We start from the raw sequence: 72,089 nt of genomic DNA, 5'->3' as shown, positions 1-72,089 counted from the left end.
ACTCTACCCATCCATTTACCCATCCACTCTACACATCCACTCTACCCATCCATTTAACCATCCACTCTACCCATCCATTTCCCCATCCACTCTACACATCCACTCTACCCATCCATTTAGCCATCCACTCTACCCATTAATTTAGCAATCCACTCTACCCATCCACTCTACCCAACCACTCTAGCCATCCACTCTAGCCAACCACTCTACCCATCCACTCTACACATCCACGCTACCCATCCATTTAGCCATCCACTCTACCCATCCACTCTACCCATCCATTCTAGCCATCCACTCTAGCCATCCACTCTACCCATCCATTTAGCCATCCACTCTACCATCCACTCTACCCATCCACTCTACCCATCCATTTAGCCATCCACTCTACCCATCCATTTAGCAATCCACTCTACCCATCCACTCTACCCAACCACTCTAGCCATCCACTCTAGCCAACCACTCTAGCCATCCACTCTACCCATCCACTCTACCCATCAATTTAGCCATCAATTCAGCCATCCACTCTACCCATCCACTCCACCTATCCATTTAGCCATCCACTCTACCCATCCATTTAGCCATCCACTCTACCCATCAATTCTACCCATCCACTCTACTTATCCACTCTACCCATCCATTAAGCCATCCAATCTACCCATCGACTCTACCCATCCATTTAGCAATCCACTCTTCCGATCCATTCTACCCATCCACTCTACTCATCCACTCTACCCATCCATTCTACCCATCCACTCTACTCATCCACTCTACCCATCCATTCTACCCATCCACTCTACTCATCCACTCTACCCATCCAATCTACCCATCCACTCTACCCATCCACTCTACCCATCCACTCTACCCATCCATTTAGCCATCCACTCTACCCATCCATACTACCCATCCACTCTACCCATCCACTCATCCACTCTACCCATCCATTTAGCCATCCACTCTACCCATCCACTCCACCTATCCATTTAGCCATCCACTCTACCCATCCATTTAGCAATCCACTCAACCATCAACTCTACCATCCACTCTACCCATCCACTCTACCCATCCATTCTACCCATCCAATCTACTCATCCACTCTACCCATCCAATCTACCCATCCACTCTACCCATCCACTCTACCCATCCACTCTACCCATCCATTTAGCCATCCACTCTACCCATCCATACTACCCATCCACTCTACCCATCCACTCATCCACTCTACCCATCCATTTAGCCATCCACTCTACCCATCCATTTAGCCATCCACTCTACCCATCCACTCCACCTATCCATTTAGCCATCCACTCTACCCATCCATTTAGCAATCCACTCTACCATCAACTCAACCATCCACTCTACCCATCCACTCTACCCATCCATTTAGACATCCAGTCTACCCATCCACTCTACACATCCACTATACCCATCCATTTAGCCATCCATTTAGCCATCCACTCTACCCATCCACTCCACCTATCCATTAAGCCATCCACTCTACCCATCCACTCTACCAATCCACTCTAGCCATCCACTCTAGCCATCCACTCTACACATCCACTCTAGCCATCCACTCTACCCATCCATTTAGCCATCCACTCTACTCATCCACTCTACCCATCCATTTAGACATCCAGTCTACCCATCCACTCTACCCATCCACTCTACCCATCCATTTAGCCATCCACTCTACCCATCAACTCTACCCATCCACTCTACACATCCACTATAAAATCCACTCTACCTATCCACTCTACCCATCCAATTAGCCATCCACTCTACCCATTCATTTAGCCATTCACTCTACCCATCCACTCTACCCATCCATTCAGCCATCCACTCTACCATCCACTCTACTCATCCACTCTACTAATCCACTCTACCCATCCATTTAGCCATCCATTCTACCCATCCACTCTAACCCATCCAGTCTACCCATCCACTCTAGCCATCCATTTAGCCATCCACTAAACCCATCCACTCTACCCATCCACTCTACTCATCCATTTAGACATCCACTCTACCCATCCACTCTACCCATCCATTTAGCCATCCACTCTACCCATCCAATCCACCTATCCATTTAGCCATCCACTCTACCCATCCACTCTACCATCCACTCTACCCACCCACTCTACCCATCCATTTACCCATCCACTCTACCCATCCATTTAGCCATCCACTCTACCCATTCACTCTACCCATCCATTTAGCCATCCACTGTACCCATCCAATCTACCCATCCATTTACCCATCCACTCTACCCATCCACTCTACCTATCCACTCTACCATCCACTCTACCCATCCATTTAGCCATCCACTCTACCATCCACTCTACCCATCCACTCTACCCATCCATTTACCCATCCACTCTACCCATCCATTTAGCCATCCACTCTACCATCCACTCTACCCATCCACTCTACCCATCCATTTACCCATCCACTCTACCCATCCATTTAGCCATCCACTCTACCATCCACTCTACCCGTCCACTCTACCCATCCATTTAGCCATCCACTCTACCATCCACTCTACCATCAACTCTACCCATCCACTCTACGCATCCACTCTACCCCTCCATTTAGCCATCCACTCTACCCATCCACTCTACCCATCCATTTAGCCATCCACTCTACCCATACACTCTACCCATCCACTCTACCCATCCACTCTACCCATCCATTTAGCCATCCACTCTACCCATCCATTTAGCCATCCCCTCTACCCATCCACTCCACCTATCCATTTAGCCATCCACTCTACCCATCCACTCTACCCATCCATTTAGCCGTACACTGTACCCATCCAATCTACCCATCCATTTACCCATCCACTCTACCCATCCACCCATCCACTCTACCCATCCATTTAGCCATCCACTCTACCCATCCACTCCACCCATCCATTTAGCCATACACTGTACCCATCCATTTACCCATCCACTTTACCTATCCATTCTACACACCCATTCTACCCATCCATTTGCCCATTCACTCTACCTATCCATTTAGCCATCCACTCTACCCATCCATTTAGCCATCCACTCTACCCATCCATTTACCCATCCACTCTACCCATCCATTTAGCCATCCATTTATTATTAATCTGCTGTGCCCTCAACTTTGGAAGTATGGTAGGGATAATATATTTCTTATAGGCTATATGATAAATGGTATAGGGAAGCAAATACAGGAGAGAGAGAGAGAGATCAACACTCATCCATACACACAGTAAAGACATCAGTCGTTGTTCCCTTTCATGTTTGTGTCAAAGGAGATTAACACTGGTAGCCTACTATAGCAATCTAAGCCCTGACATTCATTCACACAGCTGCACCGAACGTGTTACATAACATCATCACAAAGTACACCATGTAACTATGTTATTCTATGCTAACATTTAGAGCTCTGTTTCACCATGTCAATATAGCAGAACATCATCTCCTTATTGCATCCTGCCTGGCTGTCTCCTTCAGAGAACCGCAGCTGATCCAGTGTAGTGATGTGTAACCTAGCAGAGTGGAGAGAGCTAGGCACTGCCTGGAGTCACGTGAACACATTCCATTTGAATCAAAGACAGCTCTAAGTAGTGCAGAGCACTGAGCAGCAGCATAGCCTGTTGCCGTGGAGATTCGCTGTGCGGGCCCCTTCACTAGCGGATCAACGCAGAAGGGTAACATGGTTAAAGAAATAAAGAAATAAACGCAGCAAAAAGAAACACAATTTTCTGTTAAATCTTTGCAGATGAAATGACTAATGCCTCCCTCTCTGTCCTTCTCCCTCTATGTCTCTCTCTCTATTTATCCCTCTCTTCCTCCTTCTCCCTCTCCCTCTCTCTACCCTCTCTCTAAGAGAAGTACTTGTTTGTACCGCTGGGATCATTTAAAAGTATAATTTATTGATAATGAAGTGGGGAAAGCTTTGATATCGCAGAGCAAGGCGGATTAAGCAGACAGAGGAGAGCATGCTGTGCCACATTTTCAGCGGCTCCAAGTGTTTACTATACTAAATCTCTCTCTCTCTCTCCCTCTCTCCCATCTCTCCCCCTCTCTCTCTCCCTTCTTCACACTCTCACTTCGTCCCTTTGGGATATTCATTCAGCTTTATGTCAAAATGTAATAATAGAGAGAAACACAAGATATTTAATGAATAAAGTAAACAAGATAGTAATACAATGTCTGCAAGGAGACCATACGTAGATTCCAGTACACAAGGCAATGCAGGTTAGCATGCAGTGATTGCTTAATGTCAGACGTGCTCACTCACCAACCCCAGTCATGTTCTCTGTCCCCAGGGGAAAGTAGAATGCTACTCTCAGCCAGGTTGTTATGTGTTATCCAGTCTCACTGTTATCCACACTAACACATTTGTTTATTAATTAATAAATAAAATGCAAATTAGGAGGCCTATTATCAAGCCAAACAAACACAAATACAAACACGGGGCTGAATAAAACACGATATTCACAAAGTCAATTCTAATCCCGTAGAATGGTACTTTGCCAGTAGTGTATAATTCCTCCAGGCCTTTGAAGGTGTTAGACAAAATGGAGTATGGCACCTGGAGAATGGGAGTGATTATACAGTAACAGAATGAAATGTCACTCATGAAAACCTGTAATCCACAGAATGGCTTTTTACTCTTTTCATCTATTATAACTGTTATGGACACAGTCATAGGCCTACAGTACTATACACACTAGGCTACTCTGTTTCTACACACTAGGCTACTCTGTTTCTACACACTAGGCTACTCTGTTTCTACACACTAGGCTACTCTGTTTCTACACACTAGGCTACTCTGTTTCTACACACTAGGCTACTCTGTTTCTACACACTAGGCTACTCTGTTTCTACACACTAGGCTACTCTGTTTCTACACACTAGGCTACTTTCTTTCTACACACTAATCTACTCTGTTTCTACACACTAGGGTACTCTGTTTCTACACACTAGGCTACTCTGTTTCTACACACTAGGCTACTGTAACGGCGTTCGTCTGTAGGAGGAGGAGAAGCGGACCAAAGCGCAGCGTGGTGGTTGTTCATTGTATTTTATTCTCGACACTATACATGAACAAACTAACGAAAAAACAAGAAACGTGAGAACTCAAAACCTAATACAGCCTATCTGGTGAATACTACACAAAGACAGGAACAATCACCCACAAACACAGTGAAACCCAGGCTACCTAAGTATGATTCTCAATCAGAGACAACTAATGACACCTGCCTCTGATTGAGAACCATACTAGGCCGAAAACATAGAACTGCCCCACAACATAGAAAAACAAACATAGACTGCCCACCCAACTCACGCCCTGACCATACTAAATAAATACAACACAAAGGAAATAGAGGTCAGAACGTGACAGTACCCCCCCCCAAAGGTGCGGACTCCGGCCGCAAAACCTTGACCTATAGGGGAGGGTCTGGGTGGGCGTCTGTCCGCGGTGGCGGCTCTGGCGCGGGACGCGGACCCCACTTCGCCATTGTCTTAGTCCGCCTTATTGTCCGCCTCCGTGGCTTACTCACCATGCCCACCCCTCTCAATGACCCCACTGGACAGAGGGGCTGCTTGGGACAGAGGGGCAGCTTCTCGGGACAGAGGGACAGCTGCTCGGGACAGAGGGACAGCTGCTCGGGACAGAGGGACAGCTGCTCGGGACAGAGGGACAGCTGCTCGGGACAGAGGGACAGCTGCTCCGGGCGGAGGGACAGCTGCTCCGGGCGGAGGGGCTCTAGCGGCCCCTGGCTGACTGGCGGCACTGGCGGCCCCTGGCTGACTGGCGGCACTGGCGGCCCCTGGCTGACTGGCGGCACTGGCGCTGGGCTGACTGGCGGCACTGGCGGCCCCTGGTTGACTGGCGGCACTGGCGGCCCCTGGCTGACTGGCGGCACTGGCGGCCCCTGGCTGACGGCCGGCATTGGCGGCTCCTGGCAGACGGGCGGCACTGGCGGCGCTGGGCAGACGGGCGGCACTGGCGGCGCTGGGCAGACGGGCGGCACTGGCGGCGCTGGGCAGACGGGCGGCACTGGCGGCGCTGGGCAGACGGGCGGCACTGGCGGCGCTGGGCAGACGGGCGGCACTGGGCAGACGGGCGGCACTGGCGGCGCTGGGCAGACGGGCGGCACTGGCGGCGCTGGGCAGACGGGCGGCGCTGGCGCTGGGCAGACGGGCGGCGCTGGCGGCGCTGGGCAGACGGGCGGCGCTGGGCAGACGGGCGGCGCTGGCGGCGTTGGGCAGACGGGAAGCTCCGATGGCGCCGGGCAGACGGGAAGCTCCGATGGCGCCGGACAGGCGGGAGGCTCCGGCAGAGGCGCCGGACAGGCGGGAGGCTCCGGCAGAGGCGCCGGACAGGCGGGAGGCTCCGGCAGCAGCGCCGGACAGGCGGGAGGCTCCGGCAGAGGCGCCGGACAGGCGGGAGGCTCCGGCAGAGGCGCCGGACAGGCGGGAGGCTCCGGCAGAGGCGCCGGACAGGCGGGAGGCTCCGGCAGAGGCGCCGGACAGGCGGGAGGCTCCGGCAGCAGCGCCGGACAGGCGGGAGGCTCCGGCAGCAGCGCCGGACAGGCGGGAGGCTCCGGCAGAGGCGCCGGACAGGCGGGAGGCTCCGGCAGAGGCGCCGGACAGGCGGGAGGCTCCGGCAGAGGCGCCGGACAGGCGGGAGGCTCCGGCAGAGGCGCCGGACAGACGGGAGGCTCCGGCAGAGGCGCCGGACAGACGGGAGACTCCGGCAGCGCTGGAGAGGAGGAAGGCTCTGGACGGATGGGCCGGAGAGACAGCCTGGTACGGGGAGCTGCCACCGGAGGGCTGGGGTGTGGAGGTGGTGACGGATAGACCGGGCCGTGCAGGCGCACTGGAGCTCTTGAGCACCGAGCCTGCCCAACCTTACCCGGTTGAATGGTCCCGGTCGCCCTGCCAGTGCGGCGAGGTGGAATAGCCCGCACTGGGCTATGCAGGCGAACCGGGGACACCGTGCGCAAGGCTGGTGCCATGTAAGCCGGCCCAAGGAGACGCACTGGAGACCAGATGCGTAGAGCCGGCTTCATGGCACTTGGCTCGATGCCCACTCTAGCCCGGCCGATACGCGGAGCTGGAATGTACCGCACCGGGCTGTGCACCCGCACTGGGGACACCGTGCGCTCCACCGCATAACACGGTGCCTGCCCGGTCTCTCTAGCCCCCCGGTAACCACAGGAAGTTGGCTCAGGTCTCCTACCTGGCGTAGCCATACTCCCTGTTAGCCCCCCCCCAATAATTTTTTGGGGGTGACTCCCGGGCTTCCATCCACGACGCCGCGCTGCCTCCTCATACCAGCGCCTCTCCGCTTTCGCCGCCTCCAGTTCCTCTTTGGGACGGCGATATTCTCCTGGCTGAGCCCAGGGTCCTCTTCCGTCTAATTCGTCCTCCCATGTCCATACCTCCTCGCGCTGCTCCTGCTGCTGCTTTTTCCTTTGCCCATTACCACACCGCTTGGTCCTGTTGTGGTGGGTGATTCTGTAACGGCGTTCGTCTGTAGGAGGAGGAGAAGCGGACCAAAGCGCAGCGTGGTGGTTGTTCATTGTATTTTATTCTCGACACTATACATGAACAAACTAACGAAAAAACAAGAAACGTGATAACTCAAAACCTAATACAGCCTATCTGGTGAATACTACACAAAGACAGGAACAATCACCCACAAACACAGTGAAACCCAGGCTACCTAAGTATGATTCTCAATCAGAGACAACTAATGACACCTGCCTCTGATTGAGAACCATACTAGGCCGAAAACATAGAACTGCCCCACAACATAGAAAAACAAACATAGACTGCCCACCCAACTCACGCCCTGACCATACTAAATAAATACAACACAAAGGAAATAGAGGTCAGAACGTGACAGCTACTCTGTTTCTACGCACTAGGCAACTCTGTTTCTACACACTAGGCTACTCTGTTTCTACACACTAGGCTACTTTGTTTCTACACACTAATCTACTCTGTTTCTACACACTAGGGTACTCTGTTTCTACACACTAGGCTACTCTGTTTCTACACACTAGGCTACTCTGTTTCTACACACTAGGCTACTCTGTTTCTACGCACTAGGCAACTCTGTTTCTACACACTAGGCTACTCTGTTTCTACACACTAGGCTACTCTGTTTCTACACACTAGGCTACTCTGTATCTACTCTTCTCACTCTCTCTGCGTTAACCCCTTGAGTCCTTTCAAATAGAGAATGCTTATCAGTAGAAGTGAAAGGGGAAGTCCTGTAAAGTTTGCAGCTGCATCCTGTGCCTTGATTTTCAACTCTTCTTAATAGACCCGGGTTCAAATGCTGTTAGAAATCATTTCAAATATTTTAGATGTGCTTGATTGAGCTTGCCTGGCGCAATGGAACCAATAGAGTAGTCGCAAAAGTGCAAACCCTGCCCACCCAGCAATCCAGGCAGGCTTAAGCAAACTCTCATAATATTTGAAAGATTTTAATAGTATTTGAACTAGAGGTCGACCGATTAATCGGAATGGCCGATTAATTACGGACGATTTCAAGTTTTCATAACAACCGGAAATCGGTATATTTGGACACAGATTTTTTTTTTACACCTTTATTTAATCTTTATTTAGCTAGGCAAGTCAGTTAAGAACACATTCTTATTTTCAATGACGGCCTAGGAAAGGTGGGTTAACTGCCTCATTCAGGGGCAGAACGACAGATTTTCACCTTGTCAGCTCGGGGGATCCAATCTTGCAAAATTACAGTTAACTAGTCCAATGCTATAACCACCTGCCTCTCATTGCACTCCACAAGGAGACTGCCTGTTACGCGAATGCAGTAAGCCAAGGTAAGTTGCTAGCTAGCATTAAACTTATCTTATAAAAAACAAACAAACAATCAATCAATCATAATCACTAGTTAACTACACATGGTTGATGATATTACTAGTTTATCTAGCGTGTCCTGCGTTGCATATAATCTGACTGAGTATACAAGCATACAAGCATACAAGTATCTGACTGAACGGTGGTAGGCAGCAGCAGGCTCGTAAGCATTCATTCAAACAGCACTTTCGTACGTTTTGCCAGCAGCTCTTCATTGTGCGTCAAGCATTGAGCTGTTTATGACTTCAAGCCTATCAACTCCCGAGATGAGGCTGGTGTAACAGATGTGAAATGGCTAGCTAGTTAGCGGGGTGCGCGCTAATAGCATTTCAAAAGTCAGCCGCTCTGAGACTTGGAGTGGTTGTTCCCCTTGTTCTGCATGGGTAACGCTGCTTCGAGGGTGGCTGTTGTCGAGCCCATGGAGGAGCGAGGAAAGGGACGGAAGCTATACTGTTACACTGGCAATACTAAAGTGCCTATAAGAACATCCAATAGTCAAAGGTTAATGAAAAACAAATGGTATAGAGGGAAATAGTCCTAGAATTGCTATAATAACTACAACCTAAAACTTCTTACCTGGGAATATTAAAGACTCATGTTTAAAGGAACCACCAGCTTTCATATGTTCTCATGTTCTGAGCAAGGAACTTAAACATTAGCTTTCTTACGTGGCACATATTGCACTTTTACTTTCTTCTCCAACACTTTGTTTTTGCATTATTTAAACCAAATTGAACATGTTTCATTATTTGTTGGAGGCTAAATTGATTTTATTGATGTATTATATTAAGTTAAAATAAGTGTTAATTCAGCATTGTTGTAATTGTCATTATTACAAATAAATAAAAAATTAAAATCGGCCGATTAATCGGTATCTGCCTTTTTTGGTCCTCCAATAATCGGTATCGGCATTGAAAAATCATACTCGGTTGACCTCTAATTTGAACCCAGGTCTGCTTCTCATACAGTTAACATATTCATGCACTGTAAACATGAGCCCTGCCTCAAACACTCATGACAGAACCCGGTCTTACTCTACTACAGTAAGGGTCAGGTGCAACATTGCAACCAACACAGGCTTGTACCACAGCCTTTGAGCAGAGACCTGCAAGTTAAACCTACAGACTCATCCTATAGTGACATTGCAGGGTAAGGAGATTCTAGTGAACTTACTAGAGCAATAAGGAGATTCTAGTGAACTTACTAGAGCAATAAGGAGATTCTAGTGAATTTACTAGAGCAATAAGGAGATTCTAGTGAACTTACTAGAGCAATAAGGAGTTTCTAGTGAACTTACTAGAGAAATAAGGAGATTCTAGTGAACTTACTAGAGCAATAAGGAGATTCTAGTGAACTTACTAGAGCAATAAGGCGATTCTAGCGAACTTACTAGAGCAATAGGGAGATTCTAGTGAACTTACTAGAGCAATAAGGAGATTCTAGGGAACTTACTAGAGCAATAAGGAGATTCTAGTGAACTTGCTAGAGCAATAAGGAGATTCTAGTGAACTTACTAGAGCAATAAGGAGTTTCTAGTGAACTTACTAGAGAAATAAGGAGATTCTAGTGAACTTACTAGAGAAATAAGGAGATTCTAGTGAACTTACTAGAGCAATAAGGAGATTCTAGTGAACTTACTAGAGCAATAAGGAGATTCTAGTGAATTTACTAGAGCAATAAGGAGATTCTAGTGAACTTACTAGAGCAATAAGGAGTTTCTAGTGAACTTACTAGAGAAATAAGGAGATTCTAGTGAACTTACTAGAGCAATAAGGAGATTCTAGTGAACTTACTAGAGCAATAAGGCGATTCTAGCGAACTTACTAGAGCAATAGGGAGATTCTAGTGAACTTACTAGAGCAATAAGGAGATTCTAGGGAACTTACTAGAGCAATAAGGAGATTCTAATGAACTTGCTAGAGCAATAAGGAGATTCTAGTGAACTTACTAGAGCAATAAGGAGATTCTAATGAACTTACTAGAGCAATAAGGAGATTCTAGTGAACTTATTAGAGCAATAAGGAGATTCTAGTGAACTTACTAGAGCAATTGATACATTTTAGCGCTGGATAAAAAACAGATGGAGATTTTTGGGGAAATATATTTTGTAGATAATCAAATGTTATCCATTTTATGTATGATAAGCTGATGTTGTTACAATGTTTAGAAAGAATGTATAATATTCTACATGTAATCACTTGTCATAGATAACCCTTAACTGGTGTTCAGCATGGCCAATCACATCAGTGTCCTGAGATGCATCCTGCTGTTGCTTTTGGCCATCGCTCTAGCCTCGGCTTTGAGAACATTGGATACGACCAAAGAGATGGAGGGACCCCACCCCCTCACCACGGCCTAGAAGTCCTCCTCTGTTATGTCCAGACCTGCATCGACAACAACATTGTGTCTCTCTGTGACCCCAGTGAGGGAACATACGGGTTCCATATGTTCAAGAACTACAAACTGTTACTCCCCAAACTGAAAGACCAGAACCTGTACACCTACTACACCATTGGTAACCTCCATTCCCACGGTGCAGAGAACCTGCCCTATGAAGTGAGGCGGTACTACGACAAGGACAACCTCCTCAGCAACCAGGACAGGGTGTTGGTGAAGTACAACCAGAACAACAATCACATCGACAAGATCTACATCTGAGAGCACTACAAGGAATGCAAGACGTACATGATTGGGCCCAATCTTCTCTCCTCTCTCAGACAGCCCAGCTGGCTTGCATTGATATGATAGTATGAATATCAAATCTGAACATTATGCTATTGACTGTTGTTTTTATTGACACAAACCTGATGGCATTACTAAACCTGTAATACAGTGCCTTGCGAAAGTATTCGGCCCCCTTGAACTTTGCGACCTTTTGCCACATTTCAGGCTTCAAACATAAATATATAAAACTGTATTTTTTTGTGAAGAATCAACAACAAGTGGGACACAATCATGAAGTGGAACGACATTTATTGGATATTTCAAACTTTTTTGTAAGTTTTTTGTAAGGGGGCGGAATAATTTTGCACGCCCAATTTTTCAGTTTTTGATTTGTTAAAAAAGTTTGAAATATCCAATAAATGTCGTTCCACTTCATGATTGTGTCCCACTTGTTGTTGATTCTTCACAAAAAAATACAGTTTTATATCTTTATGTTTGAAGCCTGAAATGTGGCAAAAGGTCGCAAAGTTCAAGGGGGCCGAATACTTTCGCAAGGCACTGTATGTCAACCAGATTTTATTGGTGATGTGTTTACTGTAACTTTCTGTTTCCTTTACAGACACGCTAGAGAAATACATTTTTACAGATAGAACATTGTGATTCTGAGTGCACTGAAATCAAGTTAAATTAGGTATGCTATAATGCAGGTCAGTTCAGCACATTGACCAATGTCCTTGTTCAATCATTCCTATTGATGTTGATACAAATGATGACTTACATGACTATAGAATGTAAACGTAATGTAACAGGGGGTATATTTTTATTGCTGTTGCTTTCTAGATTGTTTCGTACTAGTTCTTTACTTATACAATTTTAGAAGTGTTGATCACAGAGTGACAGTGGCGGTCGATGCCTTTTAAGATGAGGGAGGACAATACTTATTTCTATTAAAGCATATTGAATGACTGTCATTCATATTCCATTCACCCAGCTCAATGTAAAATCGATAGGTTTAGGCTACGTACTACATGATACTCAAATTTTCCTCATACCCATCATGAGGTTGCTACAACCTAGCCTGTGAATGAAAGTTTACAACGTAGGTGCACAGGTCGAGAGAAATTTGAATATTCAAGGTGACAGACATTGACACATTCAATACCGCCTTGCACAATCTTGCCTGCATCTAGCTGATCTAGGGTGTAACCATTAGTCCAACAGTTGCAAATGAGAGTTTCTATTGGACAAATTCAGGTATGTTTATCCCTGTTCAGTTTTGTTTGTTTACGTTTAAGAAATGTTTTTCAACAGAATCGGCAGAATGAATAAACCCCCGATCACACGCAAAAGCAGTTCACTTTCATAGCAGCCAGATCGTTGTATAAAGATCGTTGTATAATTCCCTTTCTCCTCCGCTCACCTTTTCCCTTCTCTTGTGTACTTCAGTGCACAACACATCAGCTGTCTGTGACCAGGTAAAAAATCCTTTCCAAGCCAAACCTTCATGTTATAAAAGCTAACCACGACACACAGCCTACATCGTTGTCGCCATATTAGCTAATGTCAAGTCAACACCATAGCTACTAGAACTAATGCATTTGTAAACCCACTACAATCATGAAGTACAGTGTAGCAAGACGTTTAGCAGTTACACCGGCGGGCCCTGGTGGCAATAAATTAATACAACCAAAAGCTAACCTTGACTTAGCCATAGCCAGCTAGTTAACATAGCATCCTCCGAGTGTTTGAGTAGGCTAATCTAGCTAGCTAGATGATTTTCTAGCAAACTAAGTGAAAGTGAAAGTGAACAAAAATACTAAATATAGCTCTCTCTCTCTCACTTGCTTCTCCTTCATTTTTGAAGGAATTAATTCATTCAAAACTGTTCAACTATTGTCTTTCTCTCTCTTATGGGGTCAACTACTCACCACATTTTATGCAGTGCAGTGCTAGCTAGCTGTAGCTTCTGCTTTTAGTGCTAGATTCATTCTCTGATCCTTTGATTTGGTGGACAACATGTCAGTTCATGCTGAAAAAGCTCAGATAGTTTGGAGGATATCCTCTGGAAGTTGTCAAAATTACTGTGTAAGTCTATGGAAGGGGGTGAGAACCACAAACCTCCTAGGTTTTGTATTGAAGTCAATGTACCCAGAGGAGGACGGAAATTATCTGTCCTCTGGCTACACCATGGTGCTACCCTATAGAGTGCTGTTGAGGCTGCTGTAGTGTTTTAATCAATTATTTGGTGCCGCGAATATATGTAGTATATTTGTATCTAAAAAGGATGACTTTTTAAATATTTCACTGTTTTTATTTTTATGAAATTCACTGAGGACGGCGGTCCCCCCCATCCTCCTCTGAGGAGCCTCCACTGCTCTGTGCTCACCCAAGCCTGACACCACCCTGAAGGGGAAGTTTTAGTGGTGTTGTCTTTTGCAGTATAATACCAGCTCCTTTTACATATACCACTTAAGTTTAAAATAAACACTTCTCTATTCACCACTTTCTCCACTCACCCTAAGAATAATGGTCTTTCCCCAACATAGCTTAGAAAATCATCTTCGTGTGGCATTAGTTTCTGTTGTACAGAGAGAGAGAGAAGGATATAACAATTACTTGTTTATAGAGGATGAGAAATAGCAAGTTTACTGAAATGAATAAGGATAGCAGGAGATACAACCATGAGTAATGGTTTTAGTGTGAGACCACATGTCCATATGACTGTTTTAATGTCCCAGTACACAATATGTAGTGTAATAGTCTACTCAGGTCTGTGGATTGCTATCATAATCTCAGTACAGACCTTTGACCATTATCCAAACAGATATTGGCACAACTCTACATTTAACGTATTTCTGTATTTTACTAATAGACAACATTTGAGTTGAAAATGCTATCCTAGTTTTATAGACTGCTATTACACAATACAAGAAAGACTGTAATTTGATAAATTGTAGAACGAGGGAGAAACAGCCTTCTCTCTCTTGTAACCCTCTCTCTCTCTCTCTCCTACCAAGCTCCCTACACTCCTACAGTATCTCCAGACCTGAGAAAGCCAAGCTAAGCCAAGCCTCTACTTCTACTCATTCATCTTGAGCTCTGCTCTGTTGCCACAGGGAGGACAGCAATTTTGCAGGTGTACTTTTCCTTCAGGCCAAATTCAGATTTGATTTGATACTCCCACTGAGAATGTTATGGCGCTCCTGAAAAGAGCCATGGGAAAATAAGTCCAGTGTGGCCAGATAAGATAGATTTATAGGGGCTTCAGTGTATACAAAATGTTGAGGTGTTGTTGGGGCAGTGTGTGTGTGTGTGTGTGTGTGTGTGTGTGTGTGTGTGTGTGTGTGTGTGTGTGTGTGTGTGTGTGTGTGTGTGTGTGTGTGTGTGTGTGTGTGTGTGTGTGTGTGTGTGTGTGTGTGTGTGTGTGTGTGTGTGCTTGCCTGTGTGCTCCTATAAATGCATTGTGAATTATATTTATTGGTGAGATGTAAGAGTCCACACCATAAACAAACCCGACAGAATTAAATACACACACACACACACACACACGAGACAGATCAGTGATGTACTACATATTATATTCTTCTCTCATCGTCCCTGTGCCTCTGTCTCCCTTTTTGTTCTCTCTAAATGAGAATTAAATCAAGTCAGATTAAAGGCAGCGCTTGGAGGAGCTCTGATGTGTCTGTCCGTGCTTAACAGGAGACAGGTTTTTCTCTTTCTGCACTAGCTGCCTGGGCGGATGGGGGGAGTCCGTCTGACTCCGAGCAGCTCTTTGACAGAATTCTAAAGCGGCGGAATGAACAGATGTCTCCCAATGATTAATGTGCCTTTCTTCTTCTCCTCTGAAGAGCAGCGTGCCCGTGCATCTCTTACCCTCCTCTCTCTTCTCTATCTCTCTCTCCTCCTTCTTATAGTCACTCTGTAAAGCTAGTTTGCTCACTTACTTCTCTCTCTCTTTCTCTGCCCCCCTCTTGCTCTGTCTTTCCCCAAGTTCATCCTTCATAGAACTCTTATGCCTCTCTTTCTCTTAATCTTGTCTCACAGATATGAGGCCTATCAGAGGTGGGGTTATAGGGCCATGGAGTGATATAAATGTTTTTTTAATAGGTTAAATCATGGGTTAGAGTCTTGGAGAGTTAGGAGATGTGTGGTAGGATGATATGAGGTGAGAGAATAACATGGCCTGAGATGGCTGTGGATAGTCATGTAGGTTGAGACTGCTTTGTTGAATAGAAATACACTGGGATGATGGTATGTCAGATCTGCATACATTTCCATAGGAAGGGGCAAATTACATAATGGTGAGAGAGCTATCCCAAAGCTTCCAGAGAGAACAGCACTGGACTGCTTCACTTCATAGATTTAGTTATATGCACATAGCGTGTTGGGGATATGGGGGTAGGCAGGACGTGAAGGACAGAGGATGGGTGAGGGCTCTTGGAATAAGACTGGTTAGTGTGTACTGACGATTAGACACGAAATCCAAGAAACAGAAACAAAAGAGGTAAGTCAGGCACTTCTCTCCTCAGAAAATAAAGTGCAGATTACCGGTGCAGGTAGGTTTGATGAGAGACTCACAGTGTAACCCTGTCCCCTACTGATTGTAGAGCAGACCTCCTAGTAATTGGATCGCCATCTCTAAGACAGTTCCCTTTTTCATCTCTGTTTCTTCACAAACCACATGACAACTTTTTCCATTTTCCAACCTTTTCCATTTTACAAGATGGCGCTGCAGTAGGACGTGTGTATCTGTCTTTGTCTTATCCCGTGTCTTATCCCATGTAAATAGCCAGTCTTTTTCGTATGTATCTTAATCTCACTTTCTATCTACAAACTAAATATACTTTCCTGCAACCCGCCTTACCCAATATGGTACGGATCTGCTATATTTATTCCTTATAACTGGATCTTCCATCAGGAGCTAGCCAGCTAACTAGCTACTAGTTTTGTTTGCAACGGCTAGCGGTCCTCTCCTTTTTCCCCGTCATCAGCCAGCCTTAGCTCGGACAACACCTGCCAGTCTGCACAGCGCGATATCAAGCCAGAACATATCGGACTGCTTCTGTCTACCATATCACCAGATTCCTGCCGCTCTGGATCGTTACACCGGATCATTACTCCAGATCATCGCAGCTAGCTAGCTGCAAACAAGTGGCTACTGTTAGCTAACGCCTCTGTCCTGAAGCAAGCACCAGCTAGCTTGAGCTAGCCTCGAGCTAGGCCCATATACCTGCTAATTCTAGAGCTACAATACCTCCTTTGCCAATTGGCCTGGACCCTTTATTGTCGACATGGAGCTCCGCCATCACGACTGGACTGCTGACGTGATCGCCCGATGTGGTCTCAACAGGCTATTCTGTTACGATGTCGCCAAAGAACCATCTACTAGCCCCGGCCCACTAGCTTTTCTGAACGTTATGTCCCCTGCTCGCCTTGCATAGTAGTGACTACCGAACGGCCTCCTGACTCACCTATTGCTGCTATTTTTTATTTACTTGGCTACACAGCTGATGCCCCCTGGACTGTTTCAATAACACGGTACCTCATTTTGTTTACCTGTCGGCCCCAGCCTCGAACTCAGGTCCTAACTGACCCGCTCTGCCCATTCATCTCCATTTACCTGTTGTTGTCTTAGCTCTCCTGATCAAATCCATGATTGCTTTTTGCCTCTCTCTAATCTCAATATGCCTTGTCTACTGCTGTCTTGGCTAGTTTTTACTGTTTTATTTCACTGTAGAGCCTTCAGTCTCGCTCAAAATGCCTCAGATAGCTCTTTCGTCCCACCCTACACACATGCAGAGACCTCACCTGTCTTAACTTCCTCTCTAACTTCCTCTCTCCTCGTCACTCAACGCCTAGGTTTACCTCCACTGTACTCACATCCTACCATACCCTTGTCTGTACATTATACCTTGAATCTATTCTACCACACCCAGAAATCTGCTCCTTTTATTCTCTGTCCCCAACGCACTAGACGACCAGTTCTTATAGCTTTTAGTCATACCTTTATCCTACTCCTCCTCTGTTCCTCTGCTGATGTAGATGTTAACCCAGGCTCTGAAGCCCCCAGTTCCACTCCTATTCCTCAGGCGCTATCATTTGTTGAATTCTGTAACCGTAAAAGCCTTGGTTTCATGGATGTTATCATCAGAAGCCTCCTCCCTAAGTTTGTTTTATTCACTGCTTTAGCACACTCCGCCAACCCTGATGTCCTAGCCGTGTCTAAATCCTGGCTTAGCAAGGCCACCAAAAATTCAGAAATTTCCATCCCCAACTACACCTTTTTCCCGCAAAGATAGAAATGCCAAAGGGGGTGAAGTTGCAATCTACAGCAGAGATAGACTGCAGAGTTCTGTCATGCTATCCAGGTCTGTGCCCAAACTGTTCAAGCTTCTACTTTTAAAAATCCACCTTTCCAGAAATAAGTATCTCACTGTTGCCTCTTGTTATAGACCCCCCTCAGACCCCAGCTGAGCCCTGGACACCATATGTGAATTAATTGCCCCCCCATCTATCTTCAGAGTTTGTACTGTTAGGTGACCTAAACTGGGATATGCTTAACACCCCAGTCGTCCTAAAATCGAAGCTAGATGCCCTCAATCTCACACAAATAATCATGGAACCTATCAGGTACAACCCTAAATCCGTAAACACGGGCACCCTCATAGATATCATCCTGACCAACCTGCCCTCTAAATACACCTCTGCTGTCTTCAACCAGGATCTCAGCGATCACTGCCTCATTGCCTGCGTACGTAATGGGTCTGCAGTCAAACGACCACCCCTCATCACTGTCAAATGCTCCCTAAAACACTTCAGCGAGTAGGCCTTTCTAATTGACCTGGCCCGGGTATCCTGGAAGGATATTGACCTCATTCTGTCAGTAGAGGATGCCTGGTTATTCTTTAAAAGTGCTTTCCTCGCCATCTTAAATAAGCATGCCCCATTCAAAAAATGTAGAACTAAGAACAGATACAGCCCTTCACTCCTTCACTCCAGATCTGACTGCCCATGACCACTACAAAAACATCCAGTGGTGTACTGCATTAGCCTCGAATAGCCCCCGCGATATGAAACTTTTCAGGGAAGTTAAGAACCAATACACACAGGCAGTTAGGAAAGCAAAGGCTAGCTTTTTCAAACAGAAATGTGCATCCTGTAGCACAAACTCCAAAAGGTTCTGGGGCAATGTAATGTCCATGGAGAATAAGAGCACCTACTCCCAGCTGCCCACTACACCGAGGCTAGGAAACACTGTCACCACTGATAAATCCATGATAATTCATCATTTCAATAAGCATTTTTCTATAGCTGGCCATGCTTTCCACCAGACTACCCCTACCCCAGTCAACAGCTCTGCACCCTCCACAGCAGCTTGCCCAAGCCTCCCCCATTTCTCCTTCACAAAAATCCAGATAGCTGATGTTCTGAAAGAGCTGCAAAATCTGGACCCCTACAAAACAACTGGGCTAGACAATCTGGACACTCTCTTTCTAAAATTATCCATCGGAATTGTTGCAACCCCTATTACTAGCCTGTTCAACCTCTCTTTCGTATTGTCTGAGATCCCTAAAGACTGGAAAGCTGCCGCGGTCATCCCCCTCTTCAAAGGGGGTGACACTCTAGACCCAAACTCATGCTGCCAAACATACCCTCGTAAAACTGACTATCCTACTGATCCTTGACTTTGGCGATGTCATTTACAAAATGCCTCCAACACTCTACTCAGCAAATTGGATGTAGTCTATCACAGTGCCATCCGTTTTGTCACCAAAGCCCCATATACTACCCACCACTGCGACCTGTATGCTCTCGTTGGCTGGCCCTCGCTTCATATTCATCGCCAAACCAACTGGCTCCAGGTCATCTATAAGTCTTTGCTAGGTAAAGCCCTGCCTTATCTCAGCTCACTGGTCACCATAGCAGCACCCACCCGTAGCACACGCTCCAGAAGGTATATTTCACTGGTCATCCCCAAAGCCAAATCCTCCTTTGGCCACCTTTCCTTCCAGTTCTCTGCTGCTAATGACTGGAACGAATTGCAAAAAGCACTGAAGCTGGAGACTTATATCTCCCTCACTAACTTTAAGCATCAGCTGTCAGAACAGCTTACTGATCATTGCACCTGTACACAGCCCATCTGTAAATAGCCCACCCTACTACCTCATCCCCATATTGTTATTTACTTTTTTGCTCCTTTGCACCCCAGTATCTCTACTTGCACATTCATCTTCTGCACATCTATCACTCCAGTGTTTAATTGCTCAATTGCAATTATTTCGCCACTAGGGCCTATTTATTGCCTTACCTCCCTAATCTTACTACATTTGCACACACAGTATGTAGACTTTTCTATTGTGATATTGACTGTGCGTTTGTTTATCCCATGTGTAACTCTGTGTTGTTGTTTGTGTCACATTGCTTTGCTCTTGGCCAGGTCGCAGTTGTAAATGAGAACTTCTTCTCAACTTGCCTACATGGTTAAATAAAGGTCAAATAAAAAAGGTCAAATAAAAAAATAATAATAATAACAATGGAGCATTACTCAAACATGTTCTTTTTTTAAAGGGGTTCAGACCTATTCAAATATTGTTATAATTTATAAGACCAAAACACACATAGAGAGACACACACAGAAAGATGCACACATTGTAGCCTATTCTACACTTTACATCTCTCTCTCTCTTTCTCCCGTTTCACTTTCTATCCATCTCTTTTGAGGCAGGCCTCTCGCAGCAGACATTTGTTTCCCCCTGCAGGTCAGTCTGAGTACGAGAATGTCAACTACACCGTCTCCTGGGGTAAAGACCATTAAAACGCATACTGCTTGGTAATTAATACCAGCCTATGGTAAAGGGCTCACATTAAATATTTACACTGTGGTTAATATTTTATATGGCAATTTTGTATTTAAATTGGATTGAATATTTAATATAAATACAGTGCTAAGTGAGGATGACTATTTTCTAAACATCCGTCCAGACATCCTACATATGGTTGCAGGAGTAAATAGAGGTATGACGGGCATACTGCACAGGGGTGGAACACACACAGACATTCACACACGCACTCACATGGACATACACACACTGTGCAGGTGAGTGAATGTTTAGTTTCACAGTCCACTCGCTTTGAATGAAATGTGCCTATAGACACTGACAGATACATAGCGCCATAAAACAAAGCTCAGCGGTTCCTCAAATATTAAATACTAAGACCGGGTTTTCCGCTCAGAGCTTTCTTCTGGCCCTGTAACAAACAGCGGGAGACAATTGCTAAATCCTTTGATGAGATTCCAAAGACAGTTTTCTTGGAAAATGTACAAATGAGGGTGATTCTAGATATACAGTCGTGGCCGAAAGTTTTGAGAATGACACAAATATTAGTTTTCACCAAGTCTGCTGCCTCAGTTTGTATGATGGCAATTTGCATATACTCCAGACTTTTATGAAGTGATCAGATGAATTGCAATTAATTGCAAAGTCCCTCTTTGCCATTCTAAATTAACTGAATACCAACAAAAAAAATTCCACTGCATTTCAGCCCTGCCACATAAGGAACAGCTGACATTATGTCAGTGATTCTCTCTTTAACACAAGTGTGAGTGTTGACTAGGTCAAGGCTGTGGATCACTCCGTCATGCTGATTAAGTTCGAATAACAGACTGGAAGCTTCAAAAGGCGGGTGGTGCTTGGAATCATTCTTCCTCTGTCAACCATGGTTACCTGCAAGGAAACACGTGCAGTCATCATTGCTTTGCACAAAAAGGGCTTCACAGGCAAGGATATTGCTGCCAGTAAGATTGCACCTAAATCAACCATTTATCGGATCATCAAGAACTTCAAGGAGAGCAGTTCAATTGTTGTGAACAAGGCTTCAGGGCGCCCAAGAATGTCCAGCAAGCGCCAGGACCGTCTCCTAAAGTTGATTCAGCTGCGTGATCGGGGCACCACCAGTACAGAGCTTGCTCAGGAATGGCAGCAGGCAGGTGTGAGTGCATCTGCACGCACAGTGAGACAAAGACTTTTGGAGGATGGCCTGGCATCAAGAAGGGCAGCAAAGAAGCCACTTCTCTCCAGGAAAAATATCAGGGACAGACTAATATTCTGCAAAAGGTACAGGGATTGAACTGCTGAGGACTGGGGTAAAGTAATTTTCTCTGATGAATCCCCTTTCAGATTGTTTGGGGCATCCGGAAACAAACTTGACCAGAGAAGACAAGGTGAGCGCTACCATCAGTTCTGTGTCATGCCAACAGTAAAGCATCCTGAGACCATTCATGTGTGGGGTTGCTTCCCAGCCAAGGGAGTGGGCTCACTCACAATTTTGCCTAAGAACACAGCCATGAATAAAGAACGGTACCAACACATCCTCCGAGAGCAACTATTGCCAACCATCCAGGAACAGTTTGGTGACGAACAATGCCTTTTCCAGCATGATGGAGCACCTTGCCATAAGGCAAAAGTGATAACTAAGTGGCTCGGGGAACAAAACATTGATATTTTGGGTCCATGGCCAGGAAACTCCCCAGACCTAAATCCCATTGAGAACTTGTGGTCAATCCTCAAGAGGCGGGTGGACAAACAAAACACCACAAATTCTGACAAACTCCAAGCATTGATTATGCAAGAATGGGCTGCCATCAGTCAGGATGTGGACCAGAAGTTAATTGACAGCATGCAAGGGCGGATTGCAGAGGGCTTGAAAAAGAAGGGTCAACAATGCAAATATTGACTCTTTGCATCAACTTCATGTAATTGTCAATAATAGCATTTGACACTTATGAAATGCTTGTAATTATAGTTCAGTTTTCCATAGTTACATCTGACAAAAATATCTAAAGACACTGAGGCAGCAGACTTTTTGAAAAAGTATATTTGTGTCATTCTCAAAACTTTTGGCCACGACTGTACAGTATAGACTGTAGAGATTAGTACAGATTTATCTGAAGAAAAATGTCAGGAATCCAGAGATTGTCCTGGATTTGTGTGTGTGGCGATGGGGAGATGTGAAGGAGTGAGTAATGTGAGGATCTCTCATCATTACTATGTGGGTTGTAGAGTACAGTAGCAGTGGCTCAAACCTCTCCCCAGGGACCTGAGGACCCCGGAACTAACTCACCTGATTCACCTAGTCAAGGGCTTGATGATTAGTTGACAATTTGTTTCAGGTGTGCTAGCTATGGAATAAGTCAAATATATGGAAAAGCTGGTGGTAGATGTTTGAGAACTCTTGCAGTACAGTGCAGGGGCAGGGGACGCCTGCCCTGTAGATATACAGTAGGTAGGTGTGCGGGGCCCGGCTGTCTCTCCTACGTTTTGACCCTCTGTCATTACAAAGCTGGAGGGAGATCTCCATCTATTTATCACACCGGATCATCAGCCAGTCCTTTGTGTTTTCCTATACCCATCTTCTTCACAGTGATAGCAGTAGGCAGACATTATGCGGTGTGCCCAGAGGGAAAATGATGAAGAGAATCCGCCAGGCTTGAGTGTTCTCTGCCAAAGTGGATGGGCAGAGAGAGCTAATCAATCATGGCTTGTTCAGTTAGAACGAGGATAAAGGAGGTGACGTCTGGAGGGACCGTTAGCCTTCTCACTCTGACGAGGCTCATTACTCCACAGCACATGTGGCGGGTGTCACATGTTCCTCTTTACTCTTTATTTCAAAGCTCTATGTACATTACAATGTGAATATTAACATGCTGGCTTAATGTCTGCCTTCATTTACATTTAACTAGATTCCATGACATTCTGTATAAACCCATCCTGGAGAGTTTGGTTCTGGAATTTTGCTGATATGTTCTCTCTGATACTATGACAGGAGAGCAGATACAGACCTCACATATAGACGTTGTAATCATGAGTCATTTTAAATGTATCATTCCAACGATGATATGATGGCTGCTATCAATATATGAGGGTTTTGATTTGTTAGAAAACACTTAAACCTCTCTGGGATATGTGGGACGGTAGCGTCCCACTTGGCCAAAAGCAAGAGAAAATGCAGAGCGCCAAATTCAAATAAATTCCTATTAAAATCAAACTTTCATTAAATTACACATGTAAGATGCCAAATTAAAGCTACACGTCTTGTGAATCCAGCCAACATGTCAGATTTCAAAAAGGCTTTTCGGCAAAAGCAAACGATGCTATTATCTGAGGATAGCACCTCCATAAACAAAAGAGATATAACAGATAAACATATTTCAACCCTGCAGGCGCGACACAAAACTCCAATATGTCCCATAAACATCACAAATGGTCCTTTTGTTCGATTAATTCCGTCCATATATATCCAAAATGTCAATTTATTTGGCGCGTTTGATCCAGAAAAACACTGGTTCCAACTTGCACAACGTGACAACAAAATATCTCAAAAGTTACCTGTAAACTTTGCCAAAACATTTCAAACTAGTTTTGTAATACAACTTTAGGTATTTTTTAAAGTAAATAATCAATAAAATTTAAGACGGGATGATCTGTGTTCAATACAGGAAGAAAACAAACTAGCTTTCTGGTCATGCGCCTCTATCAAACAGTACACATGAAGTGACCCTCGTTCAAGATGGCAAAGAAATAACCTCAACCAATTTCTAAAGACTGGTGACATCCAGTGGAAGCGGTAGGAACTGCAAGAAGGTCCCTTAGAAATCTGGATTCCCAATGAAACCCATTGAAAAGAGAGTGACCTTAAAAAAAATTATCTGAATGGTTTGTCCTCTGGGTTTCGCCTGCTACATAAATTCTGTTATACGCACAGACATGATTCAAACAGTTATAGAAACTTCAGAGTGTTGTCTATCCAAATCTACTAATAATACGCATATCTTATCTTTTGAGGATGAGCAGCTGGCAGTTGAATTTGGGCATGCTTTTCATCCAAAATTCCAAATACTGCCCCCTATCCTAGAGAAGTTTAACAAACAATACAACAAGGTGTGCTTGTATACCTTTGTAGGAGCGGAAGAAAGGAAATCCAATCTGTTTCCCTCTTTCTGGGATGACCACTGCAAAGTCTCTCCCTCTCCCTCTCACTCTTTGCTCATAGGTGATTCTCACACTATCATTGTCTGGCAAACCTGGGGAAGTAACCAAAAGCCATCTCATTAATCAAATGTGCTCTGACCAGGGACAATCATGCAGGATTGAGGCATTGTAATCTCTCAAACTACAAAGTTCTGGGGAAGCTAATAGATTCTCTGTGAATTGTAATTCCATAAGACAAAAACAGGAAGTGGGGGTAGAGAAAAATGACACTCTTAAAATGTAAGTGAAGGTCATTCCAATTATCTGTGATGGAACTAGTCCCTTACAACGCCTCACACCCTTCACATCCCCTTATCTAAAGAATCAACAGACTATGTATGAATCAGAATTAATATGGGTGGGGGGCATAGGGTGGCATGGGAGGGCAGTAGAAACGGTTGTGCAGTTAGTAGTGTGACTCAGAGATGGAGAGAGAGATCCCAATGTCACCCAGTGACAGGAGAGGACAGCGCCTTCATTAGGGCGGTGAGTTGGCCTCGCATTTACATCAGAACCAGGGCAGACAAGAAGAGAGGAGAGCAGCCTCAGTAGTGCGCTAACCAGCATTCCCCTCCTAATCACTCACTCAGTTATCATAGTGAGACAGGTCCGGTGATTGTACTGAAGGCACTTGGGATGTCTATGTCTGTGCATTAAGCATTCATTTAACTGACCAGGGGGAAAATGATGAGCGTCACATACTCGCTTGGATGTTTACTTTCCCCTAATTTCTGGTCTGTTCTCTTCTTACCCCTCCCTCTCAGTATTTATCAGGGCTGTCACGCAGCAGAGATGGCATGGCTGACGAGCGGGCTGAGAGGGAGGGACATGCCATGCGTCTCTGATTGCCTCCGGGGTTGCTAAGGTCATGTGTTATTGCATTGTTACCATAATATCATCTCTAATGTGACTCCCGGCCCCAGCCTCTATAGTGAAACTCATCATTCAGGGCCACTTGATATTTCCACTCATGTCTATAGCCAAAGAGCAATATTATGACCTGATTCAAGTGCTGAAGCTTGAGTACCATCCTGTAAATCAACCATGTCACTTAAGCATTAATATGTCCCTTTAATAGGGACAAAAAATAACATAGATCACACGGTATATACCTCTATTATACTAAATAAACCACTCCTAAGACTCTTTAGTTCTCTCCTCCTCAGAGTCCTCATTTGAGCACTGAGTTATCTCATCTACATGCAGAGACAGTATCCCCATCCCCAAAACCTTGCCATTCAAAGGCCCCAACTGCACTTAGCAATTTTGATTAAAAGTTATTTAATCCTTTCGGGACGTAATCACCTCAAATTAAGCTCTGCTTTTCTTTGTCTGAAATTGTCTTTGTCTCTGTTGGGTTGAGCAGTGAGAATACTTTGCCTCAGTAGAAGTATGTGTCAGTGAACCGTGGTGGGAGGGGAGGTGGTCCTGCCTTGCTCTCAGAAGACCTGTGTGTTAAGCATGGAAATGTCACTGAAACTAGAACAGGAAACGTGAAGGTTAGCATTTGCTATGGAATGACACATGTCATCCTGAAACACAACACCTGGTATCCTTGACAAAAGCTGATGAGAGAGAGAGAGAGAGAGAGAGAGAGAGAGAGAGAGAGAGAGAGCGAGAGAGAGAGAGAGAGAGAGAGGGAGAGAGAGAGAGAGAGAGAGAGAGAGAGAGAGAGAGAGAGAGAGAGAGAGAGATTAAATGGATCTGTCCTGACCTCTGAGAGAGAAAGGACAGTGAGGCGAGGAGGAAGGTGAGAACAGAGTTTAAATGGATCTGTCCTGACCTCTAAGGGAGTCTATTAGATTACCACTGATCTCTCATGGCGACAGCCCAGCCCATTCACAACTTCAGAGGACACGCAGAGAAGTATTCATAGCTCAACACTGCCCTCCAATGGAGTGAACCAAGATCAAATACCTGGAAACATAGTAGGCCTTTTTTCCCCACTGACATTTAGGCTGGACTGCAATTTAGTAATCACTTTTCATTTATGATGCCAAGGGAGGCCTATGTATTTACTTACAATAGGCCTACCAGAGATTTGATTAAAAAAAAGTTCAACTCTATCCATTAATGCCTTGTTTCCGGGACAAATTTAATTCAGAATAGTCATCAAATATAACGTTTGTTGCTCCAACATACCTGTATCGGTGAGTTAATTTTCATTGCTTTGGTTAATTGTTTGGCCAGTGTCTGTTTCGCCTTTGGTTCAGACATGTTCTTAGATACCACTGTTGAAATGAATGCTGTTTGCCGTTCATATTGTAGCGACCTTAACCCAACACCTAGCAACCTCATCAAGAAATTCAGACCTCTTGCCGTAATGGTTAAGGTGTTGGCTTGACAGTTGTTAGACTAGGGTTCAAGTCCCATTTGGGGCTACCTCTGAATTTGCTATATTGGTGTTAGAAGTGGGATGGTGCAATTGAGGCCATCGGAGAAGTGTGTAGAATTGGTATAGAGAAGTGTGCGGACACGCTCTCCCAAAGGAAAGGGGGTAATGTAGAGACCTTAACCCAACAACTAGCAAAGAGAAATGACGTCCATCCTTATTTTAACACATGTAGATCAGTCAATCCGGAACATTTTAAGAAAAAATATGCAGTCGCAAAAACCATCAAACGCTATGATGAAATTGGCTGTCATGAGGAACGCCACAGGAAAGGAAGACCCAGAGTTACCTCTGCTGCAGAAGAACATTTCATTAGAGTGACCAGCCTCAGAAACTGCAACCCAAATGCTTCACAGAGTTCAAGTAACAGGCACATCTCAACATCAACTGTTCAGAGGAGACTGCGTGAATCAGGCCTTCTTGGTCGAATTGCTGCAAAGAAGCCACTACTAAAGAACACCGATAATAAGAAGAGACTTGCTTGGGCCAAGAAAAACGAGCAACGGACATTAGACCGGGGGGAAATCTGTCCTTTGGTCTGATGATTTTGGTCTGAGATTTTTGGTTCCAACTGCTGTGTCTTTGTGAGACGCAGAGTAGGTGGACGGATGATCTCCACGCGTGTGGTTCCCATCGCGGAGCATGGAGGAGGAAGTGGGATGGTGTGGGGGTGCCTTGCTAGTGACTGTCAGTGATTTATTTAGAATTGAAGGCTTACTTAACTAGCATGGCTACCACAGCATTCTGCAGAGATACGCCATCCCATCTGGTTTGAGCTTAGTGGGACAATCATTTGTTTTTCTGCTGTATCAGAGGACCTGGCCTCCACAATCACCTGATCTCAACCCAATTGAGATGGTTTGGGATGAATTGGACCGCAGAGTGAAGGAAAAGCAGCCAACAAGTGCATATATATAGAGAGAGTGTGAATATACAGTATATACATACATTTTCCTTAATAATGTTACTGTCCCCACTACACCAACAAATACTTAAATACATGTAATTTTGGACTTGAAACATTTAATTCAAATACTGTAGTATTCTATTAATTCCCGTGGAGGGTTTCCTGCTATGGAGGGAGTGCCAATATGGCCGACCGGTGGCTTCAAATCTGTTTTTAATACGATATAGACCTTTTGCACAATGTTAGCAACGCCCACTTCCACTCTACTTCCTACCGGATACATAACTTTCTGTCAGCCTGATTGAAGCCATACTAACCTCGAAGTCGATCGTTTTATCATTATCTCAGTATATTAATATAATCATATTTCTATAGCATTTTTTATCATTCTTGTTGAAAATTCTGTTTATGCGTTCAGTTAGGGATTTTTGTAATTTGATTATTGTCTTCTGTGTCTTTTCCTTGCCTCTTAGCTAGCTAGCTATTAACGTGCTAGCCTGTAAGGTGGCTAGCAATTAGCCAACGCCCCCCTCCCTTACCAACCATGACACTGTTTTACTCAATGCGCCTACAAGAGCTGCCAAAGATAACAGTGACGGATGTACATCGTCTGGCCAAGACAAGTAGCAAAGCACCGACCTCCAAGTTGGAAAAGGAATTCAAACTTTGTCTCCAGTTACCTTTTCGACTATGAAGGCAGGCAACTTGGCTATACCTATCAGACCAGACAAGGACGTTTACTCAAAGCTGTAACGTAGTTTAAGACATGCTTTTTACAGTAGTTAGCTGACATTATGATTGCTCATTCTTTTTATTCCAAGCAGTTTCGAACAGGGACAAAGTGACAGGAGAGGTAAGCATAAGGGCTTGCTGCTACAGGTCCATGAGGAAAAATGAGAAACCACACAGTTTGAGTGTAGGGTGAAAAGTCAGCTGTTTGTGACACTACATGCTGGTTACACAGTCAGAGATTAAGCATAGTCTACATTGACAAGAAGTTCCTGTCAATGTAGATCTGCATTAAGAGGCATTGCTTAGTCTAGGACAAGGCTTAACCCATGTCTATGAAACCGTTCTTTGTGTAGTATTTGTAGAGATACTGGGGTGCAAAATAGCAAAAACATAAATAACAATATGGGGATGAAGTAGTTGGGTGTGCTATTTACAGATGGGCTGTGTATATGGACAGTGATCGGTAAGCTGCTCTGACAGCTGGTGCTTAAAGTTAGTGAGGGAGATATGAGTCTCCAGCTTCAGTGATTTTTTTTGGGCAATTTGTTCCAGTCATTGGCAGCAGAGAACTGGAAGGAAAGGCGGGCAAATGAGGTGTTGGCTTTGGGGATGACCAGTGAAATATACCTTTCTGGAGCGCGAGCTACGGGTGGGTGCTGCTATGGTGACCAGTGAGCTGAGATAAGGTGGGGCTTTACCTAGCAAAGACTTATAGAGGACCTGGAGCCAGTGGGTTTGGCAACAAATTTGTAGCAAGGTCCAGCCACGAGAGCATACAGGTCGCAGTGGTGGGTAGTATATGGGGCTTTGGTGACAAAATGGATGGCACTGTGATAGACTACATCCAATTTGCTGAGTAGAGTGTTGGAGGCATTTTGTAAATGACATCGCCAAAGTCAAGGATTGGTAGGATAGTCAGTTTTACCCACTCCAATTTGCATACCGCCCAAACAGAGACACAGATGATGCAATCTCTATTGCACTCCACACTGCCCTTTCCCACCTGGACAAAAGGAACACCTATGTGAGAATGCTGTTCATTGACTACAGCTCAGCGTTCAACACCATAGTACCCTCAAAGCTCATCACCAAGCTAAGGAACCTGGGACTAAACACCTCCCTCTGCAACTGGATCCCGGACTTCCTGACAGGCCGCCCCCAGGTGGTGAGGGTAGGTTGCAATACATCTGCCATGCTGATCCTCAACACTGGAGTTCCCCATGGGTGTGTGCTCAGTCCCCTCCTGTACTCCCTGTTCACCCACGACTGCATGGCCAGGCACGACTCAAACACCATCATTAAGTTTGCTGACTACACAACAGTGGTAGGCCTGATCACCGACAATGACGAGACAGCCTACAGGGAGGAGGTCAGAGACCTGGCCGGGTGGTGCCAGAATAACAACCTATCTCTCAATGTAACCAAGACTAAGAAGATGATTGTGGACTACAGGAAAAGGAGCATTGAGCACGTCCCCATTCTCATCGACGGGCTGTAGTGGAGCAGGTTGAGAGCTTCAAATTCCTTGGTATCCACATCAACAACAAACTAGATTGGTCCAAACACACCAAGATAGTCGTGAAGAGGGCACGACAAAGCCTATTCCCCCTCAGGAAACTAAAAAGATTTGGCATGGGTCCTGAGATCCTCATAAGGTTCTACAGCTGCAACATTGAGAGCATCCTGACCGGTTGCATCACTGCCTGGTATGGCAGTTTCTCGGCCTCCTACCGCAAGGCACTTCAGAGGGTAGTGCGTAAGGCCCAGTACATCACTGGGGCAAAGCTACCTGCTATCCAGAACCTCAGGCGGTGTCAGAGGAAGGCGCTAAAAATTGTTGTCAAAGATCCCAGCCACCCCAGTCATAGACTGTTCTCTCCACTACATAAGACTCCTGAACTATTTGCACTGTGTGCCCCCCCAACCCCTCTTTAACACTGCTGCTACTCTCTGTTTATCTTATATGCATAGTCACTTTAACTATACATTCATGTACATACTTCCTAAATTGGCCCGACCAACCAGTGCTCCTGCACATTGGCTAACCAGGCTATCTGCATTTTGTCCCACCACCCGCGAAACCCTCTTTTTACGCTTCTGCTACTCTCTGTTCATCATATATGCATAGTCACTTTAACGATACCTACATGTACATACTACCTCAATAAGCCTGACTAACAGGTGTCTGTATATAGCCTTGCTACTCTTTTTGCAAATGTATTTTTACTGTTGTTTTATTTCTTTACTTACCTACACACACACACACACACCTTTTTTTACGCATCATTGGTTAGAGCCTGTAAGTAAGCATTTCACTGTAAGGTCTACCTGTTGTATTCGGCACACGTGACAAATACACTTTGATTTGATTTGTATGTTTGGCAGCATGAGTGAAGGATGCTTTGTTGCGAAATAGGAAGCCGATTCTAGATTTAATTTTGGATTGGAGATACTTAATGTGAGTCTGGAAGGAGAGTTTATAGTCTAATCAGACACCTAGATATTGTAGTTGTCCACATATTCTAAGTCAGAACCATCCAGAATAGTGATGCTAGTCTGGCGAGCAGATGCAGGCAGCAATTGGTTGAAGAGCATGCATTTAGTTTTACTTGCATTTAAGAGCAGTTGGAGGCCACGGAAGTAGTGTTGTATGTCATTGAAATTCGTTTGGAGGTTTGTTAACACAGTGTCCAAAGAAGGGCCAGATGTATACAGAATGGTACTGTCTGAGTAGAGTCTGTCTGAGTAGAGGTGGATCAGAGAATCACCAACTGCAAGAGCGACAAAAGAGTCGGCCCGAGAGGTCCGGGCAACAGGCCCCCCGATTTGACACACTGAACTCTATCTGAGAAGTAGTTGGTGAACCAGGCGAGGCAGTCATTTGAGAAACCAAGGCTGTTGAGTCTGCCAATAAGAATGCAGTGATTGACAGAGTCGAAAGCCTTGGCCAGGTCGATGAAGACGGCTGCACAGTACTGTCTTTTATCGATGGTGGTTATGATATCGTTTAGGACCTTGAGCGTGGCTGAGGTGCACCCATGACCAGCTCTGAAACCAGATTGCATAGTGGAGAAGGTACTGTGGGATTCGAAATGGTCGGTGACCTGTTTGTTAATTTGGCTTTCGAAGACTTTAGAAATGCAGGGCAGGATGGATATCAAATCAAATTTTATTTGTCACATACACATGGTTAGCAGATGTTAATGCGAGTGTAGCGAAATGCTTGTGCTTCTAGTTCTGACCATGCAGTAATATCTAACAAGTAATCTAACCTAACAATTTCACAACAACTACCTTATACACACAAGTGTAAAGGAATTAATAAGAATATGTACATAAAAATATATGAATGAGTGATGGCCGAACGGCATAGGCAAGATGCAGTAGATAGTACAGAGTACAGTATATACATATGAGATGAGTAATGTAGGGTATGTAAACATTATATAAAGTGGCATTGTTTAAAGTGGCTAGTGATACATTTATTACATACATGTTTTCATTATTAAAGTGGCTAGAGATGAGCCAGCATGTTGGCAGCAGCCACTCATTGTTAGTGATGGCTGTTTAATAGTCTGATGGCCTTGAGATAGAAGCTGTTTTTCAGTCTCTTGGTCCCCGCTTTGATGCACCTGTACTGACCTCACCTTCTGGATGATAGCGGGGTGAACAGGCAGTGGCTCGGGTGGTTGTTGTCCTTGATGATGTTCAAATCAAATCCTGTGACATCGGGTGGTGTAGGTATCCTGGAGGGCAGGTAGTTTGCCCCGGGTGATGCGTTGTGCAGACCTCACTACCCTCTGGAGAGCCTTACGGATGTGGGCGGAGCAGTTGCCTTACCAGGCGGTGATGCAGCCTGACAGGATGCTCTCAATTGTGCATCTATAAAAGTTTGTGAGTGTTTTCGGTGACAAGCCGAATTTCTTCAGCCTCCTGAGGTTGAAGAGGTGCTGCTGCGCCTTCTTCACCACGCTGTCTGTGTGGGTGGACCATTTCAGTTTGTCTGTGATGTGTACGCAGAGGAACTTAAAACTTTCCACCTTCTCTACTACTGTCCCGTCGATGTTGATAGGTGACTGCTCCCTCTGCTGTTTCCTGAAGTTCACGATCATCTTCTTTGTTTTGTTGACATTGAGTGTGAGGTTATTTTCCTGACACCACACTCTGAGGGCCCTCACCTCCTCCCTGTAGGCTGTCTCGTCGTTGTTGGTAATCAAGCCTACCACTGTAGTGTCGTCTGCAAACTTGATGATTGAGTTGGAGGCGTGCATGGCCACACGGTCATGGGTGAACAGGGAGTACAGGAGAGGGCTGAGAACGCACCCTTGTGGGGCCCCCGTGTTGAGGATCAGGGGGGTGGAGATGTTACCTACCCTCACCACCTGGGGGCGGCCCATAAGGAAGTCCAGGACCCAGTTGCACAGGGCAGGGTTGAGACCCAGGGTCTCAAGCCTAATGACGAGTTTGGAGGGTACTATGGTGTTAAATGAGCTGTAGTCAATGAACAGCATTCTCACATAGGTATTCCTCTTGTCCAGATGGGTTAGGGCAGTGTGCAGTGTGGTTGAGATTGCATCGTCTGTGGACCTATTTGGGCGGTAAGCAAATTGGAGTGGGTCTAGGGTGTCAGGTAGTGTGGCGGTGATATGGTCCTTGACTAGTCTCTCAAACGGAAGTGAGTGCTACGGGGCGGTAGTCGTTTAGCTCAGTTACCTTAGCTTTCTTGGGAACAGGGACAATGGTGGCCCTCTTGAAGCATGTGGGAACAGCAGACTGGGATAAGGATTGATTGAATATGTCCGTAAACACACCAGCCAGCTGGTCTGCGCATGCTCCGAGGACGCGGCTGGGGATGCCGTCTGGGCTGGCAACCTTGCGAGGTTTAACACGTTTACTCACGTTGGCTGCAGTGAAGGAGAGCCTGCAGGTTTTGGTTGCAGGCCGTGTCATTGGCACTGTGTTGTCCTCAAAGCGAGCAAAGAAGTTTAGTTTGTCTGGGAGCAAGACATCGTGGTCCGCAACGGGGCTGGTTTTCCTTTTGTAGTCCGTGATTGACTGTAGACCCTGCCACATACCTCTCGTGTCTGAGCCGTTGAATTGCGACTCTCCTTTGTCTCTATACTGACGCTTAGCTTAATTGATTGCCTTACGGAGGGAATAGTTACACTGTTGTATTCGGTCATGTTTCTGGTCACCTTGCCTTGATTAAAGGCAGTGGTTCGCGCTTTCAGTTTTGCGCAAAAGCTGCCATCAATCCACGGTTTCTGGTTGGGGAATGTTTTAATAGACGCTGTGGGTACAACATCATCGATGCACTTGCTAATAAACTCGCTCACCGAATCAGCGTATTCATCAATGTTATTGTGTGACGCTATGCGGAACATATCCCAGTCCACGTGATCGAAGCAATCTTGAAGCGTGGAATCTGATTGTTCGCACCAGCATTGAACAGACCTGAGCACGGACACTTCCTGTTTTAGTTTCTGTCTATAGGCTGGGAGCAACAAAATGGAGTCGTGGTCAGTTTTCCGAAAGGAGGGTGGGGGAGGGCTTTATATGCATTGCGGAAGTTAGAATAACAATGATCCAGGGTTTTGCCAGCCCAGGTCACGCATTCAATATGCTGATAAAATTTTGGGAGCCTTGTTTTCAGATTAGGTCTATAATAGTTTTGGTCTAGAGTGTCTCTCCCTTTGAAGAGGGGGATGATTGCGGCAGCTGCGTGGGTGGGCAATTTGCTGCGTGGGTGCAGAGCTGTTGGCCGGAGTAGGGGTAGCCAGGTGGAAAGCATAGCCAGCCGTAGAAAAATGCTTAATTTAAATTCTCAATTATCGTAGATTTATTGGTGGTGACTGTTTCCTAGCCTCAGTGCAGTGGGCAGCTGGGAGGAGGTATTCTTATTCTCCATGTACTTTACAGTGTCCCAAAACATTTTGGAATTTGATTATGTAAGCACTGTTATGTTGGACGCATTAGATCACATTTAAACAAGGGCATATACCCTTAATAGAAAAGTTTAAACCCATACTGCTGTAATGAAATTAGTTGCTGTTGCGCCAGTCACTTCTGTTTGCTGGTCATGATACATGTTGAGTGATTTTATAGTCTAATCATTTTATTTTTATATCCCCATGTAGGTTGTAATGAAGCCCTCTGAGCCAGTAACAATTACACAACATCACTGTTCATGTGTTGATGGCAGTGCATTATGCAACCACAGTTGCATTACTATTCCAGTCTGCACACTATTCCAAGATGGGAACACCAATCGTCCCACCTGTGCACAGCTGGACAGATACCAAGCAGCAGTGGCATGCAGCCATGGACTAGGTTATGTTTATATAACTATACCACATATCAACATCATATGGTTATAATCACATCATAATGCTAATAAATGATTTAATGAAAACTTAAATTGTCTCATGATTAGATTTAGATTAGTGCCCTTGTACTGTCTTTTTACAGGGTCTGCAACCTGGGCCCATAGGCAAAATGACCATGACCAAGCCCAACAAAAAGTGTATGGCAGAAATAGGGATTAGTTGTGTATTCCCTAATAGCCAGTATAGTAGGTGGTCTTGTCCTATTACACTTTGACTATATACAATTATTTAATTTCAGGTGGTGTCAAGTATTGTTTAGATTTGCTAACCACAGCGGCTGCTTTGCAGAAGTACACTCTACAGTGCCCTTCTTGGAACGTTCCATAACCTCTCAGTTCTCCAGATAGAAGAGGCATACAAGTACTTTGACCCTCTATCCAAGCCATTGATCTGCTTTTAGTCAACTCCCACTTTGGAAAGGTACAGGTGGGGAGCCTCCTGTCTTACCAGCAGCCTCCAATCACTACGTGACCATAGTTCACCATAAGGAGACACCACCATTCCCTTCACTGCCCCTGGATGGCTACAGACTGGAGAGCAACTTTCAAGGCTTCACATAGTCTCTTCGGGTGAGAGAATACATAGAGATCCAGTGGTGTTCTCACTAATTAGAGAAGGGTGACTGGTACTACTTTTGTGTACATGCAAAATAAAGTTCTTAGGCAGGAAAGACTAAATAACAAGGGACAGGCTCCTTTATCTTTAAATTAATTTAAGAGAAACAAACCAATATCAGTGTCTTTGCAATTAATTAATCATTTAAAATATTCAGTTACATTTTTCTGTTCTCTTGTCACTGTAAATAAAAACTCTTAACATTTTGTTTGGAGGATAAGCAGAGGTGTTTTATCAATAAATGGACTACAGGGTGTTAGACAATGTGGATGGTCACAGCAAAAAAAAGGACAGATACATTGCAGTAGTAGCTCATTGCTCCTTGGCCCATGCCTTCACAAGAGGCCCACACTGGTAGTTTTGTAAGAAGGCAAGCCACAGCCCAGGTGCAGTTGATGTTTCCCATCAGTGACATGAGGATATCCTTGACATGGTAATATTCCACTGGAATAGCAAAGGTACTGCTCCCTTCTTCAGACGTCGAAGCCCACTAGAAGGTTCAATGAAATCTTATTTTCCTAACTTTCAATAAAGATGCCGCACCAATCTAATAACGTTAACGTCGTTAGCACTAACTTTTGCTAGCTAGCTAAAGAGACAGAACACAATCGAATTACAAAAATCACTAACTGAACAGATAAACTGAATTTTCAACAAGAATGATAAACGCTATATAAATATGATTTTATTAATATACTGAGGTAATGATAAAAACTAGGCTAGTACTGTACGGCTACAATCAAGCTTACAGGAAGCTATGTATCGGGTAGGAAGTTGAGCGGAAGTGGGCGTTGCTACGCTGTGCAAAAGGTCTATTAGTTGAAACTTAAACGTCTGCACATGAATGTTTTGCTCATCGATCCTTCAGAAGGAACAAACTTTCAGATTGACACAGACGGGAAATATGACAAAGCATTCCCGCGCTAAATAATAACTTTTCTGATGCGTGAATTAATTATGAATGGACGGATTTTAAAGGGGAAATCGAAATACGAGCGATCAGAAGGATAATGGTGATTGGTCATTCTGTTATTGCGTCTGAATAGCCAACCAATGGGCTTAGAGGTCTCACCCGGTTGTTGTCGCGGGAACTTTATGGAGCTATGAACACAAAACACTTGTTAGCTGCTACTGTAGTGTAACAGTTTGTAAACCACCAGCCATGCATGTGTAGCTGGTTATACATGCATCACACTGACTAAATATTTCGGTGGAGTGCAGATAAGATAGCTAGCTAGAAGACACTGTTGCCAGCTATAGCTAGGTGGCTTACGCTTACTTAACTAAGCCAGCTAGCTAGGTGGCTAACGCTAACTAAAGCCAGTTAGCTAATCAGCTTAGATAGCTAGTTACCATGCTAGCTAGCTACAACCAAATCCTTTTTATAACTGCTACAACTGTCAAGGCTAGCTACCTAGCGAAATACACTAGCTAAATAAGCAAGCTCGCCAATATTGTGAAAAACTACATCCACGTTGGTTGCCTAGGTAACTAGCTAGTTAGGAAGTTAATTAAAGGTTGAATCGCAAACGTCTCACTATTATTATCCTGCCACTGTTATCCTCCCATTTTTGGGGGGCAAGATACAGGTAGCTACCCTAGCTACTTACAGGTAACTAGCTAGTTACTTATCATCTTTGACTGGAATCATGGCACATCGACTGACGAAAGATGAGCTTGATGAACAGTTCGAGCAGTTTTTGAAAGAGGTGAGTTTAACGTTACTGCAGACACGATAGCAGCACTATGTCTGCAATTCTGTGTGTTCATAGCTAAAGTTACTCACTAATGACGGCCATTTATGTCCACACCAAAGATACTGATAACCAGCCTTTTCATCTGTGCCCATACTACTATTTATTCACCCAACCAACTAGCTAGATGGCTACTTTAACCTAGTCACCATTGAATTGTATTCAGTCTGTCTCAGATGACTCAGTGGATTTGGGTGGCAGTGCTATGCGCTCCAGTGTTCTGGACAGCTTGGGCAAAGCCTCTCAGAAACCACCACCAAAGAAGACATCAGCTGCCCCTGTGCCGTGGTGGCAGGAGGATGACAGCGAAGAGACACCTGGCAGAGGTAAGCAAAGCCAGGGATGTGTAGGTTGATGTGCTTCAGTTCAGTTAGGATTCTCTCTCTCTGTGCGTGTGTGCGTGTCATTGGTTCATTCTCTGTGTATGTGTCTTTGTGCTTGCGTGTTTCATGACATGCTGAAAGGTTATATCTTTAGAGGGACACTGTGACTATGTGCTGATTTCTCATCTGCTCTGTAATTCCTGGAACATCTGTTGCATTTAATTTCAGCATCATAACATGTCCGTCATAACCTGTTCCCTGCTGCTACTCCCCTGATATTTATGGTTTGACTCCTTTCATGAGTTCATCTTTGATTGGTTTACATCAGTCGACTCTTCATGACACATTTGTATATCAGTCTTGTTGTTCTCTAGCTGTCCCCCCATCCCCCACCTTCTTCTCTCCTTTCTCTTACATCTCCTCTTTCCTTCCACCTGTCCCCAGCAGAGGCTGCCAAACGCAGGTTCACTAAACCCAAAAAGCCCCAGCAGCAGGCTGTGGTGAAAACTCAGGAGGATGAGAGTGAGAGCAGCCCAATGAAAAGCACCCCTCAGGGTATAGGAATCACCACTGTAACCCCCTAGTTTCTTAGGGCCACCCAATGGCACATTGTCTCCCCATCATTGGTGTTAGTACAGTGACAGGCTGCCAACCTTCACTTTTTCTCATTAGCTTTAGTCCTGCCCTCTAACCTCTCCTTTAATATATATATATATATATATTTGCCTTAGATCTTCTCTTCCTCCAAGCTAACCCTTAAATATTTCTAGCTCACATTTAGTAGTTCTCTCCTTTTGCCCACCTACTCTTTGAGGGTGTCCCTTTCACTGAGATCCTTTTATTTGTGTGTACAGAACATGATTCCTTTCTCATCTTTATCTACTCTCTTCCATTGGTTAGCTGTCACAGTGGAAGGCCCCACAAGGCCCACCCCCAAACCTCGCAGCAAAGCTCTGGATAGGCTCAGTCAGCTGGACCTGGTCCCTGGAGCCAATCAGGATGCTTCTTCTCACATTGCTGCGGGGCTGGAAAATAACAGCCCAGAACACGACTCCTCCCACTCTGCCAGGCAGGGGAGCCCTCCCATGAACGAGAGCTCCCGTAATGCATCAGGAGAGAGAAGTCCTGAGGAGAGTACCTCTCTCCGCGACACACCAGTGGACAGTCACAGCAGTGATAGTGACTCACAGAGTCTTGAAGAGGGTAAAGTCGTAGTAGCTAGACTAGATACAAATCCCCAAAACCCTGGTAGACTAGTAGTTAGACTAGAATGGTATAATGGTAGTAGCTAGAGACAGATCCAAACCTGCTGCCCTGGCAGACTAGAAAGTAGAGGCTAGAAGTGGATATTCAACATCATATGACTGCAGTCTCGTGTTGCCACACTTCCCAGACCTGTATCCACATTACAAAGGTGGAAATCAAGGTTTTTATGACTTAAACCATGATCAACCATGATTTTTGTGAAATATGGATTTAAAACATTCTCTTTACTCTCTTTGTCTCCTTGTCACTAATTTTCATATTTATTCATTTTGTTTTCCTCTGCTAAGGGAACAGTGTAAATTAACAAATTAAATGCATAGCTTTGGAAAAAAATAAAGAACTTTCTGGACCTCAAGGGCAGGTGTTATGGTTAGTGGTGCTAAATCCGGTCGTGTTCTGTCACCGCCAGACAATTCAGTGTGTCGAGGCGAGCTGTGAGCAAACTATTTTACCGTTAGTTTCAGCACTTCATTTGGGCAAATTCTTTCACTAGTAAAATGACTCCCAACTGCTTTTACTAGTCTAACTCTGGAGAGCCTGACGTTAGCTCTTGTTTTGTTTTTACCATAACCAGCTCTTGTTTTCCATTCTGTAAATGTTGTTTGAATATTTATGAGGATATGGAGCTTTTCTATAGTACCCTCCCTCCAGTAGACTGACAGCAAGTGGTTGTGGAGCTGAGATCAAAGTTAGCTCTACTGCTCTGTCTTCTCTCTTCTGTGTGTGCTGTTCCCCTCTTAAATGGACTGCATGGCCTTTGAGGGTCTCTGCAGGCCTGTATACCCCAGGAAGTCAATCTCCTGCGAATGATAAAAGACAGAGCTAATGAGCTACATTACCATAGTGGAGTTTCAAACACGGCCTGGAATATTGACAGCTTGGTGTCCACATGGATGCACTCCTTTTTTCTTTTCTCTTTAAAAATGTATATATTAGCTGTCTGCTGAGCTGTCTGACCACAATAAGGCCAATAAAACAACCACAGGTCCTTTTTCAATTCAGGAAGTAGCCTAAAGCAAGAGCAATTTCTGTTTCCTGTAATTACCTGAATTGAACGGTCCATTATTTTGTTGTTTTCCAGGATTGCTGAGATCTGAGAAGACGTTCTGTAAGTCTCTGAGAAGATCCCAGCCCATCCAGGAGGAGGAAGAGGAGCTGCAGCATCAGGGAGTAGAGAGGGGTTCGGAGGAGGAGGAGGGGGCAGAGCCTGTCATCTTCAGCAGAGACAGTCTGGAGCCTGAGGGTGAGTCTGCTCAGGAGGGATGGATAGATACTCTCTCTATGATGTCACCAGATCTAGCTCAATCCATTGCTAACCTGACATCAGGGTAGTGACATGAAAGCAGCTTTACGTGCCAGCTTTAAACTATTTTACTTTCAACTCTTTGAAAATAGCAATGGTTGAAACATGTCTGTCTGTGTCTGCCCGTGATTGTGTCTACCCAGACTCTGTGATGGCATCCGGACCAGGTCAGAACGCTGCAGTGGGTCTTGGTCTGGGAATGGACAGCCTGGAGGAGGAAGAGGAGAAGGCCCGCTTCTTTGCCCACCTGGAGGGAGGTGCGTCCTCCACCATAGACTACTCCAGACTCAACAAAGATCTGGATTCCACCAGCGCCTCCACCACCGCTACCACCCTCAGGTATCTATGACACTCCACGGAGCTCAGGGGGATGTTGTCTCTACACAATGGTCTCAGATTGGTTTTGCGTTTCCACTTTCGGGTGGTTAAGGTTAGGACTTTGTGAAGACAAGCTGATCCTAGATCTGTAACTAGGGGCATCTTCACTTCGGAGCATGACGCTCCGAGTCGCCCCAGGCCTAGCTGTAGCTGCCTTTTGAAGCCACTGCTGGGGTTGTCCCAAGGAGACCCTCAGTGTTGCAGACAGTGGCTAGGTAAGGTCATTACTGTCACTCCCAGCGTGTGATCTGTGAATGACACTTGTTCTGCTGTTTCTCCAGGAAGGCAGAGGCGGCTGTGGCTGGTGTCGATCAGAGAGCGGAGGAGAGAGCTATGGAGTCTGACCGACTCTCCCCAGGTAGGACAGATGATACACTCATAGAATTAGGAATTATAATAATCATTTAATAGGATCTCTATGCTCACACTACTCCAGACCCTGCTTGGTTCAATAGGTTTTATTTTCTTTCAAATACTTTGAAATTAAGGGGGGTTTGCACTTTTTGGACGATTCCGTTGGTTCAATTGCAACATGCAAGCTCAATCAATTGCCGTTAAGGTATTTGAAAGGAAACAAATCCTATTTGAACCCAGGTCTGTTGTCTGACAGAGTGCCACTGTAAATGACAAGTACTTGCACATACCTCATCTGCATGATTGTAGCTCATTAGTGAATCTGTCATTCTGTCTGTGCCTGCTGCAGCCTCCCCCCACTACAGTGAGGATGAGGACTTTGAAGATGAGGTCATTGAGGAGGTGAGACTAGGTTTTATGCGAGTCTGATTTGAAAATGTTGTCATTTAGTTCTAATAACGCTTTGTAAGGGAGTGATTTGAACCAGAGGTTTAAACCCGAACGTTGGTTGTAATTGCATCATTTAGAATTGCCCCATGATGAGTTGTAAGCAGGAGTCGTTTGTGCTGCTCACATGCTAATCACTCTGGGTTAAAAAAGCCACAGTTTATAAAGGTAATAAGGCATTCAGCAGTTATCCCAGCTCTCTCTCAAGAGGTAGAGTGAGAAGAAGGGGTCTTTAATGGCGGGTATGCCAGGTCTTGTCTGTGATTGGCTGAATATGTGGTGGGCGACTGACTGCATGGCTCTTCTGTTTTGCTCATCTCGTTTGTTCTCTCTCCCTTTTTCTTTCAGGAGCCTAAAAGGCCTGCCATGCTCACCAAAGGTATTATAAACCAACATCCATTTTTCTTTTCTGGGTCAGAGTGGGTTTTTAATTCAGCACCAGTATGTTTTTCATGATTTATTAGCCGTATGTACTGCATACACATGGTTTACACCGTCCAACAAAATGTTTACTGGCAGTTATCTTCTCGACAATGCAGCAACAATAATAAAATAGAAAAATACGAACCTAAAGTAAATGGCTCTGTAGAATAGAATTAACATTTTAGCATAAGTATAATACAGGAAGGCACAATATAGTCCAGTATTTACATGTGTTTTGGGGCAAGGGCCAATTGGGAAGCAAGTCATTAGTGTTTGTGTGTGTGTGTTAGTGCTGCACGATATACGAAACTTCGGTACTTTTTCGATACTAGAATTCTTGTTACTTTCGGTACTTCTGTCAAATGTGTCTCACGACGTCTACTGATTGAAAGAGGAAAGTCGTCTGTTTCTATCAGCACAGCCGATGTTCCCTTGTAGCGCGAGAGCACTGTGCCTGCTCCTCTTACTCATTGCTAGCCTGTCCTGAGGAATCACTGCACTTATGCTGCACAGAAGTTAACACTTAAGTAATGCAACAAGGAGTTAACGCTCAAATAATGTCAGTGTTGAAACGGTTATTTACTGTTCACAAAACAATGTCCATTACAGGCTAGAACACTTTGCAATGCAAGAAGATACCGGTAGCTTTCAGCTTTGTAGGCTAACTTGCCTTGATAGCTTACAGCTGACGCTAAACATCAATTCACTACCCTGGTACCTTGTTTGTGATACGAAAATATTGCTGGCTTCAAAGCTGATTCTCCCCAAAAACGATTCATTCACGTCGTCTTCCCCACCTCACGTCTCTCCCAGTCAAGATCATTTTTTGCTCGAGCCTTATGGAAAGCCTTCTGTGTCTTTGGGTGTCAAAAAAGATACACGTCAGATTTTGACACGCAAATGCCGTTCCATAGAGCCTCGAACTGACTGTGTGTGTGTGTGTGTGTGTGAATGACGTCATGGGTCTTAAAAGAGACAGCCCACACTTTTCTAAAAGAAATGCAAATGTTGTTGATCAGTACAATAAAATAAATCCTGAAGGGAAACTAATTGTTTTTCATCTGTAGCCCAGGGAAATCAGCCAAAACAAGTTCAATAATTTAATACATGCACATACTCTTATTGCTTCATCTTATTGCTTATCCAGTTTAATTTTCTGTGACTGGCTAATACGCCTTCTGTTTTTGCTGTGGTATCGACTATCGTGATGGTATCGAGCATTGTGATACTAAACCTTGTATCGTGACAACACTAGTGTGTGTTGTGTACACAGTATGTATATACAGTGTCTCTGGTTCCTCTAACAGTACCCCTGTTTCGCAGGCATGTGATTTATTCCTGATGAATCATTTCCTGCTTTTATGACACTGTCCTCTATTCATTCAGTATTGAAACTGACCTACCCCTAAAATCAATATTCTATTTGTCCTGATCACATAATTTCCTGGTGTAAGTGTCCCTCCATGATTCTCTGGACTCGACCGGTGAACTCCTGCCCCCTGGAGCGGACAGTGACACCAACGAGGAACCAGGGAGGAACCAGGGAGCAGAGTCCATAGAGACGGCACTACCAGGTGAGACCAGACTAGACGTCAGGTCCTACTGGATGTAGCTATGTACCCCTAGACACTTATGTGGATTAGGCTTCATCTGTGTCAGTTTGGTGGCGGAGGATGATGGTGAACCTGGTGGTGTTCCTGTGTGGTCTGTGTAGCCCAGTCGTATGGCCAGAGTGGGGCCAGTGAGATGGAGGCTCTACAGGAGGCCTACAGACAGATCAGTGGCTCTCTGGAGGACTCAGACCATCATCACCACCCTTCATCACCAGTCAGGAGGGAGAGGAGGAGGAAGAGCAATCCTGTTCCTGTCTCTCCCTCTGTACCTGAGCTCTCCAGAGGAACACTACTAGCACCAGTCTCCACCACAGAGTCAGGTTGGTCAGTCTCCACCACAGAGTCAGGTTGGTCAGTCTCCACCACAGAGTCAGGTTGGTCAGTCTCCACCACAGAGTCAGGTTGGTCAGTCTCCACCACAGAGTCAGGTTGGTCAGTCTCCACCACAGAGTCAGGTTGGTCAGTCTCCACCACTGTCTGTGGTGAACCTGTCAAGTAAATAGAATATGGTTTTCAATCGTAACTAACTGCAGATCCACACATGTCCATCCTTATTCATATCTGACAATATGGTACATTTTAAGTTGTAAGATTGTGTTGAGGTGTTACAAATGGACTTGAATTTCTGATTGATTCATGATTGATTGATTGATTAACTTCGGTGTGTTTTCTCAGAGCTGCCCACTGCAGAGGAGCTGATGCGTCCCATCCGACCAGACAGCATAGATGACACAAGAGGCTTCACTCTGCAACCTGCTAGGTGAGTCTACAGCTGTCTGTCACAGGGCTGTAGTAGGGAAGGACAACCGACACTCTCTGGAAGGTACAGAATGGAGTGGATAGACGTTAACATGAGCTGCGTGTTCACAGTGGGACCCAGTTCACCCCAGAGAAGACTGGCCAGTCCTTATGCCATAGATCCCGTAAGTCAAGCCCAAGACGCTCAGCAGAGCCAGACACTCCTCCGGCCTCCCCAGGCCCCTGTCCCAGAAGCATCAGAGAGGAGGTACAGAGGCTGATGAAGCAAGATCAGGACAGCTCCTCCCCTGACCTGACTTCCACTAACCCCAGCAACAAGAGAAGCCAGCAGGTAAGGGCCGGGAACGGAGCCCTTGTTAGTAAGCACTAAACCCTACCATACATAACCACACTGATTCAGGCGTTCACACCAACCTTGACTGTTTCCACATTACATAGCCATTGCTCTGACATTGCTCATCCTAATATTTTATATATTTCTTAATTCCATTCTTTTACTTTTAGATTTGTGAATTGTTAGTGACTACTACACTGTTTGGAAGACCAATAACATTTGATTTGCATCAAAGGTGATTATCATTTACAATATAGACGGTGACATAGCAATGATTTGTATATTGACAGTATATTTTGCATAGGTTCCTGGACGCTCTACGGTAGCTGGTCCCTTCACATCCTCGTTGAGGAAGCCTTATGTTGCCCCTGGCAGAGGTAGAGTGGAGAGTAAACCATCAGCCGTGGCCACCAGGACCTCTGGAGCAAGGAAATCTGGTCCTACCAGACCGGTGGCTGTAGCCAAGCCTCCCTCTCCTCTAACCCAGAGGAAGCCTCTCAGCCAGACAACATACCAGAGCCTCAGCCCCCTCCTCTCAGAGACAGATAAAGGTAGGAGAAAAATAACTCCTCACACATTGACAACCAAAGCTAGTAGGTGTTGTGTAAGTGTGCTTAAAAAAAGATCTGTTGTAGAGTTAGAACTATATCTAAGTAGTATAGCACATAACAGTACTACAGTATAATACATAACACTAACATTTACCACATGTTGCTGTGTGGTTGTACTCCTGATCCAGACTAATGTTGCTGTGTGGTTGTACTCCTGATCCAGACTGTGGTGGTCTGAGGGTGAGCAGTGAGCTGGTGGCAGGGGTTCAGTCCTTCGCTGCCTTCCTCCAGCAACAACATCGGATGGAGACGAGAGGTCGCCAGGATACCAGTCACACGGTCTCCTGGGAAACCAAAGGTCAACAGGAAGCCAGCCAGACTCAGACTGAGTGTCCATCAGAGAGGAAAGTAAGTCAACATACTGGAGTAGTTTTTCAGTCTGTGGTGCATCAGTGTGCTGCAATTTCTTTTCAGGCGGCAGGGTAGCCTAGTGGTTAGAGTGTTGGACTAGTAACCGGAAGGTTGCGAGTTCAAACCCCCGAGCTGACAAGGTACAAATCTGTCGTTCTGCCCCTGAACAGGCAGTTAACCCACTGTTCCCAGGCCGTCATTGAAAATAAGAATTTGTTCTTAACTGACTTGCCTGGTTAAATAAAGGTAAAATAAATTTAAAAAAAGTATGGTATTTTTCTCCATTCACCTGGTCATATGATAGGGGTGTGACTTCTACTTTGTTACGTTATCTAACTCAGCTGATTGCTCCTTGCTCTATCATAAGTCTGATTGACTGATTTCAGTTTGGATCTTATGTAGTGTCTTCATACCTGGATGAATATAGTAGTCAATTATTGTTGCCTTCTTGGTGCCGAATTTCACAACATCTTTGTTTGTGCAATATTTTGGCCTTCAATACACATTCAACTGCTAGCATCCATTATAAAAGACTCTGACCATGTGTTACCCCTCTGTCTGTCAGAGTGAGCCCAGGGAGGAGGGCAGGTCTGGGGAGGTGGAGGAGAGCCCCCTAGTGTCCAGCCTGAGACTGCAGCTAGCCCAGAGGGAGAGAGAGCTCCACACCAGAGAGGAAGAGCTACTGCTGCAGTATGACACAGAGGTCAGCTCACTGAGACAGGAGAACTACCTCCTGCAGAGCAAGGTAGAGGGACACACACACACACACACACACTCTATTACATTCACATGGACAGTCATATCTCTAAAGAGCATAGTTCCATCTGTTTGGCCACCTGTGACTTCCTACATCCTTCTATTGTAACAGAAAAGAACATGTTCTCCATGACTGTCGGAACAGTTTAAAACCCCTACGTCAGCACTCCTGTTGCTATGGCACTGCTCATTTTATTTAGCTGCTTTGTGTGTCTGGCTTTTGTAATACTGTTATTCAAGCTATTGAATAAAGCAGTTGTGAAGGACCCAGCTGACACAGGAGCAAAATAAAATATTCCATTAAACAATAGCATGTTATCTAAGATATCTCTGCCATCCACTGAAGGCCAGTTAAATTAGCTCAAACTTTATTTTGTGAACTCAAAACTGTAGTAGATGCATACATCACTCGTGTGTTATTTGTGATGTGTACTTGTGAGTCTTGTCCCTTGTGTTTCAGCTGCACAGTACAGAGGAGGCCAACAGCAGGAAGAAGGGCCGTTTGGGTCGCGGTCTGGACGGGCCCTTGGACCCCCTCACGGAGGACAAACTCAGACTGATAGAGAAAGAGGTGAAGGAACAGGAGACCATCATCCAGGGATACCAGCAGGTCTGTACACTCTGTGATTGCTTGGCCGTCTCTCTTGGTCTTTACTCTTCCAGTCTGTGTTTTAAGGAAACAACACTTAAATATACTGCATTTGTTCAGAGCCAGGCTGGCGGTGACTCATTGGCTTTGAATCCATCCCAATTACCCGGAGTCTCTGTGACTGCAGAGGTTATATGTATACAGGCCACTGTTCAGGGTAATGGAATTCCTCTGTTCACTGACTTAATTCCAGGAGGGGGCGTGGGTTTGTAGCAGGCAGCACAGTTGGCCTTTTTTCCTCCAGATTGTGACCAGCTTAGAGATGTGACACTGTGTGACAATAACACTGTCTGATAACCTCTCATAATCACAGAGCCTACAGCCGAGCTCCTAGAATCAGTGGCTACAGTACACACACCACCAAGGTGGAACTGTAGCAGTTCTTAATTAGACATGCTGAATGCATTCCCTCATCTCACAGCTTCTAGTCGTATTCCTTTCTAGTTTGATCTTATGTCGGTTAAATGCGTAGAACCGGTATTTCTGATCAAACTAATTTACCCAGATGGGCCTATAGTTGAAACAATGTGATTCTCTCTCCTTGCGGTGTGTGTGGGTAACAGGAGAATGAGAAGTTGTACCTGCAGATGAAGGCTCTTCAGGCTCAGAGTAAACTCAATGAAGAGGCCATGTTCACAGAGAACCAGAGGCTGCTAAACGAACTGGCCCTTACCAAGTGAGTTGACTCATACATATGCACAGACACGTACCTATCCACGTCATTGAATGTTAACACTGACGCTTATTTATGCCCAGGGAGCAGATGAGCAACTCGCCGAGGACTGTGGGTAATGTAGGCTGTGTGGCCCATATTCAGCGCATCACAGAGCTGCTGGGCCAGATGCAGGCAGCACAGGTGAGTGTTCAGTCACGTCACACAACCACCTCTAAAAGGAAGGCCTTGATGTTGCTTTGGAGATTAAACAATCAACTCATCTTAAAAGGGAAAGACCAGTCTCACCTTTTGTGTGTGTGTGTGTGCGCACGCGCAGAGAACTGAAGAGAGACTAGTGGAGGAGACCCACAGGCTGAAGCAGGAGAAACAGGCCCTGGAGGTGGACCTTGAAATGATGAGGAAAGAGAGAGACCTGGCCAAAGCGCAGGTCGTCTACACCTCAGGTTAGTGCGTGAGAGACATGGAGGCTTAACTGTGGAATCAAACTTCTTGTTTCTACTCCCATAGGACAATGTTCCATGTTTCAAATCCAGTGACTTTTCCAGACGTGTGGTTTAAACCTCCATTAAAACTTCCCATTGTTGTGGTTGACAGTCAAGTGGAGCTCTGACATGCTTTATTGTCCTTGTCTCTGCCAGGGGATAAGAGCTTTGAGCTGCAGGTGGCAAAGGACAGGCATAAGGAGGAGGTGTGTGTTCTGAAGAAGAGGCTCCAGTGGTATGCTGAGAACCAGGAGCTGCTGGACAGAGACTCTGCCAGACTGAGGGCTGCCACCGCAGACACACACAAACTCACAGAGCAGGTAGGACCCCAAACGCACAGAGCAGGTAGGACCCCAAACGCACAGAGCAGGTAGGACCCCAAACGGACAGAGCAGGTAGGACCAACTCAACCTTATTTGAGAGTGTGTACTGTATTACTGTCATTTCCTGTAGGTCAGTATTTTGAATGAAACGTTTGCTCCTCCAATCAGGTGGAAAAGCTGAAGATGGAGGTGGGGAAGAGAGCCAATCAGAATAAGACTAAAGAGAGAGCTGGAGACGCTAAGAGGATACAGGACCTAGAACGACAGGTGAGTCAGTTGAGAAATATTTCCTGTGTGTGTGCGTGCATGTATCCCTGAATAGCGGCATACCTCTCCTTTCTCTCGTGACTCATGCCATATTTCTGTTCCCCCTCTCCCAGGTGAAGGAGATGGAGAAGATTCTCAGACAGAGGAACCCTAACTCCCTCCCAGCGCTCATCTACGCTGCAGCCAACGCACCTGCAGTGGATGAGGATGGAGGGGCCAAGAGCTCCCCGCCCACTCAGACCAGGGCCCTATTGGAGCGGCGCATCCAAAGGCTGGAGGCGGAGCTAGAGAGCCGTGATGACGAGGCCAAACGCAGCCTCCGAGCCATGGAACAGCAGTACCAGCGGATTAAGGTCTGTTCATACTCTCAGCTGAGTGGCACTGTTATGTACTCATACAACCCTGTTACCATTCCCTGTCACTAACCCTCAGTCCTGTACCAATTAGCATTCTACACATACTTACAACGACTTAGTCACAACCGCTTCAAACTGCCACTTAGAACTACCTGAAGATGTTCATCCTCAACACAAAACACTCTGAATGTCCTCTCTCACACAAAGGAAAGATAAGAACAGGGTGATGAGTCCTCGCTGTTCCCCCAGTTATCTTCATGTCTTTTCAGAGAGGGGTCAGAGGGCAAGTTCCAACAGCCTTGTACAACACTTGAATTGACAGTTCTGTCCGACTCACGGTGGAGACCTTGGGGATGTCAGTGATTCATCCTCTGTATAATAGTTGTTATCATTTCCAAATGTGTGATGTCATTAGTCTTAATGTTTCATTAGACCAACACTGACCGGGGGGGGGGGGGGTTTTCTCAGGAGATGTGTTGTGAGATCAATAAATTGTATCAATGGAAATCAATCCCCTAAATATAAAAGTATACTAATTTACAGTGTGTGTGTGTGGTTGTAGCTCCAGTATGAGCAGCAGATCAGTGATCTGGAGCAGCGGTTAACCCAGAAACACCCGGTCCAGACCGGGTCACCTGGGGTCTGGCAGGCCCAGGTCTGCTCCCTGCAGCAGGAACTGGAGCTTCTGAAGGAGAACCATCAGAGTAGAGGGAGAACCCTACAGGCTGAGGTCCACTCCCTACAGGAGCAGCTCACACAACAGGCACAGGTAGGCCTACCTCTCTCTTGTCTACCTGCCTTCTTGTCTACTTAGCCTACCTAAGAGGAGATACGTCTCAGTAATTCATCCTGGGTAATTGTTTTACATGTATGTAATGTTACCTGGAGCAGGTGTATTTTATTTTAATTAATTAATTAATTAATTAATTAGTCTACCACCGAGCCAGAGAGAGCCCCCCAACGCAGCCCGTCCCGACACCAGCGCCAAGCAGAGACGGCCTTGGGGGTCCGGATAGAGAGACTCAACCAGGAGCTGTCAGCCAAGACCCGCAGCGTCCAGGAGCTGAGCCGCACCGTGGAGAGACTCCAGAGGGAGAGGAAGACCATGCTGTGTGGCCCTGGCCCCAGATCAGAGGGCCGTGTTGGGCCTGGGGAGGCCAGGCGGCAGGCGGCCGGATCCAAAGGACCCATGGTGGTGGCTACCCCAGGGGAGAGGGGAGGCACAGTGGGAGAGACTGCAACCTTCCCTCCCACTCAAGATGAGAAGGACTACCAGCCCACAGCGTTCTCTGGGAGCCACATCTCAGAGGTGCTGCAGGAGAGTGAGGGGTTAAGGCTGCGTCTGGAGCAGCTGGAGCTGCAGAGGGACAAGGAGAGGGTGGTACTGCAAGCTGCAGCCGAACAGGCCCAGGCCGAGCTGCGCAGGTATGTAGACACACACACACACACACACACACACTCAGTTTGAATGATTTATTTAGACCCACAATAAAACCTTTCAGTAAAAAGGACTCCAGTAATTCAGTAGTTGTACAGGTGCCAGACTCATTGGTAGAATGTTGTTCATTGATGGAGCTTCTATAAGGCTTTTCACAATTGTGTACGAACACAGTTTCCTCCATACAGACATACTGGAATATTCTTGCACAGCTTACAGCCATGTGCTCATTGTTGATCTTGTAATAAGAAGAAATAAAACTTGATGACGTTTTAAGCTAAACGGTCTGATCTGTTTCATCAGCCTCATTGCTTTTTAAATTATGTGAAGCGGTTGTATTTATTTTGGATCTATCGTCCCAGAGTCTGTTTTGAAGACATTTTTCAAGCCCTGGAGGGACTTATTTTTTATAAAGGCATAGAAAGAATTTGGTTGTAATTGTAATGTTGCAATATTTTATAAACTTCCAGAATGGCCAATCATCCTTCAGGAGAGCCTTAAAGGGGCAGGGTTGTATTTTGAGACCGGCTTTAACATGCAAGGAAGCCAATAGGCAGAGTCTAGCTTACATTTCTGTCTGATACTCTATGGTAAAGAAGGATGGTAATACATTTTGTTTTGTCAAGTAAAATGGTGTTACAGAGAGAAATTGGGGGGACAAGTAACCTAAGCTTTTGGACAAGTAACCTAAGCTTTTGGACAAGTAACCTAAGCTTTTGGACAAGTAACCTAAGCTTTTGGACAAGTAACCTAAGCTTTTGGACAAGTAACCTAAGCTTTTGGACAGGTAACCTAAGCTTTTGGACAAGTAAAAACATCTGTCCCACTTGTCCAAAGGACAAATGGCTAAAAAAGTTAACGTCAAGCCCTGCACCTAATGATCCGTTTTTCTCTGGCAGCCCTGCTGCAAACTGTAGCCCACACTAATGCACATGTCCGAGACCACCAAAAATAAACTCCCAAAAAGGGCTCTCTGATCCGAGGCTGGTGGTAATTTATAGCTGAAGCCTAAATATATAATTGCAACACACTCATGCACTCAGAGAGATGTCAACATGATTCTCAATCCCAAATAGACCCCTAATCCCTACACACTAGGCATGCATTTGATAGATGCTTTTGATGCCGTCCCATTCATCCATCCATTACATTGAAATAGTCCTCCGATTTTAAAGTCACACCACCCTCCACTGGAATGTAATATGCAACAGTGTATGGTGGTGTTTACAGGGGCCTCATTTTATAAACGTTGCGTTAATTTCGCACTAAATATTTGCGTAAGCCATTTCTGAAACGAATGCGTACGTATACAAATATTGAGTTTCATGATCTTGGCATACGCCATACATACATACATGCTTCCCAATAGAAATCAGACCAATCCTAAAACTGAACGCGTCGTGAACAAGCATTATAACTCCGCCTGGAAAACGCCAATCATTCACCTATTATGGTGACAATAACAGCCTTATTGTTCCAGTTCATTTGGAACTGTTGGAATTAGCCCAAAGCCGTTTCTAATGGAAATGGCAAACGTTTCTGCATCTTATTATACTTTCCTGGTTTTTTGTTTTTTATGAATGAGTGTCATCCCTTATTTGCACAAAATACTACTTGCCTCCTTGCAATGCATTACTTCAACCACTAGAAATTGTGTGTACGCATGGTCTAAAGTTTACGAGGAGGTAAGCTCATTCTCACGTCAACTTTAATTTTGTAAATGCCAACTTTTTGTCTGAATGCATGTTTTGTGGGTTTTTCTTGTACGTACGTTTTGTTGTAAATAAGGCCACAGGTGTGCTGACCACCAGAGGATTAGGGTTAGATGATATGTGATGGTGTGTCATGTTTCTACCTATCATGTACCTACCTATCCTGCAGGGTCCAGAGTCCTATACTACATACCTGGTTTGAGGAGTTTGTGTGAACTCTGAGTTCAACTCAGGATAACCTGTACTGTGAAAGTGGCCAGGTCCATTTCTAACAAACCTGCTCCAAGGCATTTATCCTGAATGAAGTGTCTGAGCCACGAGTTGAGGATTAATTCATTCAGATTCCCAACCTCTCGCAAAGATTACGTCATCCCTTTCGTTTGAGGAAGACGGCTGATTAATCAAATATTGAATCAATGTTTTTTGTTTAAAATGCTTCACATTACACATTTAGTAATGACAGAATGCATTTGAAACTTCATGCACAGTAAAAAAAAGTTGGTAATGCAATGATTTTATCAATAGGAGTGGGTGGGCTGGGAGGTGCTCATGCATTGATAAGCACACCGAAGACTACATTAACGATAAACAATCAAATAAAAAAAGGCACTTCTAAAATGGTCCTACTAATCACCCCAAAACAACCCAAACGTGCCTAAAACAGCTCTGGTCAAAAGCAGTGCACATTAAAGGGACTAGGTTGCCATTCAGAACACAGACAGCGTCCCTGGTCATCTGGTGTTGGCAGCACCTTGTACCAACATCTGTATGCGCCAGCAGACAGGACACACTGATCTACATACTAATCACAGGTAATCTCATTGAAGGAGGATAATTGTTTCAGCAGGGTCGCAAAATTAGCATTACACAAGCTGAATGAAATGTAAAAGGCTTTGAAAATAAAATGCTTGGTATCTGCTCAGTGCTCTGTTGACATTTTAGAGAGATGCTTGTTTTTGTGAGAGATCTGAGAACAGGATTTTCGAATTTAATATGAAAAGCCTATACTAAAACGTGAAAATACTACATGTCATGTCTCAATCTATATCCATCTTACCTCCTATATTGTTTGATGTCCTGTGGATTTGAGAAAGAAAGATGACGAGTTCAGTGGGAAAGTGTGTGTGTGTTACTGTTTGTAGGTCGTAGTGAATGTGAAACCAGTTGTATCGTGCTGTATTGTGTTAAATGAGGAAGGGCAGCAGAGGTTTAGTAACAGCTTGGCCTGGCTGTTTCATGACATCACCATATGAATTATAATAAGCGTCACTAAAATACAGTCGACCAAGCCATTATTGACATCGAACTGAACATTTGGGTGGTTTTGTGTTGTTTTGGCTGCCAGTTTGTGGTTTTTGTGTATTTTTGGGTACCTGTTTGTGGTTGTTTTGTCTGATCGCATGTTTGTGGTAATTAGCACCATTTCTAAAAGCCTGTTTTACACCATATCCATTTTGATCTCTGCATAAATCAAATGTGGCACTGACTCGCCCATGGATTGATGTTTCAGCATTGTCTCAATGAAGAGTTCAGTGTTTGGCTAGCCACGTGCAATATGCACACAGTTACAAGCCTGCTAGAGTTGGTGGCAGGCGGACGAGCAATATTCGTCATACCGATTAATCAAATTATATAGCCGCCCTTACATCAGCTGATATATCAAAGTGCTGTACCCAGCGTAAAACCCCAAACATCAAGCAATGCAGGTGTAGAAGCACGGTGGCTAGGAAAAACTCCCTAGGAAGAAACCTAGAGAGGAACCAGGCTATGAGGGATGGCCAGTCCTCTTCTGGCTGTGCCGGGTGGAGATTATAACAGAACATGGCCAAGATGTTCAAATGTTCATAGATGACCAGCAGGGTCAAATAATAAATCACAGTGGTTGTCGAGGGTGCAGCAAGTCAGCACCTCAGGAGTAAATGTCAGTTGGCTTTTCATAGCTGATCATTAGGAGTATCTCTACCGCTCCTGCTGTCTCTAGAGAGTTGAAAACAGCAGGTCTGGGACAGGTAGCACATCCGGTGAACAGGTCAGGGTTCCATAGCCGCAGGCAGAACAGTTGAAACTGGAGCAGCAGCACGGCCAGGTGGACTGGGGACAGCAAGGAGTCATCATGCCAGGAAGCCTGAGCTGGAATGTGAAGCTGGCGAGCTTTAGAAAACCCTGAGTAAATCTAGCTAACATCGTATTTACCCCTCTGGCGCGCGTTGGGTTAGAGGATGCTAAATGATTCATGGTGGTGTATCTACCTGTCCTGCAGGGTACAGCAGCATTCAGCAGAGCAGGTGTCCTCGCTCAGGGCTGACCATCAGAGGGAGCTGGAGAGCCTGCTTACCGGCCACGCCCTCGCCCACTCCTCCTCTAAAGTGGCCGAACTGACCAATCAGGTGACCGCGCAGGAGGTAAAGGCTCACATTGGACCAATCACATGTCAACTGAAAGTTATTGGTGGTGTTCCAGGTATAACGTATCAACTGGATAAATGGATTTGTTTTTATGAACCTTCAGATCATGGTTCAGCATCTGCGTGACCAGGTGAAGGAACTGCAGGGGACCAAGGATGCTCTGGCTGTGTCCAAGCTGAGGGAGGACACCCTACAGAACCAGGTATTTATCGTCCTCAACTTCATCAACACACTAGTGTTGTCACAATACTCATTATCACAGTACTTGAAGTGTCATAGCAAGGAAACAACACAAGGTGACTATTTCCTGGGGAAAGCACAACATTAATGCTTGTTTCATCTCTTTATAGCTGACAAGGCTGTTGGAGGAGCTGAAGCAGGCCAAGGAGTGTCACAGCCCAGAGCTCCGACACTTCACTAGCCTGGAGAGAAAGATCCACAGCATGGAGCTACGACACACTCAGAGGGAGAAAGAGCTCCAGCAGGTGAACACACACACACACACACACACACACAGAGGAAGAAAGAGCTCCAGCAGGTGAACACACACACACACACACACACACACACACACACACACACAGAGGAAGAAAGAGCTCCAGCAGGTGAACACACACACACACACACACAGAGGAAGAAAGAGCTCCAGCAGGTGAACACACACACACACACACACACACACACACACACACACACACACACACACACACACACAGAGGAAGAAAGAGCTCCAGCAGGTGAACACACACACACACAGAGGAAGAAAGAGCTCCAGCAGGTGAACACACACACACACACACACACAGAAAGAAAGAGCTCCAGCAGGTGAACACACACACACACAGGAAGAAAGAGCTCCAGCAGGTGAACACACACACACACACACACACAGGAAGAAAGAGCTCCAGCAGGTGAACACACACACACACACACAGGAAGAAAGAGCTCCAGCAGGTGAACACACACACACACACAGGAAGAAAGAGCTCCAGCAGGTGAACACACACACACACACACACACACAGGAAGAAAGAGCTCCAGCAGGTGAACACACACACACACACAGGAAGAAAGAGCTCCAGCAGGTGAACACACACACACACACACACAGGAAGAAAGAGCTCCAGCAGGTGAACACACACACACACAGGAAGAAAGAGCTCCAGCAGGTGAACACACACACACACACACACACAGAGGAAGAAAGAGCTCCAGCAGGTGAACACACACACACACAGAGGAAGAAAGAGCCGCTGCAGGTAAATCCACCCACAGAAAGAACATTGAATAACACACAATGACCAAACATTAACACATATGCCCACGGTGCCATCCTGCAGGTGATAGGTCAGACTCAGCTGGTGGTGGAGGCTGAACAGCAGTCTGAGGTGGAGCGTTGGAGGAGGCTGGCTCAGGGGAAGACCCGGGAGCTGGAGGTCTTCCGTCTGGAACTGGACTCTATCCTGGACGTCTTGAGAGAACTTCAGAGACAGGGAGTGGTCATCCCTGCTCCGGACCAGGCTTCTGCTGTACCCTTCAGCTGGAGGACCTGAAACATGGGACATAGGCTCTTTCTAATTACTTATAAATCTGTCCTCATCTTGTCTGATCTGAAAGAATTGACCAGGCGAAAGCCAGCTTAATGATGAGCTTCCACTATATAAGTATTTTTTTGTTTAGTGCAGATAAAGGGGATTTGTAAGCAATTGAGAGCCAACTCACACATCCTTTAGGAGAACCCATCATTGTGCTGAACAATCAGGTTATTTCTTTTTGTAGATTTGTATTTTTATACTTGATGATTTTAAATGTATTAAGTTATTCAATGTGTGTTACAAAATATGTTTATATTTTGTATAATTTCTTCCTGTGTGTTTTGAATTTGTAACAAGTAAAGCACAAAGATAAAACATCTCAAAGGTGACTAACACATTATTCAAATTCACCTATTGTTATCCCCAAGATGACTGTTATTGGTGACTCCAGTTGTGGGTTGTTGCTAAACATTAGCATATCATCAAAGCTCCTTAACATGTATTACCATAACATATGACAAGAAATAGGTGGCTGTAGTTATTCATGGCAGCGAAGCATTTTGTTAACCCAGCCCAGGTGTCACAATAATGTTAGGTTTATTCTTCCCTGTTCGAATCCTTAAAATTAGAGGTTTGAAACTGCATCAAACACATCAGGGATTTGAAAGTTCTATTCAAGTTTCTTTTTCACCTGGAGAATCATGTCAGGATGAGCCTGCAGGAAGGTTACCACATGAGGGAGGAGAATGTCTTCCCTGTAACACACAGCGTTGAGATTGCCTGCAATGACAACAAGCTCAGTCCGATGATGCTGTGACACACCGCCCCAGACCATGACGGACCCTCTACCTCCAAATCGATCCCGCTCCAGAGTACAGGCCTCAGTGTAACGCTCATTCCTTTGACGATAAACGCGAATCTGACCATCACCCCTGGTGAAACAAAACCTCAACTCGTCAGTGAAGAGCACTTTTTGCCAGTCCTGTCTGGTCCAGCGACAGTGGGTTTGTGCCCATAGGTGACGTTGTTGCTGGTGATGTCTGGTGAGGACCTGCCTTACAACAGGCCTACATTCCCTCAGTCCAGCCTCTCTCAGCCTATTGCAGACAGTCTGAGCACTGATGGAGGGATTGTGCGTTCCTGGTATAACTCGGGCAGTTGTTGTTACCATCCTGTACCTGTCCCGAAGGTGTGATGTTCGGATGTACCAATCCTGTGCAGGTGTTGTTACACGTGGTCTGCCACTGCGAGGACGATCAGCTGTTCATCCTGTCTCCCTGTAGTGCTGTCTTAGGCGTCTCACGGACATTGCAATTTATTGCCCTAGCCACACCTGCAGTTCTCATGCCTCCTTGCAGCATGCCTAAGGCACGTTCACGCAGATGAGCGTTGACCCTGGGCATCTTTATTTTGGTGTTTTTCAGAGTCAGTAGAAAGGCCTCTTTAGTGTCCCAAGTTTTCATAACTGTGACCTTAATTGCCTATCATCTGTAAGCTGTTAGTGTCTTAAAACCTTTTATAACTAGGGGGCAGTATTTTCATTTTTGGATAAAAATAATAAAAATTCCTGTTTTAAACTGGATATTTTGTCACGACAAGATGCTCGACTATGCATATAATTGACAGCTTTGGATAGAAAACACTCTGACGTTTCCAAAACTGCAAAGATATTGTCTGTGAGTGCAACGGAACTAATGTAACAGGCGAAACCCAGATAAAAATCCAACCAGGAAGTGCCCCATATTTTGAAACCCCTGCATGCCAATGACTCCTTATATGGCTGTGAATGGGCTACGAATGAGCTTACGTATTCCCCAAGGTGTCTACAGCATTGTGACATATTTTTATGCATTTATGTTGAAGAATAGCCGTAAGGGACCACATGATGGCTCCCGCAGAAAATCTTGCGTAAAGTACTGAGGTAGCCATTATTCCAATCGCTTGTAATGAGAAACCAATTGTCCTGACGGTTATATTATCGAATAGATATGTGAAAAACACCTTGAGGATTGATTCTAAACAACGTTTGCCATGTTTCTGTCGATATTATGGAGCTAATTTGGAAAAAAGTTCAGCGTTGTAGTGACCGCATTTTCCGGTCGATTTCTCAGCCAAAGGTGAAGAACAAAAGGGAGCTATTTCGCCTACAAACATAATATTTTTGGAAAAAATGAACATTTGCTATCTAACTGGGAGTCTCCTGAGTGAAAACATCTGAAGTTCTTTAAAGGTAAATGATTGAATTTATTTGCTTTTCTTATTTTCGTGAAAATGTTGCCTGTTGCTAGCAGAGCCTAGCATAGCATTATGCCATGATAAACTTACACAAATGTTTGTCTAGCGTTGGCTGTAAAGCATATTTTGAAAATCTGAGATGACTGTGTGTGATTAAAAAAAGGCTAAGCTGTGTCTCAATATATTTCATTTGTGATTTTCATGAATAGGACAATTTTCCAGGGGTATTTATGTCCGCTGCGTTATGCTAATTAGTTTGAGGCGATGATTACGCTCCCGCATGTGGGATGGGTAGTATCAAGAAGTTTAACGACCGTTCCACAGGTGCATGTTCATTAATTGTTTAAGGTTCATTGAACAAGCATGGGTAACAGTGTTTAAACCCTTTACAATGAAGATCTGTGAGGTTATTTGGATTTTTACGAATGATCTTTGTTGAGTTTAGTTTTATTTAGTCACAACCTTCTATAGACTTGGCAGACGAGACTGATGTGACATGTAGGTAAAGCATTGACAGGAGCAACACATGGTATATAAAAAGTTATGTCTATGACAGTTTATAGTGAGGAACAGGTGTACTACAATAAGTACTGAACAAGGACAACACTCAGACTGCTGTTGAATTGAAAACCCAAGAGAAGAGTCTTGCCTTTCTGGTGCATTTTGGTTGTTGTATCAAATTCTCCTTACCTCTTCTGTTGTTGCCATCCCTTTATCTGATTCCTGCAAGGCCTCCACCACTATACAGGGTGACCGAGTGGCGCAGTGGTCTAAGGCACTGCATTGCAGTACTAGAGGCGTCACTACAGTTCCGGGTTCAATCCCGGGATGTATCACAACAGGCTGTCATCGGGGGTCCCATAGAGCGGCGCACAATTGGCCCAGCGTTGTCTGGGTTAGGGGAGGATTTGGCCGGGGTAGGCTGTCATTGTAAATAATATTTTTTTCTTAACTCACTTCCTAGTTAAATAAAGGTTATATTAAAAAAAAATACAACATTCTAATCAACTTGATGAAGCTGGACTTCCAGTTTAGCGTTGAGATGTGATGTCACGTTCTGGCTCTGCGTAGGCAACCTTGTTGACAAAAAGTAGCGCATATCACATATGTATATTTAACTCTGTATTGTTAATTAACATTAAATGTTTATATATTTGGTCTGTACAGTATTTTAGCCTGAACCAAATCTGAACAGAATGAAAATGTCAGGAGGTACAGGATCCATAATAATCCAGAATGTCCTCACAGTGGAGGTGGTGTGGGAAGCTGGAACCACAGCCTACTTAGGAGAGCTTGCACTGTACATGACTGGCACAACACAGAATGTTAGATTAGGACTTATTTGAACCTCCATGGTGGTTCCCCCAGTCAATCCCATGGGAACGACACTCCTCATCTAGGATGATTGGTGGTTCCCCTGGAAGTAGAGGGGACCTTAGTTCATCATGTGATGTGCGCTGTGGGGCCGATGACACTCCCCCTCCATGATGATTGGCGGCTCCCCCAGCAGCAGATCGTCCTCCTCCAGGGTGGAGCTGTGCTCGGAGTTCACAACGTTAGGGATGTTGAAGTGGGACAGGGACATTGCCTCTCTGTGGTCGGTCCGGTTCCCCCCCAACATGGCAGCCCCTTGCAGGGCACAGCTGACACCTACTTCCATCCCCACCACCACCCGCTCCTCTGGGCTGCCTGACCTGCCTCGCCCCGGCCCCTGGACCAGCCCTCCTCTGGGTGCTCCCACAGCTCCTGCCCCAGCTCTAGGCCTGGACCCCCCCTGGGCCTGTTCCTCATTGATGTAGCAGTGGAAGAGGGAGCGGCTGAGGGTGGAGTCCAGTTGTAGGCATGGCCGGTTGTCAGGGTCTGCAGGGGGGCGGAGGTCCTCCACACAGCTGGTCAGACGAACACGCTTCTTACAGGGCTCAGCTCCTCTAGATGGGGGACATTTGAGGACCAAGAGTGTATTAGAAGAGAAATAGGTGTGACTACCTCAAAATTAAAAATAAGATGCCTTAATCAGAATCAAGGAGGATAGGGAGAGAGAAGAAAGAGACATGGATGGTAGGTAAGGGAGGAGAGGGAAGAAAGGACAGGGAAGAAAGAGACATGGATGGTAGGTAAGGGAGGAGAGGGAAGAAAGGACAGGGAGAGGGAAGAAAGAGACATGGATGGTAGGTAAGGGAGGAGAGGGAAGAAAGAGACATGGATGTAGGTAAGAGAGGATAGGGAGAGGGAAGAAAGACATGGATGGTAGGTAAGAGAGGACAGGGAGAGGGAAGAAAGAGACATGGATGGTAGGTAAGAGAGGACAGGGAGAGGGAAGAAAGAGACATGGATGGTAGGTAGATGGTATCATGTATTCCCTTTTGGGGCGTATGACTCTTCATTCATGCTCAAACAAACAAGTGTGGATTGAATAATCAATGCATGTTTGGAAAGAGCTGTGTGTTGCGTGTCCGTGCGCTAATTCTGTGTATATTGGCGCTCCTGTGTATATTGGCTCAACACTATATTCCTATCCCCTTAGCGGGTGTCTTTATTTTTTGGCTTTAGCTAAGCTCAGTATATAGCTGCATTGAAGCAGGGCAGAGAGAGAGGAAGAGAGAAAGCTGAGTAAATGGATGGCATGGCGTTGGACTAGAGCGCTGTGGTCAGCAGACCTGGGAGTTTAACAAGCTTGGCCCTGGTGGGGCCCCTTGAGGCCCCCTGACCTCCATTACTGAACACAGCAAGACAATTAGCTCCTCTACTCAGCAGCCAGCACTCATCAGCTCTCACATTCACTTAGGACCTAATAGGCTATGTTTAGTCAGGCAGCCCAATTAAAAAATGTTGCCCCAGTTATTGGCCTTTTGGCCAATCATATCAGATAATTTCACATCAGATCTTATTCAGAGCTGATCTAAATGATAAAACTACCAATTAGTGAAAATAAGATCAGAATTCGGATGCCTGTCTAAACGTAGCCATAAAGAAGAGAAGCCTGATGTGACCTCAACACGCCCATCCACACGCACACAACCATGCACACGCACACACACACACACTGGGCTACAATTGGAAATACAAGATTCAGGGAGACTGATGGGTACCATTTACTCTTTCATTTGTTGTTATAGTCACACACACAGAAACAGATTTCCAGCCTTAACTAGTTGGTCCCATTAAATGCATTAACTGCCATCCTGCTTGCTGTGCTGTGGTCCTGCAATAGATAGAGCCTGGGAAGTATCAAAGTAGAGCAGCATGCTGATCAGTCACTGATCCCTGCAGGCTGTTTGTTTTCATCAGCAAGCCAGTGAGGTCTGTCTGGAAGGCAGTGAGGTTTGTCTGTAAAGGATCCCAGAGCTGAGCCTGGCAGAGATACACTCCAGAGGAACAGATACACAGACTCACGGGCAGCAAATGAGAGAGCCGTGACAGCTGCCACGTACACAGTCACAGGGATAAGGGTGGTTCAGAGAGCAGCATAAAACGTTCAGAAAGTTGAGTTGAGAAAGGGAGAGTGGTAAGAGAGAGAGAGAGGGGATGAAGCTTCAAGAGAAATAGAACTCAGACACCGCATGCAAACAGACTGCATCATCACATTGCCGTAAGATAATTTCTATGCAATTGTTGCAATCTATGCACGGCATCACCACAATCAGAATCACACAACATGGAAGTGTTATTAATTATCTTCCAGCCACATGTCAAGTGTGTAACAACAGGCTACATCCCACAACGGTATTATAAATCAAATCACCAATAGCAATATAATACATAAAACATGATAGGTAACACTTTATTTGACACCCAGAATCATAACAGGTTATGACAAGGTAGACCTGTTGTGTTATTTTATGGCTGGTTATGACACATACACAAGAGTGTCAAAACCCACAAAACCTACCACACGAGGCAAAACATTCCATTATACCATATGCTACTTGTCAACAGTGTTTTTATGTTATATATACAGTACAGTACCAGTCAAAAGTTTGGACACACGTACTCATTCAAGGGTTTTTCTTTATTTTTACATTGTAGAATAATAGTGAAGCCATCAAAACTATGACATAACACATATGAATCATGTAGTAACCAAAAAAAGTGTTTTACAAATCTAAATATATTGATATTTGAGATTCTTCAAAGTAGCCACCCTTTGCCTTGATGACAGCTTTGCACACTCTTGGCATTCTCTCAGCCAGCTTCACCTGGAATGCTTTTCAAAGAGTCTTGAATGAGTTCCCACATATGCTGAGCACTTATTGGCTGTCTTTCCTTCACTCTGCGGTCCAACTCATCCCAAACCATCTCAATTGGGTTGAGGTTGGGTGATTGTGGAGTCCAGGTCATCTGAAGCAGCACTCCATCACTCTTCTTGGTCAAATAGCCCTTACACAGCTTGGAGGTGTGTTGGGTCATTGTCCTGCTGAAAAACAAAATGATAGACTCACTAAGCGCAAAGCAGATGGGATGGCGTATTTCTGCAGAATGCTGGGGTAGCCATGCTGGTTAAGTATGCCTTGCATTCTAAAGAAATCACTTACAGTGTCACCAGCAAAGCACCCCCAACACCATCACACCTCCTCATCCATGCTTCACGATGGGAACCATACATGCAAAGATCATCAGTCCACCTACTCTGCATCCCACAAAGACCAAAAGTCGCAAATTTGGACTCATCAGACCAAAGGACAGATTTCCACTGGTCTAATGTCCATTGCTCATATTTCTTTGCCCAAGCAAGTCTCTTCTTATTGGTGTCCTTTAGTAGTGGTTTCTTTGCAGCAATTGAACCATGAAGGCCTGATTCACGCAGTCTCCTCTGAACAGTTGACATTGAGATGTGTCTGTTACTTGAACTCTGTGAAGCATTTATTTGGGCTGCAATCTGGGGTGCAGTTAACTCTAATGAACTTATCCTCTGCAGCAGAGGTAACTCTGGGTCTTACTTTCTTGTGGCGATCCTCATTATAGCCAGTTTCATCATAGCACTTGACGGTTTTTGCGACTGCTTTGAAGAAACTTTCAAAGCTCTTGAAATATTCCAGATTGTCTTTTCTCTTTGCTTATTTGAGCTGTTCTTGCCATAATATTATGGACTTGGTCTTTTACCAAATAGGGCTATGTTCTCTATACCCCCCTAACTTGTCACAACACAACTGAATGGCTCAAACGCATTAAGAAGGAAAGAAATTCCACAAATGAACTTTTAACAAGGCACACCTGTTAATTGAAATGCATTCCAGGTGACTACCTCATGAAGCTGGTTGAGAGAATGCCAACAGTGTGCAAAGCTGTCATCAAGGCAAAGGGTGGCTACTTTGATTAATCTCAAATATTAACTATATTTTGATTTGTTTAACACTTTTTGTTTACTACATGATTCAATGTGTTATTTCATAGTTTTGATATCTTCACTATTATTCTACAATGTAGAAATTTGTAAAAAAATAAAGAAAAACTCTTGAATGAGTAGGTGTATCCAAACTTTTGACTGGTACTTTATATATATTTATTTATTTATTAACGTTGTTAAATTATTATTGTAATTGCACACACATTGATGTCAGACATGCACCTACTCCAATGCTCTGTTGTTGACAGGGATGAATGCAGGAGCAGATTTCAGGAGCAGGACAATACACCCTCTTTTGGACTGATGACTGATATAAGGGCCTGTAAGTGATGGTCTTATCTGGCTTATATGACAATGATGGTCATAATGCTTCTTGACTTTGTCATAAAGTGTATTGTCTTAGTCCATGTAAAGTGACACAGGATGGTCATAATGCTTCATGACAGAGTCATAAAGTGTATTGTCTTAGTCCATGTAAAGTGACACAGGATGGTCATAATGCTTCATGACAGAGTCATAAAGTGTATTGTCTTAGTCCATGTAAAGTGACACAGGATGGTCATAATGCTTCATGACAGAGTCATAAAGTGTATTGTCTTAGTCCATGTAAAGTGACACAGGATGGTCATAATGCTTCATGACAGTGCCATAAAGTTGTATTTTCTACAAGTTATTTAAAATATGATGAAAAAAAATAACTGTAAAGAATTAATTACAACAAAAACAAAGGATATAAGAGACAAACTTTCAAATGAAAGGAAACTTTTTGACAGAAAAAAACCCTAATTTGAATAAATTTAGGTTCTCACACTCTTATGTGGGTGTCATAACCAGCCATAAAAAAAACACAATATATGTCACAACAGGTGTAAATATGGGTCATGACAGTGTTATGACCATATTGTGACAAGTTATGTCAGCTCTTATGACATCATGACAGTGTTATGACCATATTATGACAAGTTATGTCAGCTCTTATGACATCATGACATGACAGTGTTATGACCATATTATGACAAGTTATGTCAGCTCTTATGACATCATGACAGTGTTATGACCGTGTAATAGTATGTTACGACACTGGGTGTTAAGTGAAGCGTTACCACATAATTGCATAAATGTATAAACATCATAAACGTTGACCTTGTAGTTTTTCAAGTAAATGTATTGACCTGTCAAAAAAATGTCTTGATGTTTCCCATAAACACATAGTTGAAAGCTCTTGTTCCACAGATGAGCTGCAGCGGTGCGGCTCGCCTACCATTGAAGTGATTGGACTTCCACCAGAACGCATTTTGTTTGTACAAGGCTAGAGAGAGAAACAGGGCTTTGTGGGAGGGGGACGAGAGGGAGGGACCACCAAGGGAGAGATCTCTGACTGAAAAGAAGAAAGAAAGAAGGATCAAAGCAGAGCGTACAGTCAGAAAAAAAAGAGGTAGCTGACAGAGAGAGAGAGATAGAGAGAGAGCGCGAGAGAGAGAGAACAGTGTGCAAATGAGACATATGCTACAACCATGGATAAAAAGGAAGAGGGCTTCTGATAATCAGAATCCTTTACTAAGATGGCATCAAACATCAGAGTGCACTGAGACTGGGAGGGAGAATTGTCTCATGTACATAGAGGAAAACCAAGAGACACTCTGAACCAGGCGCTCTCTGTGGTGCTGAAGAAGAACTAACCACAGCCTGTGTAAGGCTCTGCCACTAACACACCTGGTGCTGTCCATGGTGCTGAAAAGAAAGTACCACAAAACTTGGAATATGAACAGCCACACTGCCAATGTTATTTACCTGGTGTGATAAATAATTGTGCATGCTAAGAAACTGTCCATGCTGCTGAACCACCACTAATAAGCATGGTGCTATCCATGGTCCTAAAAGCACTATGAAACTTGGAACATGGACCAGTCACACTGTCTGCCATTTACCTACTGTGGAAAATAATTGTGCACATGTTAAGAGACACTGGAAGTTGGTGGATTGCTAAGTAATTCATTTGATTGACATGTGATGGCTGGTTGATAAGGAGACTCACTCAGGATGTGGAGCTCCTGTCTTGGTGAGAAGCGTCAGGACAAAGAACATGAAGATGACAAAGACAGCCAGGCCCACCCAGAAGCCTATCACGATGGAGTCTGCAACACAACAAGACTTGATTGACAGCTCAAATATTTTTTTTTAGTTCCAATGTATAGTAGTAGGTCATTATATCTACAGCATGACAAAAACAACATTATTTTAAGCACAATGAGATGGAGAGGCGGGAAGAGAGAGAGGGGAGGGCTATGAAAATGTATTATGTCTAGACGGGGTGACATTGATTGGTGTATGTTATTCTAGAGGAAAAATAAAGTTATTGATTGTGTATGTGTCTAATGTTAAAAGACTGACACACATGCAGGCCTAAACAAGGAACCCCCTTACTCAGACACTCAGCACTGACATGCTTATATTACTCTGCAGGGTTTACAGTCCAAGGCAGCCCCCCTCCTCTCTCTATATATCTCTCATAAACCACACACACCCTCTACCTATTTGTCATTATGAAGAATATCTGCTATACTTAACTTTAACTTCTAGCCAGAAATATGAATGTGATGCAATGAGCCATGACAATTCTCACGTATAAATACATGCACACATGATTTAAGCACAGTTCATTTCTACAATAAAGTCATGCATGCGTAACGCAGAGAAAATGGGTGAAAGGGGTGGAGGGGCAGCACAGGACTGTAAACTGAGATCCTGTACTTACATCGGTGCGCTTTCAGTCCCTCGAACGAAACAGGCTCATCATCGTCGTAATATTCATACGTCCACTTGTAGTCCGGGTCCGGAGCGTTTCCGCCTGATAGATTTGAGTGGTTAAACTCAGACATCTCCAAATAGATCCAAGAGCGCAGGCAGACTAAAGAAAAACCAAAAAGGCGAACGTTAAGTGAGACAGTTTTAATCCCCAACACCAATAAAATAAAATAAATCTAGCGAAGTAGACGAGGATTTCTGGAATTGACTCTCCGTTCAATAACACGGTTATTATATGAGGCATACTAAACTTCACCACACGCAGCTATGTGCTTACACGGTGCGCTCTCTCTCTCTCTCTCTGGATTCGGAACGAGGGTGCGCCTGTCCATCGACATCATCTTGAATTGCTTTCGGACTCGTGCGCTTGGCTTGGATGCGCAGAGCAATAATGAGTGGGACGGTGAAATGGAGAGCGGTAGGTAGGATATGTGGCCTACACTTTTTTAGAAAAAAATGGACTGCGATGTGGAGTGATCTTATCCATCAATGAAAATATTTATGCAAAGGCACTAGTGGCTTTAAAGATGTTCTGGATCTGTGTTTTCGAATACTGTCAATAATCCATCATGTTCAAAGGTCAAACATATGCTATTGTATTGTCACGAAGCCAGAGTGAAATTAAAGCAGCAGAATCCAGTCTATTACTCATCTAAGGTTCAGCAGTTAATTAATCAGTTGATGTTTGAAAGGGATATTTCAGAAGAGACATTTAATTCATCACTATTTGTTTATCATTGTCTTATGTAGGGATTAAATATTCCCCAGGCAGTGAAGATGAACTGAATTGATGCACAATACACTATACAAGCAAGGGCTTTTGGAGATATTAATCTGAATATGTTGAGCTGAAAATGGAACAATCACTTTAACATTGGTGTAGGCCTATCATTGAAGCGCATGTAAAAGATGCAACAAAAAAAAAACAATTTGAAAAAGATCAATCTAGAAGAAAATATGTTTACACTGGGTAAACTCACATTGCAGTTACAGTAAGATAGCAATTTTCATTTTGAATGCTGAACCATAATGGCCTTGGGCTGATCATTATAGTACATTCTTAACCCTGGGGCAACTTGTCCATGCCTCTAGAGGGTCAAGACTAAAGAGAAATCCCTACGTCTGAAATGATCAACAGCATAACCTACCTAAGCAACTTCTCAAAGATAATGAGGAGACATTTATCAAAGCAGCCACATATACAAAACAGTTACTGTAGGCAATATGAAAGAAACACTTAGTAAATGCTCTGGTCCCCTTTTACAGTTCAAATATGCCAGCAGATTATAGACTATATCTGCCTAACACGGCTATTCTGGCTATTCTGTATGTGTGTAACCCTGTGTGATCTGCTGTGTGAATGGCAGGTCAGGTGTGCTATTCTATTGAGTCATCCTTCCAGACCTGCAGGCCAGTGTTTAGCTCTTATTAACCAGAGCTCAGGGAACAGAAACCACACACACACACACACACTCTGCTACAGCTAATTGGACCACAGGACAACAGTACCATAAAATTGTACAATGCACCAGGGATATGGATCTCGTAGGTAAGCCCTGAGCTGAATATTTAATTAGATTCACAAAGAAATGGTGTGTTACATAACTAGTTATAGACTACTCTGTTAACCATGCTAGTTAAATATGACCTTCAGGAGAAAACATGTGGATCAGGGTTTTCTGGGCCGTTTTGATACTCTTTCATGACCAATAGCACATAGAGAATGATTGCACTGTAGGCGGCCTAGTAACCATTCTGACCTCTCCCTCTCATTATACGATTCTGGGTTTTGTTGTATCTGATACAATCAGTGTTTGATTGCTGATCCACAGGCGTCATCAGCGCAGTCCACCTCTCACTGGACTTTTCAACTCCTATCCAGGAACGCCCTGAACATGGTGCGTTGACAGTAATTGGCCAAATCACTGCTCACCTGTGGATGGCTTCCAGCTCGGTGCAGATCTTTTCTACCACAATAACTAGAAAAAGGCCTTTTCAGCAGCACTTACTAGGTGCTATAACGCAGATCTTCTGTCCCTTTCTTTGATGCCCAGAGCGGAAAGCAGTCTCCATGTTGATTAGGCAGGGAAGCCATGCCAGCCAAATTTAACTGGGTAAACCCAGACACTCCATACCTTCCCTCGCATCTTATCTGCCAGGATGTCATACTTTCTCTTCTTGTGCTGGTATGCTTCCACACACCTCTCTGAGGGTACTGTGAGTTCCACAGTCACCAGCCTTTTCTCCTTCATCATATGATGATGTCTGGATGGAGAGTGGTGACAGCCATGTCAGAGAGGAAGATCAGCTTTCTGTCTAGGTCAGCACGCATCTACCACAATCTTGCATCTTTGGCTTGTTCCAGGATCCTGTCCTTCCTGGGTCTGACTACTTCTGCTTCCCGTGGCCTGACTAAGTTGATGTGGTGGCCTTTGTTGGTGGGAGTCCTATTTTTCCTCTGTTGATTCTCGAGGATCATGGCCAGTTCCCTTAAAACTTGGTCGTGCCTCCATCTGAATTTGCCTAGGGGGAGGGCAAGAGTACACTATGTTAAAACATTCTCCATGGTGCCAAGTTTGTTGCAGAGAGAGAGGTTTGGGTTTTCAGCGAGGCCCCACCTGTGTAAGTTAGTGAGGGACGGGAGCACGTCATAGACAGATCTGAACAGGAACAGGATTCTGTCGGGATCCATCCTCCACAGCTCACCCAAAGAGACTCCAGGCTCCCAACCTCACTGCTTTGGCCCTTCTCTGATCCTTCATCTGCCTGACTTCCTGCTGCACCAGGTGCCTCCTTTCAGTGGTGTTGGCTTTGGCCCAGCATGTGGTCTTCGTTGATTCAAGGCCCTGTCTATATTGGCAGATATTCCCCTCTTTTTGCCAGCAGCACACCACCCTGCATCCCACTGCTGGCTTGCCTCTGAAGCTAAGCAGGGTTGGTCCTGGCTGCTCCCTGGGTGCAAGACCAGATGCTGGTGGAAGTGGTGTTGGAGGGCCAGTACGAGGCACTCTTTCCTCTTGTCTATTAAAATATCCCAATGTCTCAGGCCAGTGATTGGGGACATTGCCCTGTGTAGGGTGCCGTCTTTCGGATGGGACGTTAATCAAGTGTCCGGACTCACTAAAGATCCCATGGTACTCATTGTAAGAGAAGGGGTGTTAACCCCGGTGTCCTGGGTAAATTCCCAATCTGGCCCTCATACCATCATGGCCACCTAATCATCCCCAGCTTCCAATTGGCTCATTCATCCCCCCTCCTCTCCCCAGTAACTCTTCCCCAGGTCATTGCTGTAAATGAGAATGTTTGCTCAGTCAACATACCTGGTAAAATATACTACACAAATGTCACCTTGCTTCAGCCTGTTTGACGGCTTTGGTGGCAGACCACTTTCTTTGTGTCCTGAAATCAATCATGGCACCTTGTATTTTCAGGTCTTTGGGGTCCCTGAGGATCATCACCAGCCGGTCTTTACCACTTTGAATCCTACCAGTGATGAGATTGGTAGTTGAAGCTTTGCTATTCTACTGTACAGGCCCACACATGAGAAGCTCAGGGGCACGCCAAGCCATCTGCGTAGGTCTCGGTTCGCAATTCTCTCTAGTGCCTGTTGCTAATGAGGTGACCTCATACAGGGTTAGCGGCCAGGTAATTCGGGAGAGGACACTGTGCTGGTACATCCAGCACAGTGTACATGTGGTTCTTTTGTCCATTAGGGTCTAGTCAAATAACTTTCCCTGGCACTTGACGGGGTTATTGACGAATTATGGATTTTTCTCTCTCTGGATCGTCATGCTGAACCTGTCTGTCACCTTTCCTTGTCTTTCTGTCACCTTTCCTTATCACCATGCTTCTCGAATTGCAAGGTTTATTAATCAAAAGTAAAACATTACATTTAGTAAAATGTTTCAAGCATTCAGCATAGTTAAACATGATTACTGTCAGTTATTGTGAATCATTCTTTGCAACACAATACATTCAATAAACTGTTGAAACAAGATTAATTTTGTTACTCAGGGTTCCTTTGTTTCTCTGCTACAGAAAGAACAACAGGAAAACCTGCTTTAGCTATAGACCCATCATTTTAAGTGTTCAGCAAAGCCTCTCACCCTCTCCTGCTGGTCACAACTGCACTAAGCCAGAGGGGGAGTCGTGTCATCAAATACCTAATTCAGTGGGATGAGGCCTCAGGTGGAGTAAACCTTTCTTGTCTCCTCTGATAAAAGCCACTTCTTTTGAAGATGAGGATGTGTACTGGGGCTAGGCTGCTGTTTTGTGGAACTCACACATGGAGGGGATTGCAATTAAAAGACAAATGAAGCAGGGATCAAGCTCCACATCACTGGGGAGTGGTGGTCGTGTATTTCAAAATGATGAATAATTCTGTGTGTAATAGCTCACATGAACTCATGTCCAAAGTGGATCAGACATATCATTAAAGGAAGCAGCTCAATAAAACATGCATCTGGTCTAATGGATTCTCTCTAAAGATACTCTTCTCCACTATGTCACGTCAGCTGTACGTTGAAGTGGACGGATCTGGGGAGCACTAAACTGAATGTTAAGGGGCCAGTATTGATTGATTGGCCAGTATTGATTGATTGATTTTCTCCATAACAAACTTCTCTCTAACCCAGAAAAACAGATATAATTCACCATTTAAGTACCGGCGATACCAAAAGCTATATTTACATGTTCTTTGCTACATTGTTTCCACATTGCAGCAGCAGACAATGAGCCTACAAGGTTGACGCCTGGAGCAGTGATAAAAACACATTTTATATAAATTAGTTCTAAAAATGTAATTAGTCAAATTAAATAAAAAGGATGTGAAGCACATAAAACAAAAAAATATAGGATATATAGATAGGATATATAGGATATATTGATAGGATATATAGGATATATTGATAGGATATATAGGATATATAGGATATATTGATAGGATATATAGGATATATTGATAGGATATATTGATAGGATATATAGGATATATAGGATATATTGATAGGATATTGATAAGATACAGTGGGACAAAAAAGTATTTAGTCAGCCACCAATTGTGCAAGTTCTCACACTTAAAAAGATGAGGCCTGTAATTTTCATCATAGGTACACTTCAACTATGACAGACAAAATGAGAAGGAAATAAATCCAGAAAATCACATTGTAGGATTTTTTATGAATTTATTTGCAAATTATGGTGGGAAATAAGTATTTGGTCACCTACAAACAAGCAAGATTTCTGGCTCTCACAGACCTGTAACTTCTTCTTTAAGAGGCTCCTCTGTCCTCCACTCGTTACCTGTATTAATGGCACCTGTTTGAACTTGTTATCAGTATAAAAGACTGTCCACAACCTCAAACAGTCACACTCCAAACTCCACTATGGAAGAAATCAACTGTGGGAGCAATTATTAGGAAATGGAAGACATACAAGCCCACTGATAATCTCCCTCGAAATGATCACAAGAACAGTGAGCAAAAATCCCAGAACCACACGGGGGGACCTAGTGAATGACCTGCAGAGAGCTGGGACCAAAGTAACAAAGCCTACCATCAGTAACACACTACACCGCCAGGGACTCAAATCCTGC

The 72,089-nt window shown here is 44.7% G+C and overlaps 2 protein-coding genes across 5 annotated transcripts; one reads left to right on the top strand and one right to left on the bottom strand.

Moving 5' to 3' along the window:
* The first annotated feature begins 35,387 nt into the window (after positions 1–35,387).
* Positions 35,388–56,496, top strand: cep162 (centrosomal protein 162). Of its 4 annotated transcripts, none has more exons than XM_036970565.1 (29): positions 35,388–37,306; positions 37,518–37,677; positions 38,122–38,229; positions 38,575–38,877; positions 40,022–40,183; positions 40,387–40,582; positions 40,903–40,979; positions 41,325–41,377; positions 41,771–41,801; positions 43,300–43,419; positions 43,560–43,778; positions 44,134–44,218; positions 44,329–44,548; positions 44,856–45,102; positions 45,326–45,510; positions 46,079–46,258; positions 46,730–46,879; positions 47,482–47,594; positions 47,675–47,774; positions 47,911–48,037; positions 48,233–48,396; positions 48,568–48,666; positions 48,780–49,019; positions 49,585–49,791; positions 49,954–50,447; positions 54,433–54,574; positions 54,681–54,779; positions 54,928–55,062; positions 55,918–56,496. In XM_036970565.1, the coding sequence occupies exons 1-29, from the start codon at positions 37,247–37,249 to the stop codon at positions 56,128–56,130; spliced, it is 4,689 nt and encodes a 1,562-aa protein (XP_036826460.1). In that variant the 5' UTR covers positions 35,388–37,246; the 3' UTR covers positions 56,131–56,496. The 4 variants fall into 4 exon arrangements, with proteins under 4 accessions (XP_036826460.1, XP_036826459.1, XP_036826461.1 ...); XM_036970564.1 differs by having other exon boundaries at positions 38,119–38,229; XM_036970566.1 differs by lacking the exon at positions 38,122–38,229.
* Positions 56,497–59,704: 3,208 nt separating this feature from the next.
* Positions 59,705–66,570, bottom strand: LOC100653482 (melanocortin 2 receptor accessory protein 2; the record flags this gene model as incomplete). The annotated part of the gene is given in 3 exon segments (NM_001246353.1): positions 59,705–60,275; positions 65,727–65,826; positions 66,447–66,570. Coding segments are annotated over 3 exon segments (717 nt in total).
* Positions 66,571–72,089: the final 5,519 nt, after the last annotated feature.

Source organism: Oncorhynchus mykiss, chromosome 3, assembly GCF_013265735.2.
Source record: "Oncorhynchus mykiss isolate Arlee chromosome 3, USDA_OmykA_1.1, whole genome shotgun sequence".
Classification (NCBI taxonomy): domain Eukaryota; kingdom Metazoa; phylum Chordata; class Actinopteri; order Salmoniformes; family Salmonidae; genus Oncorhynchus; species Oncorhynchus mykiss.
Note: the sequence above shows the minus strand (reverse complement) of the source record. Positions and strands in the feature narration are given on the sequence as shown.

Excerpts from the sequence above, each read along its gene's own strand:
- cep162 (XM_036970564.1), top strand. The coding sequence starts at position 37,247 with ATGGCACATCGACTGACGAAAGATGAGCTTGATGAACAGTTCGAGCAG. Across the intron at positions 38,230-38,574 it reads AATGAAAAGCACCCCTCAGG|CTGTCACAGTGGAAGGCCCC; the intron begins GTATAGGAATCA and ends TCCATTGGTTAG. Across the intron at positions 49,792-49,953 it reads AGCTCACACAACAGGCACAG|TCTACCACCGAGCCAGAGAG; the intron begins GTAGGCCTACCT and ends TTAATTAATTAG.